General features: G+C 40.2%; 3 protein-coding genes, 1 long non-coding RNA gene and 1 pseudogene across 4 annotated transcripts; 4 read left to right on the top strand and 1 right to left on the bottom strand.

The window, feature by feature from the left end:
• The first annotated feature begins 828 nt into the window (after positions 1 to 828).
• LOC146360571 (uncharacterized) lies at positions 829 to 4338 on the top strand. Its single transcript, XM_084922743.1, has one exon. It carries the CDS (start codon positions 2920 to 2922, stop codon positions 4318 to 4320), a length of 1401 nt encoding a protein of 466 aa, XP_084778869.1. The 5' UTR covers positions 829 to 2919; the 3' UTR covers positions 4321 to 4338.
• A 24340-nt stretch (positions 4339 to 28678) lies between these two features.
• Positions 28679 to 37086, top strand: LOC146360570 (kinesin-like protein KIF1B). Its single transcript, XM_084922748.1, has 8 exons — positions 28679 to 28762; positions 29010 to 29060; positions 29264 to 29307; positions 29886 to 29941; positions 35555 to 35669; positions 35770 to 35903; positions 35989 to 36044; positions 36225 to 37086. Coding segments are annotated over exons 2-7 (354 nt in total). The 5' UTR covers positions 28679 to 28762; positions 29010 to 29056; the 3' UTR covers positions 35990 to 36044; positions 36225 to 37086.
• A 9913-nt stretch (positions 37087 to 46999) lies between these two features.
• On the bottom strand, positions 47000 to 50904 carry LOC146360569 (uncharacterized). The gene is made up of 5 exons (XR_014799625.1): positions 50606 to 50904; positions 50383 to 50462; positions 49162 to 49377; positions 48560 to 48656; positions 47000 to 48454 (listed from the first exon to the last, which is right to left on the bottom strand). It is a non-coding gene; the product is annotated as an uncharacterized LOC146360569 (long non-coding RNA).
• Positions 50905 to 61611: 10707 nt separating this feature from the next.
• On the top strand, positions 61612 to 62500 carry LOC146360568 (kinesin-like protein KIF1B). Its single transcript, XM_084922738.1, has 4 exons — positions 61612 to 61624; positions 61949 to 62057; positions 62176 to 62242; positions 62390 to 62500. Exons 1-4 carry the CDS (start codon positions 61612 to 61614, stop codon positions 62498 to 62500), a joined length of 300 nt encoding a protein of 99 aa, XP_084778864.1.
• Positions 62501 to 63850: 1350 nt separating this feature from the next.
• Positions 63851 to 67303, top strand: LOC146360567 (kinesin-like protein KIF1B; annotated as a pseudogene).
• The last annotated feature ends 4786 nt before the right edge of the window (positions 67304 to 72089 follow it).

Genomic DNA, 72089 nt, shown 5'->3' with positions numbered 1-72089 from the left:
CCTTCGTGCTATTAATAGCATTACAAAAACGGTACCACCAGTGGTGGCCAATCCACATACAATATTAAACCAAGTGACACCAAAAGAACAGTGGTTCTCAGTGATTGACCTGTCAAACGCTTTTTTCTCAGTGCCCCTGCACCCTGACTCACAGCATCTTTTTGGGTTCACGTTTAATGGTGAAAGATACACATACACAAGGCTACCACAAGGGTTTCAAAATAGCCCAACATTGTATGCCGAAGCATTGAAACAATCTATGTCACTGTGTACGTTACCTGCTCCGGGACAATATCTGCTTTACGTAGATGACATCCTGATAACGGGACACACACAGAAGCAATGCAAAGTGAACACCTTGGCTGTGTTAAAACATTTGGCTGAACAGGGGCACAAGGTTTCGCAACACAAACTGCAGTTGTGGAGCCCAAAGGTTACATATTTAGGGCATACGCTCACGGGAGAAGGGAAGAAACTACTAGATAGTAGAAAAGTGACTGTACAAAATGCCCCAAAACCTTTGACAAAGCAGCAAATGATGAGTTTCTTGGGTCTCTGCAATTTCTGCAGAACCTGGATTCCAAATTATGCGGCTGAAGTTCAGCCGTTACAAGACGTGATTTATGGAAAAAACTTGGCATTAAAGGATAAAATACAGTGGACTCCAGAGGCAGAGAAGGCATTTATAGGTTTAAAAAATGCATTACAAACAAACACTGTACTCGCTCTGCCAGACTATGACAAACCTTTCTACCTGCATGTGGATGGTGGAGCAGGGTACATGAAAGCTGTGTTAACCCAAGCTTTTGGCGAAAAACAACGCCCATTGGCATTTTATTCCAGTAAATTAGACTCTGTTGCAGCAGGATTGCCTACGTGTGTACAGGCTTGCGCTGCAGCAGCGGAAGCAGTAAAAAAGTCGGCTGACATTGTATTAGGTCACACTCTAATAATTAGAGTACCGCATGCAGTAACCTCTATTCTATTGCAAGCCAACTTATCGTATCTGACACATGCAAGACAACTATCCTATGTAGGCATTTTGTTATCACAGTCACATATACAGATTGAAAAATGTGGCCAGCTAAACCCAAGTACACTTTTAGCTACGCCAGGACAGGGTGACCCACACTGTTGTATAGAAAAACTTGATGAGGACACCAAACCACGTGCTGACATCCACAGCACGCCACAACCTGGCTTCAGCGATATTTTTGTAGATGGCTCAGCATCTAAAAATAGTATTGGCCAAAATTGCGTAGGTTATGCAGTAACTACAGCAGACAGTGTGGTTGAAGCAAAACCTCTTACGCCTTCACACTCAGCACAGAGTGCAGAACTGAAAGCAGTTATAAGAGCGTGTGAACTACACAAAGGCCAGTCAATAAATATTCACACTGATAGCCAGTATGTTTTCTCAGCAGTACACCATTTTGCGAGAATTTGGCAAAATAGAGGTATGGTCACATCCACAGGTAACCCAGTACAACATGGTGACCTGCTGAGGACTCTATTGGAAGTGATCACCTTGCCAAAACAATTGGCACTTTGTAAATGTGCGGCACACCAGAAAGACAACTCTGTTGTCACAAAAGGAAATAACTTTGCAGATCAAATAGCAAAGCAGGCTGCACAACAAACGATAACGCTTTTAACATCCGAACGTTGTACACAAATACCACTTGATGTACTAAGAGCCGAACAAAAAGCTGCAACAACCACTGAACAGAACAAGTGGCTGAAATGTGGAGCACAACTAAAAGATGATTTAATGGTTTGTGCTGGAAAGCCAATATTACCAAAGTCTCTACACAAAACAGCAGCTTTAGTGACACATGGATTAACACATGTGTCAACAGGAGGGATGCTGAAGATAATTAATACACATTTCTACACTATAAATTTTGAAACTTCAGCGAAAGAATTTGTAAGAACATGTCTAATCTGTCAAAAGCACAACTCACAAGGAAATTTAAGACCTAAGAGAGGCCAGTTCCCTACACCACCTCATCCATTTCACACCATCCACATGGATTTTATTGAACTGAATGAATGTCAAGGATCAAAATATGCTTTAGTGATTATAGATGTGTTTTCAAACTGGCCAGAGATATATCCAGTAAAAAGGAATGATGCAATCTCCGTTGCAAAATGTTTATGTAATCATTTCATTCCCACTTATGGCATTCCCTCATTGATTAGATCTGACAATGGCACACACTTTGTCAACGAAGTTATCAGAAAAGTTTCAGAAGTGTTAGATTTTAACATTAAAAATCATTGTGCATACCATCCTCAAAGTGCAGGATTAGTAGAAAGAACTAACGGCACTATAAAACAAAGACTGAGGAAATGCATGGAAGAAACAAAAAGACCATGGCCAGAGTGCATAGGTCTAGTAAAAATGTGGATGAGACTAACTCAGGGCTCCCAAAAATTGACACCATTTGAAATAATTCATGGGAGACCTTTTCCACTACCAATAACAAGTGAACCAATAGATAAATCTGTTAGAGAGACAACTTTAGCAGAATGGATGGCAAAGCTACTAAAAAACAAGGACATCGTGTTAAACAATAAACTGCCGTGTGATTCCTCTCCAGTCTCTTGCAGATTAAAACCAGGCGATTGGGTTCTTATACGAGTACTTCAGAGAAAGAATTGGAACTCACCTCGGTGGGAAGGTCCATACCAAGTACTCCTAACAACGCCAACAGCTTGCAAAATCGCTGAGAGGCCCTCTTGGATCCACCAGAGTCATTGCAAAAAAGTGGAAGTGAGTGACAGCACAACCTAAAGACGCCACCACCCCGACTCTTTGGTGATCTACAGGTGAAGGGAGGGCTGATTGGGTATATCCCGCCTTCTACTTCTCGCCTGCAGTCTACTCACCAGAGTAAATCGGTGTGTCTGGTCATCATGAAGACTATTCTGCTTACCACCTTGGCCCTGCTGTTTATAGCATGGACCCTGATGCATTTAAAGGATCAAGCAGTCAACTTGCATAGAAGAGCATGGACATATGATAACTCACACCTGGCTGAAGTGACACAGGACCACATCCACCCTTGGATGAACAATGCCTGGTATAGATATATATATAATCGCACAGAAGGCAAAGATTGTTATATATGCTCACATATGCCTGCTACAACACAACATGCTACATTATACGGCAGACCTATGAACATGACTCAAGTGACATGCGCAGCAAGCTTTGCCAGTTTAGGATATCAACATTCAGGAATTGTCCTAAACCACAGCGACCCCCTGACTATTGGACTTCGGGATGGTACCTGTGACCAATTGTTTTGGGTTAACTTGAAGGTTAAGCAAAGACATGAAGCACTGCATTTCCCGGTATTCTTAGACAACCCAACAAAATGGGAGCATATGAGATGTTATCGCCAGACAGAAGGAAACATCACTTTAGGGACCACCAGGAACTGTGTAGGAACGTATACACATACACTTGGTGGCCCAGTGAGGAACAACGGTCCATCTAACGGTACCTATTGGGTACAGGGAATGGCATGGTTATGTGGACAGCGTGCCTATTTCGTACTCCCAGAGCAGTGGACAGGCACATGCGCCCCTATATTCATCTCTGACCATACATTCAAGATAACAGCAATCGAGAGCTTTCAACCTACGAGAAGGGAACGAGAAGCCCAGGAAGTGAAGCCATATGATTCTGTGTGGGGCAGTGACGTACCGAAAGAATTCAAAACATGGACTACTGGACAAAAGATTGTCCATGCAATATTTCCATGGATTGGAGTTGGAAAACATGCACTGCGTATTGAAACTCTAGATTATCGTTTTGGGCTATTTTTAAATGCATCGACTACCATCAACAACGAGCAAAATCAGGAAATTGATGCCATAAGAATAACTGTTATGCAACACAGAGTTGCTCTGGACATGATTTTAGCAGAAAAAGGCGGATTGTGTGTTTTGTTCAATACAACTTGTTGCACATATATTCCAGACAATGTGCATTCTGATAATATGACAAATGCCCTACAATTACTTAGGAATGTTCAACAGGCACAGGTAACCGATTGGGCAAATACACAAAGTAATTGGTGGGATTGGTTTATGAGCGGCTCATGGAGAACACTGATGTTTAAGGTTTTAATGTTTATTGGCCTGATACTTATCATGTTCTGTATCTTTACTACATGCATTATCCCCTGTGTAAGAGGAATGGTATCAAGAATGATATCTCAATCTCTTGTTGCATATGTCACTGTGTCAGACGAGGTAGAAGGAGAAGACGATGAGTATGAAACTAATGTGATGAATGATTATGTTTGAATGATACACGTTTTATGACGACCAGACCGAAAGCACTCACAATGTAGGGTCTGTGTCTGAAACACATTGATGTATTGTTTAAAATTTCGCTACATACAGGAGGGAATGTTAAGATATTTTTTAGCTTTGTGATTATGTTTAAGTTGTAGCTTCATTTTTAAGGTAATAGGAGCTTGTGGATTGGAACCACCACAGGGAAGGAAAGTGGAACCAGATGTATAGAGGAATGTGGTGACATACATACTACATCCTGAACTAATGGTCTCCCCCCTCTCTTACTCTCCTTTTAAGGAAATGTTTAAGTTTCTATACATACTAAGCTACCTCCTGTTTCAGAAGATAAGCGAACAGTTTTTCTCCTTTTAAGGAAATGTTTTCGTATTCTGAAAATGACACTCCTACTTCTCTGTAAGCTTGCTTGGTATAAATAAAGAATGCTCTGAGAGCCCTGGGCGGTTTTCTGTCACATCTGTTGTGCGCACTTTGACAGCAGAGCAGATCGGACCGTAACCGCCCATGCGCATGTAAAAATTAGATATCTGAGTGTGACTTCATTTGCCTTTCTAATAACTTTTCTCTTCACAGACCTGATAAACTTCAATGAACATGATAACACAGGAATGATTGTCTCTAAAAATGGGCTCCTGCACGCTTGCAGACATTTTTCCATCACAACTTATGGATGATGAATGATTTGATTAAAGCTGTGAAACATTACTGATAAACTTCATGTGATGTTACATTAAAGCCAATTTTCTATTACAATCAGGGACTTTTCCTAACTGACCTCTGACCTTTGAGCAGTAGTGTGTACTGTATGCTTGTATGTAACTGTATCTGACCTGGATTTTATCACCAGTTTCAAATAAGAATCTTCTTTAAAGTCTGTCTTTCAATACAAATGAAGTTAAACTTTATCAAGGCTGATGGTAAACTGTCCCTAACAAGTCCACTTTATTGCGTGCTCAGTGACTTTCTCCTATCAGAGCTGTTTAACAAGTCCACTTTATACATGCTTATTAATCTATCACGCTTATCAGTGGCTCATGGTTGCTTAAAGCCTATGTCTGAACTTGAGCACAGAGGCAGAGCATCATTCAATCTTGGCAACAGCTCCAGGATGACAAACTCCACTTTCTCTGCATCAAGACAGCTCATAACTTTTTAACAGTCTCTCCTGATAGTCTCATATCATCTGCTCTAATCAATAACCATACACTATCATTGTATCATTGTATGTATACACTTCAAAGAGGGCGGCTGGGTCACGGTGAGGAGGAAGCATAGTCCTAAACAGAAGCCCCAGGTACACCACCAACCCGTTCATGTGTCTAACCGTTTTTCCCCACTCGGTGACACACCCGCCGCGGGTCAAACTCTGGTAATTGGTGATTCTGTTCTCAGACATGTGAAGCTAGAGACACCGGCAACCATAGTCAATTGTCTTCCAGGGGCCAGAGCAGGCGACATTGAAGGAAATTTAAAACTGCTGGCTAAGGGTAAACGTAAATTCAGTAAAATCATAATTCACGTCGGCAGTAATGACACCCGGTTACGCCAATCGGAGGTCACTAAAATCAATATTGAATCGATGTGCAACTTTGCTAAAACAATGTCGGACTCTGTAGTTTTCTCTGGTCCCCTCCCCAATCAGACCAGGAGTGACATGTTTAGCCGCATGTTCTCCTTAAATTGCTGGCTGTCTGAGTGGTGTCCCAGAAACGATGTGGGCTTCATAGATAATTGGCAAACCTTCTGGAGGAAACCTGGTCTTGTTAGGAGAGACGGCATCCATCCCACTTTGGATGGAGCAGCTCTCATTTCTAGAAATATGGACAAATTTATTAAACCCCCCAAAATATGACTATCCAGAGTTGGGACCAGGAAGCAGAGTTGCAGTCTTACACGCCTCTCTGCAGCTTCTCTCCTCCTGCTACCCCCCCAAAAACCCATCTCCATAGAGACTGTGTCAGCTTCCAAAAAGACAAAAAACAAACTAAAAACCAGCAACAAACAACTTAAACATAAACAATCAAAAAGAAAGAACAATACAGTATCCACATCTGAACCAAAGAGTAAAACAGTGAAATGTGGATTATTAAATATTAGGTCTCTCTCCTCCAAGTCTCTGTTAGTACATGACTTAATAATTGATCAACAAATTGATTTACTCTGCCTTACAGAAACCTGGTTGCAGCAGGATGATTATGTTAGTTTAAATGAATCAACACCCCCGAGTCATTCTAACTACCAGAAACCTCGAAGCACAGGCCGAGGGGGCGGTGTGGCAGCAATTTTTCACACCAGCCTATTAATTAATGAAAGACCAAGACAGACTTTTAATTCATTTGAAAGCCTGTTGCTTAACATTGTCCACCCCAGCTGTGAAACTCAGAAACCAGTCTTACTTGTTATCATCTATCGTCCACCTGGGCCTTACACAGAGTTTCTGTCTGATTTCTCAGACTTTATATCTAATTTAGTTCTGAGCTCAAATAAAATAATTATTGTGGGTGATTTTAACATCCATGTAGATGCTAAAAATGACAGCCTCAACATGGCATTTAGTCTGTTATTAGACTCAATTGGCTTCTCTCAAAATGTAAAAGAACCCACCCACCACTTTAATCACACTCTAGATCTTGTTTTAACATATGGCATAGAAACTGAACATTTAACAGTGTTTCCTGAAAACCCTCTCCTGTCTGATCATTTCCTGATAACATTTACATTTACAATAATTGATTACACAGCGGTGGAGAGTAGATTTTATCAAAGTAGATGTCTTTCCGAAAGCGCTGTAACTAAGTTTAAGAATATAATCCACCCACTGTTATCATCTTCAATGCCCTGTACCAACACAGAGCAGAGCAGCTATCTGAACGCTACCCCAACAGAGGTTGATTATCTTGTTAATAATTTCACCTCCTCACTACGTACGACTCTGGATACTGTAGCTCCAGTGAAAACTAAGGTCTCTAATCAGAAGTACCTGACTCCGTGGTATAATTCTCAAACACGTACCCTAAAGCAGATGACTCGTAATCTGGAGAGGAAATGGCGTGTCACAAATTTAGAGGATCATCATTTAGCCTGGAGAAATAGTTTGCTGCTTTATAAGAAAGCCCTCCGCAAAGCCAGAACATCTTACTATTCATCACTGATTGAAGAAAATAAGAACAACCCCAGGTTTCTCTTCAGCACTGTAGCCAGGCTGACAAAGAGTCAGAGCTCTGTTGAGCCAACCATCCCTTTAACGTTAACTAGTAATGACTTCATGAACTTCTTCACAAATAAAATTTTTATCATTAGAGAAAAAATTACCAGTAATCATCCCACAGATGTAATATTATCTACAGCTACTCTTAGTACCATTGATGTTAAGTTAGACTCTTTTTCTCCAATTGATCTTTCTGAGTTAACTTCAATAATTACTTCCTCCAAACCATCAACGTGTCTTTTAGACCCCATTCCTACAAAACTGCTCAAAGAAGTCCTGCCATTGATTAATTCTTCGATCTTAAATATGATCAACCTATCTCTAATGGTCGGCTATGTACCACAGGCCTTCAAGCTGGCTGTGGTTAAACCTTTACTCAAAAAGCCATCTCTAGACCCAGCAGTCTTAGCTAATTATAGGCCAATCTCCAACCTTCCTTTCATATCAAAAATCCTTGAAAGAGTAGTTGTCAAACAGCTAACAGATCATCTGCAGAGGAATGGTTTATTTGAAGAGTTTCAGTCAGGTTTCAGAGCTCATCACAGCACAGAAACAGCTTTAGTGAAGGTTACAAATGATCTTCTTATGGCCTCTGACAGTGGACTCATCTCTGTGCTTGTCCTGCTAGACCTCAGTGCAGCGTTCGATACTGTCGACCATAATATCCTATTAGAGCGATTAGAACATGCTGTAGGTATTACAGGTACTGCACTGCAGTGGTTTGTATCATATCTATCTAATAGACTCCAATTTGTGCATGTAAATGGAGAGTCCTCTTCACACACTGAGGTTAATTATGGAGTTCCACAGGGTTCAGTGCTAGGACCAATTCTGTTTACATTATACATGCTTCCCTTAGGCAGCATCATTAGAAGACATAGCATACATTTTCACTGCTATGCAGATGACACCCAGCTCTATCTGTCCATGAAGCCAGATAACACACACCAATTAGTTAAACTGCAGGAATGTCTTAAAGACATAAAGACCTGGATGGCCGCTAACTTTCTGCTTCTTAATTCAGATAAAACTGAGGTTATTGTACTCGGCCCTGAAAATCTTAGAAATATGGTATCTAACCAGATTCATACTCTGGATGGCATTACCTTGGCCTCCAGTAACGCTGTGAGGAACCTTGGAGTCATTTTTGACCAGGACATGTCCTTCAACGCACATATTAAACAAATATGTAAGACTGCTTTCTTCCATTTGCGCAACATCTCTAAAATTAGAAATATCCTGTCTCAGAGTGACGCTGAAAAACTAGTTCATGCATTTATTACTTCCAGGCTGGACTACTGTAATTCATTATTATTAGGATGTCCAAAAAACTCACTGAAAAGCCTTCAGCTAATCCAAAATGCTGCAGCAAGAGTCCTGACAGGGACTAGAAGGAGAGAGCATATTTCTCCTGTTTTGGCTTCCCTTCATTGGCTTCCTGTTAAATCCAGAATTGAATTCAAAATCCTGCTCCTCACATACAAGGTCTTAAATAATCAGGCCCCATCTTATCTTAATGACCTTGTAGTACCATATCACCCTATTAGAGCACTTCGCTCTCGCTCTGCAGGCCTACTTGTTGTTCCTAGAGTATTTAAAAGTAGAATGGGAGGCAGAGCCTTCAGTTTTCAGGCCCCTCTTCTGTGGAACCAGCTTCCAGTTTGGATTCGGGAGACAGAAACTATCTCTACTTTCAAGATTAGGCTTAAAACTTTCCTTTTTGCTAAAGCATATAGTTAGGGCTGGACCAGGTGACCCTGAATCCTCCCTTAGTTATGCTGCAATAGACGTAGGCTGCCGGGGGATTCCCATGATGCATTGAGTTTTTCCTTTCCAGTCACCTTTCTCACTCACTATGTATTAATAGACCTCTCTGCATTGAATCATATCTGTTATTAACCTCTGTCTCTCTTCCACAGCATGTCTTTTATCCTGTCTTCCTTCTCTCACCCCAACCGGTCGCAGCAGATGGCCGCCCCTCCCTGAGCCTGGTTCTGCCGGAGGTTTCTTCCTGTTAAAAGGGAGTTTTTCCTTCCCACTGTCGCCAAAGTGCTTGCTCATAGGGGGTCATATGATTGTTGGGTTTTTCTCTGTATCTATGAAGCGCCTTGAGGCGACTTTTGTTGTGATTTGGCGCTATATAAATAAAATTGAATTGAATTGAATTGAATCATTACAATGTAGACTACAGCTCAAAAGTCTGAGGTGAATTAGAAATGTCTTGTTTTCTGAATAGACTCAAATTTGGTTTCAGATTGAATCACAGCAATTTATCAAAAGAATCATATAAATGCTTAATATTAACACTGATCACAAATCATGAATGATTTTTAATAGAATATCTACAGAGGTGTTCAGAGACCCATTTTCAGCAATAATCCCTCCTGTGTTCAGTGGTACATTGTCTTATCTAATGCAAGCTTAACACATTAAAGCCTAACTTATAACTCAAAACAGCTTTTTAAAGATTTTTGCACAAACTCAAACTATTGTGGTGATTAAAGAAAGAATAAATGTGTCTGGATCATCCCAGTGTTTGTTTTTAACCTCATGAAACCAAGTTTCCATTTTCCTCTAAAGGGGCTGCAACACCCAGCTGCACAAAACCTTCATTTTTTTTAAAAAAGTTTCACTCTTTGAATATTTTTCATTTCTTACAATCAGAATTCGCCAATAGATTTTTAGAAGAAAATTATTTTCTTTCATGCATCACCAATTGAACCTTTTATGTTAACGTCTCAATCTCCAGCCTAACCTCATTGAATTTTGCTTAGCAAAGTACTTTTCAACTCCAATAATTAGTAAGATTATATTTCTTATCATCTGTTGGTCGTCTGACCTGATAAACTTCAATGAACATGATAACACAGGAATGATTGTCTCTAAAAATGGGCTCCTGCACGCTTGCAGACATTTTTCCATCACAACTTATGGATGATGAATGATTTGATTAAAGCTGTGAAACATTACTGATAAACTTCATGTGATGTTACATTAAAGCCAATTTTCTATTAAAATCAGGGACTTTTCCTAACTGACCTCTGACCTTTGAGCAGTAGTGTGTACTGTATGCTTGTATGTAACTGTATCTGACCTGGATTTTATCACCAGTTTCAAATAAGAATCTTCTTTAAAGTCTGTCTTTCAATACAAATGAAGATAAACTTTATCAAGGCTGATGGTAAACTGTCCCTAACAAGTCCACTTTATTGCGTGCTCATTGACTTTCTCCTATCAGAGCTGTTTAACAAGCCCACTTTATACATGCTTATTAATCTATCACGCTTATCAGTGGCTCATGGTTGCTTAAAGCCTATGTCTGAACTTGAGCACAGAGGCAGAGCATCATTCAATCTTGGCAACAGCTCCAGGATGACAAACTCCACTTTCTCTGCATCAAGACAGCTCATAACTTTTTAACAGTCTCTCCTGATAGTCTCATATCATCTGCTCTAATCAATAACCATACACTATCATTACAATGTAGACTACAGCTCAAAAGTCTGAGGTGAATTAGAAATGTCTTGTTTTCTGAATAGACTCAAATTTGGTTTCAGATTGAATCACAGCAATTTATCAAAAGAATCATATAAATGCTTAATATTAACACTGATCACAAATCATGAATGATTTTTAATAGAATATCTACAGAGGTGTTCAGAGACCCATTTTCAGCAATAATCCCTCCTGTGTTCAGTGGTACATTGTCTTATCTAATGCAAGCTTAACACATTAAAGCCTAACTTATAACTCAAAACAGCTTTTTAAAGATTTTTGCACAAACTCAAACTATTATGGTGATTAAAGAAAGAATAAATGTGTCTGGATCATCCCAGTGTTTGTTTTTAACCTCATGAAACCAAGTTTCCATTTTCCTCTAAAGGGGCTGCAACACCCAGCTGCACAAAACCTTCATTTTTTTAAAAAAGTTTCACTCTTTGAATATTTTTCATTTCTTACAATCAGAATTCTCCAATAGATTTTTAGAAGAAAATTATTTTCTTTCATGCATCACCAACTGAACCTTTTATGTTAACGTCTCAATCTCCAGCCTAACCTCATTGAATTTTGCTTAGCAAAGTACTTTTCAACTCTAATAATTAGTAAGATTATATTTCTTATCATCTGTTGGTCGTCTGACCTGATAAACTTCAATGAACATGATAACACAGGAATGATTGTCTCTAAAAATGGGCTCCTGCACGCTTGCAGACATTTTTCCATCACAACTTATGGATGATGAATGATTTGATTAAAGCTGTGAAACATTACTGATAAACTTCATGTGATGTTATATTAAAGCCAATTTTCTATTAAAATCAGGGACTTTTCCTAACTGACCTCTGACCTTTGAGCAGTAGTGTGTACTGTATGCTTGTATGTAACTGTATCTGACCTGGATTTTATCACCAGTTTCAAATAAGAATCTTCTTTAAAGTCTGTCTTTCAATACAAATGAAGTTAAACTTTATCAAGGCTGATGGTAAACTGTCCCTAACAAGTCCACTTTATTGCGTGCTCAGTGACTTTCTCCTATCAGAGCTGTTTAACAAGTCCACTTTATACATGCTTATTAATCTATCACGCTTATCAGTGGCTCATGGTTGCTTAAAGCCTATGTCTGAACTTGAGCACAGAGGCAGAGCATCATTCAATCTTGGCAACAGCTCCAGGATGACAAACTCCACTTTCTCTGCATCAAGACAGCTCATAACTTTTTAACAGTCTCTCCTGATAGTCTCATATCATCTGCTCTAATCAATAACCATACACTATCATTACAATGTAGACTACAGCTCAAAAGTCTGAGGTGAATTAGAAATGTCTTGTTTTCTGAATAGACTCAAATTTGGTTTCAGATTGAATCACAGCAATTTATCAAAAGAATCATATAAATGCTTAATATTAACACTGATCACAAATCATGAATGATTTTTAATAGAATATCTACAGAGGTGTTCAGAGACCCATTTTCAGCAATAATCCCTCCTGTGTTCAGTGGTACATTGTCTTATCTAATGCAAGCTTAACACATTAAAGCCTAACTTATAACTCAAAACAGCTTTTTAAAGATTTTTGCACAAACTCAAACTATTGTGGTGATTAAAGAAAGAATAAATGTGTCTGAATCATCCCAGTGTTTGTTTTTAACCTCATGAAACCAAGTTTCCATTTTCCTCTAAAGGGGCTGCAACACCCAGCTGCACAAAACCTTCATTTTTTTAAAAAAAGTTTCACTCTTTGAATATTTTTCATTTCTTACAATCAGAATTCTCCAATAGATTTTTAGAAGAAAATTATTTTCTTTCATGCATCACCAACTGAACCTTTTATGTTAACGTCTCAATCTCCAGCCTAACCTCATTGAATTTTGCTTAGCAAAGTACTTTTCAACTCTAATAATTAGTAAGATTATATTTCTTATCATCTGTTGGTCGTCTGACCTGATAAACTTCAATGAACATGATAACACAGGAATGATTGTCTCTAAAAATGGGCTCCTGCACGCTTGCAGACATTTTTCCATCACAACTTATGGATGATGAATGATTTGATTAAAGCTGTGAAACATTACTGATAAACTTCATGTGATGTTACATTAAAGCCAATTTTCTATTAAAATCAGGGACTTTTCCTAACTGACCTCTGACCTTTGAGCAGTAGTGTGTACTGTATGCTTGTATGTAACTGTATCTGACCTGGATTTTATCACCAGTTTCAAATAAGAATCTTCTTTAAAGTCTGTCTTTCAATACAAATGAAGTTAAACTTTATCAAGGCTGATGGTAAACTGTCCCTAACAAGTCCACTTTATTGCGTGCTCATTGACTTTCTCCTATCAGAGCTGTTTAACAAGTCCACTTTATACATGCTTATTAATCTATCACGCTTATCAGTGGCTCATGGTTGCTTAAAGCCTATGTCTGAACTTGAGCACAGAGGCAGAGCATCATTCAATCTTGGCAACAGCTCCAGGATGACAAACTCCACTTTCTCTGCATCAAGACAGCTCATAACTTTTTAACAGTCTCTCCTGATAGTCTCATATCATCTGCTCTAATCAATAACCATACACTATCATTACAATGTAGACTACAGCTCAAAAGTCTGAGGTGAATTAGAAATGTCTTGTTTTCTGAATAGACTCAAATTTGGTTTCAGATTGAATCACAGCAATTTATCAAAAGAATCATATAAATGCTTAATATTAACACTGATCACAAATCATGAATGATTTTTAATAGAATATCTACAGAGGTGTTCAGAGACCCATTTTCAGCAATAATCCCTCCTGTGTTCAGTGGTACATTGTCTTATCTAATGCAAGCTTAACACATTAAAGCCTAACTTATAACTCAAAACAGCTTTTTAAAGATTTTTGCACAAACTCAAACTATTGTGGTGATTAAAGAAAGAATAAATGTGTCTGGATCATCCCAGTGTTTGTTTTTAACCTCATGAAACCAAGTTTCCATTTTCCTCTAAAGGGGCTGCAACACCCAGCTGCACAAAACCTTCATTTTTTTTAAAAAAGTTTCACTCTTTGAATATTTTTCATTTCTTACAATCAGAATTCGCCAATAGATTTTTAGAAGAAAATTATTTTCTTTCATGCATCACCAATTGAACCTTTTATGTTAACGTCTCAATCTCCAGCCTAACCTCATTGAATTTTGCTTAGCAAAGTACTTTTCAACTCCAATAATTAGTAAGATTATATTTCTTATCATCTGTTGGTCGTCTGACCTGATAAACTTCAATGAACATGATAACACAGGAATGATTGTCTCTAAAAATGGGCTCCTGCACGCTTGCAGACATTTTTCCATCACAACTTATGGATGATGAATGATTTGATTAAAGCTGTGAAACATTACTGATAAACTTCATGTGATGTTACATTAAAGCCAATTTTCTATTAAAATCAGGGACTTTTCCTAACTGACCTCTGACCTTTGAGCAGTAGTGTGTACTGTATGCTTGTATGTAACTGTATCTGACCTGGATTTTATCACCAGTTTCAAATAAGAATCTTCTTTAAAGTCTGTCTTTCAATACAAATGAAGATAAACTTTATCAAGGCTGATGGTAAACTGTCCCTAACAAGTCCACTTTATTGCGTGCTCATTGACTTTCTCCTATCAGAGCTGTTTAACAAGCCCACTTTATACATGCTTATTAATCTATCACGCTTATCAGTGGCTCATGGTTGCTTAAAGCCTATGTCTGAACTTGAGCACAGAGGCAGAGCATCATTCAATCTTGGCAACAGCTCCAGGATGACAAACTCCACTTTCTCTGCATCAAGACAGCTCATAACTTTTTAACAGTCTCTCCTGATAGTCTCATATCATCTGCTCTAATCAATAACCATACACTATCATTACAATGTAGACTACAGCTCAAAAGTCTGAGGTGAATTAGAAATGTCTTGTTTTCTGAATAGACTCAAATTTGGTTTCAGATTGAATCACAGCAATTTATCAAAAGAATCATATAAATGCTTAATATTAACACTGATCACAAATCATGAATGATTTTTAATAGAATATCTACAGAGGTGTTCAGAGACCCATTTTCAGCAATAATCCCTCCTGTGTTCAGTGGTACATTGTCTTATCTAATGCAAGCTTAACACATTAAAGCCTAACTTATAACTCAAAACAGCTTTTTAAAGATTTTTGCACAAACTCGAACTATTGTGGTGATTAAAGAAAGAATAAATGTGTCTGGATCATCCCAGTGTTTGTTTTTAACCTCATGAAACCAAGTTTCCATTTTCCTCTAAAGGGGCTGCAACACCCAGCTGCACAAAACCTTCATTTTTTTTAAAAAAGTTTCACTCTTTGAATATTTTTCATTTCTTACAATCAGAATTCGCCAATAGATTTTTAGAAGAAAATTATTTTCTTTCATGCATCACCAATTGAACCTTTTATGTTAACGTCTCAATCTCCAGCCTAACCTCATTGAATTTTGCTTAGCAAAGTACTTTTAAACTCCAATAATTAGTAAGATTATATTTCTTATCATCTGTTGGTCGTCTGACCTGATAAACTTCAATGAACATGATAACACAGGAATGATTGTCTCTAAAAATGGGCTCCTGCACGCTTGCAGACATTTTTCCATCACAACTTATGGATGATGAATGATTTGATTAAAGCTGTGAAACATTACTGATAAACTTCATGTGATGTTACATTAAAGCCAATTTTCTATTAAAATCAGGGACTTTTCCTAACTGACCTCTGACCTTTGAGCAGTAGTGTGTACTGTATGCTTGTATGTAACTGTATCTGACCTGGATTTTATCACCAGTTTCAAATAAGAATCTTCTTTAAAGTCTGTCTTTCAATACAAATGAAGATAAACTTTATCAAGGCTGATGGTAAACTGTCCCTAACAAGTCCACTTTATTGCGTGCTCATTGACTTTCTCCTATCAGAGCTGTTTAACAAGCCCACTTTATACATGCTTATTAATCTATCACGCTTATCAGTGGCTCATGGTTGCTTAAAGCCTATGTCTGAACTTGAGCACAGAGGCAGAGCATCATTCAATCTTGGCAACAGCTCCAGGATGACAAACTCCACTTTCTCTGCATCAAGACAGCTCATAACTTTTTAACAGTCTCTCCTGATAGTCTCATATCATCTGCTCTAATCAATAACCATACACTATCATTACAATGTAGACTACAGCTCAAAAGTCTGAGGTGAATTAGAAATGTCTTGTTTTCTGAATAGACTCAAATTTGGTTTCAGATTGAATCACAGCAATTTATCAAAAGAATCATATAAATGCTTAATATTAACACTGATCACAAATCATGAATGATTTTTAATAGAATATCTACAGAGGTGTTCAGAGACCCATTTTCAGCAATAATCCCTCCTGTGTTCAGTGGTACATTGTCTTATCTAATGCAAGCTTAACACATTAAAGCCTAACTTATAACTCAAAACAGCTTTTTAAAGATTTTTGCACAAACTCAAACTATTATGGTGATTAAAGAAAGAATAAATGTGTCTGGATCATCCCAGTGTTTGTTTTTAACCTCATGAAACCAAGTTTCCATTTTCCTCTAAAGGGGCTGCAACACCCAGCTGCACAAAACCTTCATTTTTTTAAAAAAGTTTCACTCTTTGAATATTTTTCATTTCTTACAATCAGAATTCTCCAATAGATTTTTAGAAGAAAATTATTTTCTTTCATGCATCACCAACTGAACCTTTTATGTTAACGTCTCAATCTCCAGCCTAACCTCATTGAATTTTGCTTAGCAAAGTACTTTTCAACTCTAATAATTAGTAAGATTATATTTCTTATCATCTGTTGGTCGTCTGACCTGATAAACTTCAATGAACATGATAACACAGGAATGATTGTCTCTAAAAATGGGCTCCTGCACGCTTGCAGACATTTTTCCATCACAACTTATGGATGATGAATGATTTGATTAAAGCTGTGAAACATTACTGATAAACTTCATGTGATGTTATATTAAAGCCAATTTTCTATTAAAATCAGGGACTTTTCCTAACTGACCTCTGACCTTTGAGCAGTAGTGTGTACTGTATGCTTGTATGTAACTGTATCTGACCTGGATTTTATCACCAGTTTCAAATAAGAATCTTCTTTAAAGTCTGTCTTTCAATACAAATGAAGTTAAACTTTATCAAGGCTGATGGTAAACTGTCCCTAACAAGTCCACTTTATTGCGTGCTCAGTGACTTTCTCCTATCAGAGCTGTTTAACAAGTCCACTTTATACATGCTTATTAATCTATCACGCTTATCAGTGGCTCATGGTTGCTTAAAGCCTATGTCTGAACTTGAGCACAGAGGCAGAGCATCATTCAATCTTGGCAACAGCTCCAGGATGACAAACTCCACTTTCTCTGCATCAAGACAGCTCATAACTTTTTAACAGTCTCTCCTGATAGTCTCATATCATCTGCTCTAATCAATAACCATACACTATCATTACAATGTAGACTACAGCTCAAAAGTCTGAGGTGAATTAGAAATGTCTTGTTTTCTGAATAGACTCAAATTTGGTTTCAGATTGAATCACAGCAATTTATCAAAAGAATCATATAAATGCTTAATATTAACACTGATCACAAATCATGAATGATTTTTAATAGAATATCTACAGAGGTGTTCAGAGACCCATTTTCAGCAATAATCCCTCCTGTGTTCAGTGGTACATTGTCTTATCTAATGCAAGCTTAACACATTAAAGCCTAACTTATAACTCAAAACAGCTTTTTAAAGATTTTTGCACAAACTCAAACTATTGTGGTGATTAAAGAAAGAATAAATGTGTCTGAATCATCCCAGTGTTTGTTTTTAACCTCATGAAACCAAGTTTCCATTTTCCTCTAAAGGGGCTGCAACACCCAGCTGCACAAAACCTTCATTTTTTTAAAAAAAGTTTCACTCTTTGAATATTTTTCATTTCTTACAATCAGAATTCTCCAATAGATTTTTAGAAGAAAATTATTTTCTTTCATGCATCACCAACTGAACCTTTTATGTTAACGTCTCAATCTCCAGCCTAACCTCATTGAATTTTGCTTAGCAAAGTACTTTTCAACTCTAATAATTAGTAAGATTATATTTCTTATCATCTGTTGGTCGTCTGACCTGATAAACTTCAATGAACATGATAACACAGGAATGATTGTCTCTAAAAATGGGCTCCTGCACGCTTGCAGACATTTTTCCATCACAACTTATGGATGATGAATGATTTGATTAAAGCTGTGAAACATTACTGATAAACTTCATGTGATGTTACATTAAAGCCAATTTTCTATTAAAATCAGGGACTTTTCCTAACTGACCTCTGACCTTTGAGCAGTAGTGTGTACTGTATGCTTGTATGTAACTGTATCTGACCTGGATTTTATCACCAGTTTCAAATAAGAATCTTCTTTAAAGTCTGTCTTTCAATACAAATGAAGTTAAACTTTATCAAGGCTGATGGTAAACTGTCCCTAACAAGTCCACTTTATTGCGTGCTCATTGACTTTCTCCTATCAGAGCTGTTTAACAAGTCCACTTTATACATGCTTATTAATCTATCACGCTTATCAGTGGCTCATGGTTGCTTAAAGCCTATGTCTGAACTTGAGCACAGAGGCAGAGCATCATTCAATCTTGGCAACAGCTCCAGGATGACAAACTCCACTTTCTCTGCATCAAGACAGCTCATAACTTTTTAACAGTCTCTCCTGATAGTCTCATATCATCTGCTCTAATCAATAACCATACACTATCATTACAATGTAGACTACAGCTCAAAAGTCTGAGGTGAATTAGAAATGTCTTGTTTTCTGAATAGACTCAAATTTGGTTTCAGATTGAATCACAGCAATTTATCAAAAGAATCATATAAATGCTTAATATTAACACTGATCACAAATCATGAATGATTTTTAATAGAATATCTACAGAGGTGTTCAGAGACCCATTTTCAGCAATAATCCCTCCTGTGTTCAGTGGTACATTGTCTTATCTAATGCAAGCTTAACACATTAAAGCCTAACTTATAACTCAAAACAGCTTTTTAAAGATTTTTGCACAAACTCAAACTATTGTGGTGATTAAAGAAAGAATAAATGTGTCTGGATCATCCCAGTGTTTGTTTTTAACCTCATGAAACCAAGTTTCCATTTTCCTCTAAAGGGGCTGCAACACCCAGCTGCACAAAACCTTCATTTTTTTTAAAAAAGTTTCACTCTTTGAATATTTTTCATTTCTTACAATCAGAATTCGCCAATAGATTTTTAGAAGAAAATTATTTTCTTTCATGCATCACCAATTGAACCTTTTATGTTAACGTCTCAATCTCCAGCCTAACCTCATTGAATTTTGCTTAGCAAAGTACTTTTCAACTCCAATAATTAGTAAGATTATATTTCTTATCATCTGTTGGTCGTCTGACCTGATAAACTTCAATGAACATGATAACACAGGAATGATTGTCTCTAAAAATGGGCTCCTGCACGCTTGCAGACATTTTTCCATCACAACTTATGGATGATGAATGATTTGATTAAAGCTGTGAAACATTACTGATAAACTTCATGTGATGTTACATTAAAGCCAATTTTCTATTAAAATCAGGGACTTTTCCTAACTGACCTCTGACCTTTGAGCAGTAGTGTGTACTGTATGCTTGTATGTAACTGTATCTGACCTGGATTTTATCACCAGTTTCAAATAAGAATCTTCTTTAAAGTCTGTCTTTCAATACAAATGAAGATAAACTTTATCAAGGCTGATGGTAAACTGTCCCTAACAAGTCCACTTTATTGCGTGCTCATTGACTTTCTCCTATCAGAGCTGTTTAACAAGCCCACTTTATACATGCTTATTAATCTATCACGCTTATCAGTGGCTCATGGTTGCTTAAAGCCTATGTCTGAACTTGAGCACAGAGGCAGAGCATCATTCAATCTTGGCAACAGCTCCAGGATGACAAACTCCACTTTCTCTGCATCAAGACAGCTCATAACTTTTTAACAGTCTCTCCTGATAGTCTCATATCATCTGCTCTAATCAATAACCATACACTATCATTACAATGTAGACTACAGCTCAAAAGTCTGAGGTGAATTAGAAATGTCTTGTTTTCTGAATAGACTCAAATTTGGTTTCAGATTGAATCACAGCAATTTATCAAAAGAATCATATAAATGCTTAATATTAACACTGATCACAAATCATGAATGATTTTTAATAGAATATCTACAGAGGTGTTCAGAGACCCATTTTCAGCAATAATCCCTCCTGTGTTCAGTGGTACATTGTCTTATCTAATGCAAGCTTAACACATTAAAGCCTAACTTATAACTCAAAACAGCTTTTTAAAGATTTTTGCACAAACTCAAACTATTGTGGTGATTAAAGAAAGAATAAATGTGTCTGAATCATCCCAGTGTTTGTTTTTAACCTCATGAAACCAAGTTTCCATTTTCCTCTAAAGGGGCTGCAACACCCAGCTGCACAAAACCTTCATTTTTTTTAAAAAAGTTTCACTCTTTGAATATTTTTCATTTCTTACAATCAGAATTCTCCAATAGATTTTTAGAAGAAAATTATTTTCTTTCATGCATCACCAACTGAACCTTTTATGTTAACGTCTCAATCTCCAGCCTAACCTCATTGAATTTTGCTTAGCAAAGTACTTTTCAACTCTAATAATTAGTAAGATTATATTTCTTATCATCTGTTGGTCGTCTGACCTGATAAACTTCAATGAACATGATAACACAGGAATGATTGTCTCTAAAAATGGGCTCCTGCACGCTTGCAGACATTTTTCCATCCCAACTTATGGATGATGAATGATTTGATTAAAGCTGTGAAACATTACTGATAAACTTCATGTGATGTTACATTAAAGCCAATTTTCTATTAAAATCAGGGACTTTTCCTAACTGACCTCTGACCTTTGAGCAGTAGTGTGTACTGTATGCTTGTATGTAACTGTATCTGACCTGGATTTTATCACCAGTTTCAAATAAGAATCTTCTTTAAAGTCTGTCTTTCAATACAAATGAAGTTAAACTTTATCAAGGCTGATGGTAAACTGTCCCTAACAAGTCCACTTTATTGCGTGCTCAGTGACTTTCTCCTATCAGAACTGTTTAACAAGTCCACTTTATACATGCTTATTAATCTATCACGCTTATCAGTGGCTCATGGTTGCTTAAAGCCTATGTCTGAACTTGAGCACAGAGGCAGAGCATCATTCAATCTTGGCAACAGCTCCAGGATGACAAACTCCACTTTCTCTGCATCAAGACAGCTCATAACTTTTTAACAGTCTCTCCTGATAGTCTCATATCATCTGCTCTAATCAATAACCATACACTATCATTACAATGTAGACTACAGCTCAAAAGTCTGAGGTGAATTAGAAATGTCTTGTTTTCTGAATAGACTCAAATTTGGTTTCAGATTGAATCACAGCAATTTATCAAAAGAATCATATAAATGCTTAATATTAACACTGATCACAAATCATGAATGATTTTTAATAGAATATCTACAGAGGTGTTCAGAGACCCATTTTCAGCAATAATCCCTCCTGTGTTCAGTGGTACATTGTCTTATCTAATGCAAGCTTAACACATTAAAGCCTAACTTATAACTCAAAACAGCTTTTTAAAGATTTTTGCACAAACTCAAACTATTGTGGTGATTAAAGAAAGAATAAATGTGTCTGGATCATCCCAGTGTTTGTTTTTAACCTCATGAAACCAAGTTTCCATTTTCCTCTAAAGGGGCTGCAACACCCAGCTGCACAAAACCTTCATTTCTTTTAAAAAGTTTCACTCTTTGAATATTTTTCATTTCTTACAATCAGAATTCTCCAATAGATTTTTAGAAGAAAATTATTTTCTTTCATGCATCACCAATTGAACCTTTTATGTTAACGTCTCAATCTCCAGCCTAACCTCATTGAATTTTGCTTAGCAAAGTACTTTTCAACTCCAATAATTAGTAAGATTATATTTCTTATCATCTGTTGGTCGTCTGACCTGATAAACTTCAATGAACATGATAACACAGGAATGATTGTCTCTAAAAATGGGCTCCTGCACGCTTGCAGACATTTTTCCATCACAACTTATGGATGATGAATGATTTGATTAAAGCTGTGAAACATTACTGATAAACTTCATGTGATGTTACATTAAAGCCAATTTTCTATTAAAATCAGGGACTTTTCCTAACTGACCTCTGACCTTTGAGCAGTAGTGTGTACTGTATGCTTGTATGTAACTGTATCTGACCTGGATTTTATCACCAGTTTCAAATAAGAATCTTCTTTAAAGTCTGTCTTTCAATACAAATGAAGTTCAACTTTATCAAGGCTGATGGTAAACTGTCCCTAACAAGTCCACTTTATTGCGTGCTCATTGACTTTCTCCTGTCAGAGCTGTTTAACAAGTCCACTTTATACATGCTTATTAATCTATCACGCTTATCAGTGGCTCATGGTTGCTTAAAGCCTATGTCTGAACTTGAGCACAGAGGCAGAGCATCATTCATCTTGGCAGCAGCTCCAGGATGACAAACTCCACTTTCTCTGCATCAAGACAGCTCATAGCTTTTTAACAGTCTCTCCTGATAGTCTCATATCATCTGCTCTAATCAATAACCATACACTATCATTACAATGTAGACTACAGCTCAAAAGTCTGAGGTGAATTAGAAATGTCTTGTTTTCAGAATAGACTCAAATTTGGTTTCAGATTGAATCACAGCAATTTATCAAAATAATCATATAAATGCTTAATATTAACACTGATCACAAATCATCAACAATTTTTAATAGAATATCTACAGAGGTGTTCAGAGACCCATTTTCAGCAATAATCCCTCCTGTGTTCAGTCCCATATGGAAAAGATATATATAAATCTTATAAAGTTTGTATCTGTCTTGTGTGAAACTTGTATTAAAAGCAGATAAGAGTGAAAACAGATATAAGATCCCTTGAAAAATTATATAATGAAACTTGTATGTTTTGGATACTTACTAAAACAATATATGAAAGTAATGAGAAAGTGGCCACTTTCATGAGTAATCACATATAAGTTTTTACTATTTCTTTTCCATATGGGGTGGTACATTGTCTTATCTAATGCAAGCTTAACACATTAAAGCCTAACTTATCACTCAAAACAGCTTTTTAAAGATTTTTGCACAAACTCAAACTATTGTGGTGATTAAAGAAACAATAAATGTGTCTGGATCATCCCAGTGTTTGTTTTTAATCTCATGAAGCCAAGTTTACATTTTCCTCTAAAGGGGCTGCAACACCCGGCTGCACAAAACCTTCACTTTTTTCAACAGTTTCACTCTTTGAATATTTTTCATTTCTTACAATCAGAATTCTCCAATAGACTTTTAGAAGAAAATTATTTTCTTTCATGCATCACCAACTGAACCTTTTATGTTAACGTCTCAATCTCCAGCCTAACCTCATTGAATTTTGCTTAGCAAAGTACTTTTCAACTCTAATAATTAGTAAGATTATATTTCTTATCATCTGTTGGTCGTCTGACCTGATAAACTTCAATGAACATTATAACACAGGACTGATTGTCTCTATAAATGGGCTCCTGCACGCTTGCAGACATTTTTCCATCACAATTATGGATGATGAAGGATTTGATTAAAGCTGTGAAACATTACTGATAACCTTCATGTGATGTTACATTAAAGCCAATTTTCTATTAAAAGCAGGGACTTTTCTAACTGACCTCTGACCTTTGAGCAGTAGTGTGTACTGTATGCTTGTATGTAACTGTGTCTGACCTGGATTTTATCACCAGTTTCAAATAAGAATCTACTTTAAATTCTGTCTTTCAATACAAAATAAGTTCAACTTTATCAAGGCTGATGGTAAACTGTCCCTAACAAGTCCACTTTATTGCGTGCTCATTGACTTTCTCCTATCAGAGCTGTTTAACAAGTCCACTTTATACATGCTTATTAATCTATCACGCTTATCAGTGGCTCATGGTTGCTTAAAGCCTATGTCTGAACTTGAGCACAGAGGCAGAGCATCATTCATCTTGGCAGCAGCTCCAGGATGACAAACTCCACTTTCTCTGCATCAAGACAGCTCATAGCTTTTTAACAGTGTCTTTCTGTCCTCATACTTCTATACATTCTTCTGTAATAGATAACTATACGCTATCATTGTAATCAATTTACACTATAGCTCAAAAGTTTGAAGTCAATTTTCACCTGGTTTATAATCATGTGATTGGTCCACACACCAGTGTCTAAAAAAATGCTCATTTTTATCTGTGTCTATCATCAAAATTTGAGTTGATTGCAATCTCTCCCTAACAAGTTCACTTTATTGCGTGCTCATCAATCTCCTCTACAGCTCAGCTAACTGAAGGCAGTTAGAAACGTCTTTTTTTCTTAAAAAAAAACAAGATTCTTTTTTATATTTTGTAAATTGGTTTTGAATGCAAATAAATATAATTGCTTAAAACTTGCATTGATCACCAATTATGATTAATGTTTGATAAAATATTTGCTGGTGTATGGATGCAACAATAATGGTGGTGTGTGGATTACAACAATAATAGCGAGTGTGCAGATTATATTACCTTCCCTCAGTTTATCACATTAAATCTCATCTTACTAGTGACCCAGCAGTTTTTCCAAATACAGCTGCACTAACCAACATCATTTTTTCAAGTAATATAAAAATCATTTTTATATATTACCTTTTTAAACATCCCATTTTTTCTTTCTAATGTCATTAAATCAAGTTTGCACATTTGTATAACAACATTTGGACCTCCAGATCTTTTTAGCTTTTAGTTTTTTCTCAGTGTCACACATGGATTAGTTTTCGTCTCTTTCAATAAGAAAGTCAAATCTTCAGACATTAAAGCAATCTTTGTTTCTTTCAATCATCCTAATATTTTTAATCTCCTGTAATATAATTGCAGTTAACCAGAGCTTAGCTACTCTGATCTACAGTGATTTGGGGGGTTTGGATTTGTTTTTCACAGGTGCAGAGCCTTTTTCTACAAAATTAAGAATAAACTGCATTTTTTTAAAAGTACCATTAACTATGTAGACTGACAAGTAACTAAACATGTAACACAGTGATCAGTAGAGAAGAAAGAAAATAACCCATTTCAACATTTCTAGTTCAGATCAAAATTATTGTTCTGATTAAGGAAACAGTAAATTTGGCCACGTTATTGTCCTGATCCTCCAATTTTCCCTTTCCAATGTGACTAAATAAAATTCAACTTTTTTTTTTTTTTAAATAAAAGCAGATGAACACCCAGATATTTCTTACACTAAGAATCCTCCAACAACCTTTCAAAAGAAACATTTTTTGTCTTTCCTCAATTTTGAGAGTAACTGAAGCCACAAACCTGAAGCTCGAGACCCCAAACTAACCAAATTTAATGTTTCCTTAATCAGCACAGTAATTTTTAACTCTTTGTGTGTTATGTTTACTCACAGTTTTGATGCTTGCTTCTTCGACTTGATCCACGATTAGCTCTTCACCATCGCTCTGCTGTTTCTCTCTCCTCATGCTTCTCCTTCATGCGTCCTGTCCTCAAATATAATCCAACCTGCCTCCTTGTTTCCTCCTTGACTTGTATTAGCAAAATTTCCAGTTAAATTAAGAGAAATCCAGAAAAGTTTTCCTGCTTCAAAAGCTCTTCCAGTTGCCTGTCTTCTTGTCCTCCTTTAAATGTGCATTTTTCTACATTTGTATTTATTTGACTTCATATTGCCATGACAACATAGCACAGAGCATCATGGTAGATTAAGGCAGGGGGTTCTGTCCTCTGCAGAAATGCTGGTGTTCCATAGTGATGTAAAAGTATGTTAATAATCTTTAAACAGACACTCACTGATCCTGTAAGAGCAGGAATTTAACTACAAACCCTCACAGTCCCCATCAGCATAGCTGGACTGGCCATCGGGCATACCGGGCATTTGCCCGGTGGGCCGATGGTCATTTTTCGTTTTAAATGGGCCAATGTTTTGTTGTTGTCTTTTTTTCGTAACCGAGTAAACAGTGAAAGGTGGCGGATTGGACAGATGCTGGCAGACGTGTAAAAATAACTCAATTGTTTGGTAGTGGCTATGGTGGAGCTTTCACAGATTCAGTAAAATTAGCAAGTGGTGGAGGCCAGCAGGTGGATGGGGGAAAGGACTGGAGGTGGAGAGACCCAAGGCGGCCACCAGTCCGACTGTCAGGTGAAATGAGCTTCAGGTAAGAAGTTATGACCTGCAGTCTATCTGGGTCAAACCAAGTTTAGGTGTAGTTTATTTTCGTTGTGCTAACTTGTGCTAACGTTGTGCTACAGTCAGTTACAATAACTGGTACTGTGTACTAGCTAGCATGATGGAGTTTCTGTACAGTTGGGTGGGTGCTATGATGTTACTGGTGAACTTTATTTTATTCATAAGGTTACTTAGTAGAGTTGCCAACCGTGCCATAAAAAACGGAATCCTCTGGTATTCAGAGTTAATATTATGCGGTTTGTATTGAGCTGAAAATAAACGCGATTTGTCCCGTACTTCAGCTACAATAAAAAAAGACACAAAGCTGGAGTTATTCTGTGTCTTTACGCTGTCAGCTGCCTCTTCTTCTCTCACTCTCCCCCCTCCCTCTCCTGCTGCTACTTCAATCATGAAACTGATCAATGATCAGCTGATCGGCGTTTCTGCCACAAGTCCTGTCTCTCTTGCTTGTTTATCTCCCGCTTTGCGCCAGAAAGAGGAAACTAGCGGAGGTCGCGTTAAACAGCAGAAGCGCCTTTAAACTTGATAAGCTGTTGTTAGAATTTATTTAATATTACTTTCTAGTATCAGCTGATGTTTGTTGGAGCCACAGCTGTAAAAGCTGCTGGTCATGATATCGGTTTGGTTATCTGGTGAGAGGGAAACATGAAGATGAAACCAGGAGATGTCCTTACTGAATCATCAGAGCTGAACAGGTGATGGAGAAACAGGTTTGTGGTAAATAAATAGTTGATGAAAATATCACTAAATCTGTCATTTATTATTTTTAATATTCAGTAATGGTCATGTCTCACCTCTAGTCTTCTCTGTCTTAATTTCAGGTTTCCACCATATGTTGTAGATAGTTCAGGAAGTTAACTCAACCAAGCAGTCTTTGGGTTTCGGCTAAGTACTGTTTAGAATAGCAGAATAGGGAGGATGGTGTAGGTTTAAGTTTATTAGATTGATACATATGTACCAACAAGACAGTGTACATCACTGTCACAACGACGTTTGTTTTCATTCAAAGGCTTTATGGTTTTTCCTATAATACCTGGTGGGCTGGTCTCTAGTCAAAATGCCCGGGCTGATTTTTTGTCCCAGTCCAGCTCTGCTGTGGGGTAGTCCAGTTTACTGAAGAACGCCTCAGGCTGTCCAATAAATATAAATATCATGCTTTATTGCAGCTTGAAAAACTCCATGCCCTTGGCTACAAACCAGCACTGCTTCTTGGGAAGAAGAGCAAAAAAGGAGAACTCGGATATGAAATATTAACCCCTGGCTGCAGACTAACAGCCTATGTTCAGGAATCCCTTCAGAGGATGGGCTGATGTTATGAGTACCTTTGTAAAGGTAAGATTCAGATCCTGCAGTTTTAAAGTTACGATTTATGTTTAGTGTCTAAAAATATTTTCTTATGTTTACCTGTTAGAAGACCATTTTACTGTAAAAACAGAAATTCAATCATCAATCCTTCTCCCATTTTCACATAAGCAGCACATCATTTATAAGTGTTGGTTTCTTCCTCAGCAGTAGTTAACAACATATGGTGGCTTATTTTTCCTTTCCAAATCTTGAGTGACAGCCACTTTTGCTGCTGTCACGCTTAAAGATAGAAAGAAAGCAAAGTTATCAAAAGACTGATCTGCAGATTGCAGCTACTTAGACAACTGACAATCTGTTTGTGCCTGTTTTCTTCCTTCATTGATATATGTGTAACTGATACATGTGATGTGTAACTGATACATGTGATGTGTAACTGATACATGTGATGTGTGAATGAGAATCTATGTTAATTAAAGTAGTATTAAAGTACTTACACACTGTAAATGGCATAAAATCAAGTGATGGTGTAGCTTAATAAAATAGTGATGGGTATAGATAACGTTGCATCGGAACCTTTGTGGATATTTAAATGTTAGTAATCTGGGCAGAAATGATCACATTTTACTTTAGTTTGTTTAAAGAGCACATTGTACACGGGCCTTGAAGAAAAGGTATGTAGTCTTAAGCACGATGTTTTGGTGGAGTCAGGGGTCTGTAGCATTTTGCACTTCCAGTAGACTGACGTTTGGTCATCATCATCATCATCATCACTGAGTCACAACATCTTCTCCTTCACCCTCACACTTTAACTCTACTCTGTTCCCTTTCATACGTCATATATACTTAGTCTGCTACAAACCAGGAGGCGTAAAGCAGGATAAAGTTCAAAGTTTGACCCATTGTGTAAACTAACTCGAATGATCAACAACCAGGAGGAGGCAACGATTATGGAGCCACGGGAGGTGAGGACCACGCAGGTGGAGGAAGTGAGGAATGTGTTGGAGAAGATTGAGCTCAACAAGGGACAGGATGACCCACTGAGCACTTCAGAGGGGCAAGTGGAGCACGCAGGCAACAAGACCAGCAAAGGTGATTTGTATGTTTGTATGTATTGTATGCTTTATATTTGGAGTCCAGGCTGAATTTTAGAGGAGTACCTGATGGCTGAAACAACAGTAATTTATGTTGCCTGACCAAGGATCAAGGAACATGTATTTTACACCAGTTGATACATGTACAGTCAAATCTATTGAATGTTGATATGATTACATTTAATGTAACCATTTAAAATGATTTTGTTTTTGTTTTTCTCCTAAAATCACATACGTCAACACAGGATCCACCAGGGGGAGAGTTTTTGGTGAAAGCCACAAAAAGACAAAGATGGGTATGTCATTGTTTGTGGAAGTATTTAGAATAGTTTGATACACTGTAGTAGAGTGTGTATGGTAGTGTATGGTAGATTCGATTCAAGGAACATTATCATATGCAGATGAAAACAAAAGTTGTGCGATCTCTGAAAGTGTTTTGTTTATTTGCTTTTTGTTTGTTTATTGTTTATGAAACTGGTGACTTGGCTGTGATCTTCAGTCCCAGAAGCATCAAGATCCAGACCTAAGAAGAAAAGGCCACTAGTAAGTATGCTTTTGCTAATGCTTTTAATCACCACAGCTCATTTCATTCAGTACAAATACCTGTAGATATGTGATGATTCCAAGTTTACATTACACTAATGGCAGGAAACTGCATACATGTGTCACCTTATACACATACCACATACTATAGAATTCAGTCCCCTTTGCTTTTTGCAGTCTTATTGCAATATATAAGTACTTTTAACAGATGAATCAAGTACAGTTAAATGCATTCACTCCAGTAAAAATGCTTCTAACACAATGCTGTTGCAAGCAGCAGATTTTCTTTTTCTGTTGTCGATGTAGATTAGATAGAACGTTATTAATCCCTCGGGTGGTTCCTCTGGGAAATTCAGTTTCCAGTATCAGAACACTGACAGAAGTTGCATATTACAGAGTTAGAATATCAGGACGGGACCAGGTTGGTGGGGGTCAAACAGCAGATCCAGTCATGCAGTGATAATTCATATTTAATGCAGCAGCATTTTGTTAGAAATGTGTAAACGATTGTATTCTAATCACATTGGCTAATTTTATATGCATATATAAATAAAAGGTATTTTTTATTATGTCAACAGTCCTCCAACAGCATCCAGGAAGTACTGTCCTATTCCCATGCCTCTGTCCAAACCAGGCGAGTGTTTCCATGTCACTTCAATGTGTTCTTTGCCATCAATAATTTTATGTTGATTTTTTGTTACATAAGCATGCCTCATGTGTCCTTCCACTTTTTTTCCCTTGTCATTTCTCGCCTCCTTTGGATTGTGTTTTTCGTCTCTTATTCAATCATTCCTCACAATTTATATAATCCTCTTACCCAACTCTGTCTCCTTCCTCTTCTTTTCCCCTTCAATCTCTCTCACCGTTCATCAATATCGCACATCCAGACTATACCCGTAAGATAGAGTTGATCCGCTACCTCATGAGCGGCTATGTGAACGGCAAAGTGTTGGACACGCTGTCCGAGCACACCGACTCCCTGGCGTCCTCTGCTCTGGCCAGTCTGGAGGACGAGGCTGACCAGCTCTCTCACTTCCCCTTCCTCCCCACTCTGAGATATTTTCAGTCTGGAAAGATGAATCTGTTGGGCTTTAGGCTGCTTCTCAAGGTTCAAGGTTCTTTATTTGTCACATGCATAGACAAGTATACACAAGTATAACACACAGTGAAATGTAGCCTGACACGCTCCTCGACATGTGCAAAAATGGGGGGGGGGGGGGGGGGGGTAGACAAAGAACATTATATATATATATATATATATAAATCGTATATACATTGGGTGAATGTGCAGTAGTAGCAGCAAGCAGGTGAATTCTGTACATTAATATGAATAGACATCTGACTATTTTACAGAATAGACAATATAAACATATTTAAAATTAAAGGAATTTGGAATGTACATTGTGCCTTGGTTTAGAGTGTCTGGAAGAGAGTCCTGTCTCAGTCAATTATAGATGATGTGAGAGGGCGGGTGTGTGTGTGTTTAGGGCCCGGATGGCTTGGGGATAGAAGCTCCTCTTGAGTCTCTCTGTCCTTGCCCGGATGATGCGGAACCTTCTACCAGATTGCAGAAGTTGGAACAGTTTGTTGCCAGGATGGGACGGGTCCTTCAGTATCTGCGTTGCTCTAGTCCGGCATCTCCTGGTGTAGGTGTCCTGAAGCGGGGGGAGAGCAATCCTGCAGCAGCGTTCTGCTGTACGGATCACTCTCTGGAGAGCTTTTTGGTCCTTCACACAGCTGTTTCCAAACCACGATGTCATGTTCTGTGTGAGGATGCTCTCCACAGCGCCTGTATAGAAAATCCTGAGGATCTTTGGAGAGACCCTGAACTTCCTCAGTTGTCGTAGGTGATACAGGCACTGCCTAGCCTTTTTGGTCTGGACCTGAATGTGGGCAGCCCATGTCAGGTCTGAGGAGATGTGGACACCAAGATATTTGAAGGACTGCACCCTCTCCACTGGAGCTCCATTGATGATAATGGGCTTGTAGTCTCTGTGCTGACCCCTTCTGAAGTCCACCACCAGCTCCTTGGTCTTGCCGACGTTCAGCTGGAGGTGGTTGTCCTGGCACCATGATGCCAGATTCTTCACTTCATCCATGTAGGCCGCCTCATCGTTGTTGGAGATGGCACCCAACACCACTGTGTCGTCAGCAAACTTCACAATGGTGTTGGAGCCATGGGTGGCCACACAGTCTGAAGTGTAGAGGGAGTAGAGCAGTGGCGAGAGGACACATCCCTGAGGTGCTCCTGTGTTGATGGTGATGCTGTTAGAGACGCATCTACCCACCCTCACCACCTGAGTTCTGCCAGTGAGGAAGTCCAACACCCATGCACATAGACGGCTGTTAAGTCCCAGATCCCTGAGCTTTGTGAACAGTCTGCAGGGCACTATTGTGTTAAACGCTGAACTGTAATCAACAAACAGCATTCGCACATAGTTACCCTGTTTCTTGTCCACGTGGCTGAGGGTGGTGTGCAGGACGTGGGCGATGGCATCCTCTGTGGATCTGTTGGATCGGTAGGCGAACTGCAGCGAATCTGTGGTGTCTGGGATGGAGGAGGAGATGATGTTCTTCAGCAGCCTCTCAAACACCTTCATTACTACCGAGGTCAGTGCAACTGGCCGGTAATCGTTCAGGGATGAGGGTTTGCTGTTCTTGGGCGCAGGGATAATGGTGGATCTTTTGAAGCATGTGGGGACCACAGACTTCGCCAGGGACTCGTTGAAGATGTAAGTGAACACACCTGCTAGCTGGTCAGCACAGCAGTGCAGCAGACGGCCGGTGATGCCGTCTGGCCCCGCCGCTTTCCTTGTGTTCACTCTCCTCAATGCCGCTCGGACGTCATGTTCCGCGATGCTGGTTACCGGTCTCTCGCTGATGACGTCACTGTCCTCGGTATTCAGGCGGTAGATAGCGTTAGCCGCCTGGCTAACCTCGAAACGGGCGTAGAACTGATTCAGCTCGTTGGTGAATGCAGAGTCGGCGTTGATCGGCGCAGTGTCCCTGGCTTTGTAGTCCGTAATGGTGCGTAGTCCGTGCCACATACTCCGTGTGTCGCCCTGGTGGAAGCGGGACTCCACACGCTCCCGGTACCGGCGTTTGGCATCTCTCACCGCGCGCCGCACGCCGTATGAGGCCGCTTTGTAGGCGCTCATATCGCCAGTGGCGAGACCCGCGTTGTAGGAGGCGGTCCTGGCGTTTACTGCAGTGCGGATCGATCTGTCCATCCACGGTTTCTGGTTTGGGAATGTGGTGACCCTCGCAGTGGGGATAATCTCCTCCGCTAGCATATTGACGAAGCATACTGCTACTTCCGTAAACTTGTTGATGTCGACTGCGCATGCTCTGAACATGTCCCAGTCGACGTCGTTGAGTGCGTCCTGTAGCGTAGCTTCTGATTGGGCAGTCCACCGTTTTACCTCCCTCGTGGTTACGTCTTCCCTCCGTATGTTTTGTTTATACTGGGGAATGAGGAAGATGGCGTTGTGGTCAGACTTTCCAAAAGCCGGGTGTGAGACAGCTTTGTAGCCCTGCTTGTATGGTGTGTAGCAGTGATCCAAAATTCGATCCCCTCTCGTTGGACACGAGACATGCTGGTAAAAGTTTGGCATGACTTGTCTGAGGTTCGCTTTATTAAAGTCTCCTGCTACAATGAGGGCTGCGCCCGGGTCCTTGTTTTGAAGCGAGCTCAGCACATCATGTAATTCGGACAAAGCCATACCTGTGTCCGCTTGGGGTGGGATGTAGACCACCGTGGCGATGACCGAGGTGAATTCACGGGGCAGATAGAAAGGGCGGCACTTAATGATCAGGAACTCCAGATGTGGCGAGCAGCCGCTGGAGAGAGTAGAAATGCTCCTGGCATCACACCACTTTCTGTTTACCATGAAACACACTCCTCCACCTTTGGTTTTGTTCGACTCTGCCGTTCTGTCCGCGCGGAGCACAAAGAATGAATCCGACGGAGTTACGGCACGGTCCGGCACGGTCCGGCACGGTGGGGGTCAGCCATGTCTCCGTGAAGCACAGAATGTTGCAGTCCCTCATGTCACGTTGGAAGGTGACCCTTGCTCTTAGGTCATCGAGCTTGTTCTCCATGGATTGTACGTTGGCCAGTAGGATACTGGGCAGTGGTGCGCGATGCGCCTGCTGTCTCAGTCTGTTCCTAATGCCAGCGCGGTTCCCCCGGCGCTTCTTTGTTCTGCGCCTTGGATGAGCGGCCCGTCCTCTGTAAGCAGTTCATGCTGTAGCTGTAGCTGATGGACCAAAAAATTACATTTCATATTTTAGACATTCAGCTGCTGACTCTGAAGCCAACAGGCTCTTGAGTGTGGATGGTTGTGTTGGTACTGGATGCTGTGATAAAACAGCTGTTCTGATCTGTCTTCATTCATGCCTGTCGATATTAAGCCTCCTAAGCTCCAAACCAGTAAAAGCGATCTTTGGAGGCAACACCCTTTTTAGTACTTTTCTGTATTTGTTTGTGATTGTGTGACACTGAACCATAGTGCTATGTATATCCTCTGTAACACTCAGATGTTTCCAGATCAATGTTTCCCCCCTCAGCTGTTTCTCACTATAAAGTCTTACCTCAGTAACAATGAGGCCAATGAGGCACCAGCAGAGCATATCTGGCTCTCAGTCTGTGGCTGATAGTGCCCCCTGCTGTTAATAACAGGAACAGTGCAACCTTGTATAGAGCTCATAGTGATGGTCTTACGATTGTTGCTGCAAGGCAGTCATTTGTATCCATGTGTGCTGTATATTCTGAGCATATGCAGTTATGTGAGCTCTCAGGTTTTATGTATCAGGACATAATTTAAAAAAAACAATCAGGTCCTTAGTAGGTCTTAATATGAGGTAAATGCAACCTCAGATGAACAACACATAACACATTATACCAGGTCATTATTTATTTAACAAACACTGAGCCGAAATTCAGATGTGGTGTTTAAAAAACTAAGTACATCCAAGACTATTTCCATAATTAGTTAAGAGGGTCAGTATCAGCCAAGTGCTAATCAAATGCAATAGATCATCAGTAAGTGTAACCACTACTGTCAGTTTGCTGGTGTGGCGTATTCAGGTAAGTGGTAACATAGTGAGGATTAGAGAAGCAGTTGTTGATACCCACGAATGTGGGAAGGCTTTGAAGTCCATCATTTTACAGCAAGAAAGATTATTTGCAAGTTAAAAAATTCAAAGACTGTTTCCAATCTTACCAGGAGTGGACGTCCCAGAAAATTCACCCCACACATCTGAGGCTCTACAGGCCACAGTTAGCATGCTAAATGTTGGAGTTCATGGCAGTGCAATTAGAAAAAGACTCAACAAATATGGCCTGTTTGGAAAGGCTTCCAGGAGAAACCATTTTCCCTCTAAATACAACATGGCAGCATGGGTTAGGTTTGCAAAGTTGAAAACCTAAGCCCTAATGCACAGCTTCAACATTGGTGAAAACCAAACACGGCATATCAGACAAACAGGTCATACCAACGGTTTTGCTTGGGTGATGATTATTTGAGCTTTTTTGCTGCCAAAGAACCTGCAAAGTGTCCAGGTCACTGAGTGAGCCATGAAGTACTCTAGAGTCAAAGAGATCATCGTTGGGTCAGTGACTCCAGAGCGCAGCAGCAAAGCAACAACAGAGTGGTGCTGCAGTGGCTCAAAGTTGAGACTTCAACATGATTGAACGTTAAGAAAGCTGTGAATGAATAAATATCTGCAAACTTTAATGAACCGAAGAAACATTGTAAAGACAAATGGGCCAGAAATCCATCCACACTGCTGTGAAACACTAATAAAAAATGATTACCTCAAGTTTTTGCTGCTAAAGTTGGTTCCATCAGCTGCTGAATCACAGGTATAATGATGATGTGGTGTAATAATCTAGATCCAGATCCTTAAACTGCTTTTTCACGTGTCTGTAAATGAATTTCTTTCTTATCATTGTCCCGATTGGTGTCGGCTGACACTTGACACTCTGTGGCTCCTGATTTGTCTGTTGTCAAGGTCTCACCTCAGTGCAATTCCTCACGTTTTGTCATGATTAAAGGATGAATGTGAACACCGCTTCAGTCACTGCGTTCACTTCTTGATATGTCAGAACTGTGCTCACGTCACTCACTTTTTTTAACAACATGACACACTGCTGTAAACAGAGACCCTGTAATGTTAGCACCAAGTAGGACTTCATAAAAAATAATGCTGTCAAGCTAACTTTTCCTCTTTCTGTCTTTTTCAGCACTTTCTATCGCTTTGAGGCAGTGTGGGACAGCTCCCTGCACAACTCCCTCCTGCTCAACTGCGTAACTCCCTATGGAGAGAAGATCTACATGACCTTATCTGCGTATCTGGAGGTCAGCCGCTGCTCCGCCGTGTTGTACCTGTTTTTTTACGTGTTTTTAAGTCTCTTGATGTCATCGTGTCTAACACACACCCTTTATCTCCTCTTTACAGCTGGACCATTGCATCCAGCCTGCCATTATCACCAAAGACATCTGCATGGTCTTTTACTCCCGAGACGCCAAGTTGTCCCCACCCCGTTCTCTCAAGAACCTCTTTGGGACTGAATACTCCAAAACTCCTGACTGGTAAATCTGGGCTGCTGCACTGTGGCCATCTCTGTTTCACAATCAAAGATATCTGCCCTGTTACAAAGTTTCCTTCTTTCCTTAGATAGCCTCATCCTAGAGCACCAGTGGGAGCTAGAGAAGATGGAGCAGCTGCAGGAGGTGGGGCCTTAAAAGATTTATAAAGAAATGAATCTCTGTTTAATGTCGTAGAGGGAAAAAAGACTTTTCAACTCAAAGACCAAAGTGCTATTCTAAAAAGGGTTTTTTAGAGTACAGACTTTACATGACTAACCCTCCCCTCTTCTCCCCACCTCACATTCGTCCCCATCTTTCGTCCAGGTGGATGAAAAGACCCGTCACCTTCTGGCGCTGAGAGAGAAGCTGGGAGAGGCGGCTCCCGTGGGAACAGCTCCCACCACCAAGTCCCTGAGCGAGTCTCTGTCCCCCAGCGTGAGCTGGGGCACTCTGTCCACGTCCACCTCCATCTCCTTGCAGATCTCAAGCACCACCTTTGAAAGCGCCATCAGGCCGAGCGAGAGCAGCGGCTACGATTCCGCTGACATGGAGAGCTGGTGGATCGTGAGAAGGAGCTGGCCACCAAGGTGAGAAAAACGTCGGAGGCAGGATAGACGTAAAACTCTCCCTGCAGATCTAAGCTGGCGAGGCGGCGCGGCGGCCTGACGACGAACTGATCGGGCGGAGCGGTACGCGGGAAAACCACCGCTTCCATCCTTTCTGAAAAGCCTTTGAAAATACAGAAAATACCAAGTGTTAAAACTTATTCATCATTGTGATTCTTGATGGTTTTCTCTTGTAAGTAGACTTGTGGCTTAAGTCTCTTTTCATGCGACTCAAACCTTTAAGTTCCACAGAACTTTTGCCTCCCCGCTTCCCTCCAGCAACCCCGCTGCCAGCTCAGCTTTCCTCCTCTCTATTCCCTCCCCTCAGCTTTTTGTCTTTTGAAGTTCATTTACGTACATGTTATTGTATTAGTAATGCTATACTGTACATAGAGACAGAATATGACATGAAGGGCTACTGACCACAGAAAAGTAAAAGGTAACTGGGCCTAAAGACTAACTGGAGACAAACAAGCTTTCTGTGATTCTATTTGTGTTTTTGTGGCAATCTTGGATATCTTAGCTTGTCTCATTACTGTCATATATGTCCTATCATTAAAACACTGGCTTCTAACAACTAACAGTGTCTTGAAAATAATTTCATAAATAAACAAATAATATGGATGCATGACTCAAATGCATGACTTTTAACTTGTCTATTTTTTAGGCTGAACACTGCTGCTAATGTGACTTAGGTAAATGGTTTCAGGCTCTCCCCTCCTGACTTTGAGAAAGGTTCAGGATCAGAAAATGTGTGACTCACAGGTGCTGTAGCGTATGGCCACAGCTTCACTCTGAGCTCCATCTCCATAGAGTGCAGACAGTGATATCTCATACTCCTTAAGACACAGGACAACAGTTTATTGAGATATTGTATTTTTTTACTTCATAATATGTACTCCAACAATCCAATAGTTCTTCCCCACCTGTCTCAGGTCGCCTCCACTTAGTGAGGTAAGAAACATCATCATCAGCTGCAACTTCCCAACGCACTGTGATGTCACTGTCTGAGAAATTAGTTACCCTAAGGTCAGAAGGAGGAGGCACCTTCGCTAGAAGAAAAGAATAATGTGTATGGGAATTTTTTAAAAATGAGAAAGCTACATTTTGACATCTTTCATTATTAATAACATTTACAGTACTGTGCAAAAGTCGTGAGCCACACGCTGAAGTATTTCTTTGGACATTATCTGGTTTTTCCACTCCTTTTTAGTCCAGTTCTTGTACCTGACCATTTTCTGAGTAATGTTTTTTGTTTGTTTGTTTTTTGTTTGTGTAAACACTTTGCACTGACCATTATTGGAGAATTAAAAAGCACCTAAGTCGAGGAATGTGTGTGCACATAACAGAAAACTTGGGAAAGAACCAATTTTAAATCTTTAAGCACTTTGTTACTAGCAGCCTGTCACAAAAACACATTTTGTATAGTGTTTTTTTTTTTTTTTTTATCTTGTGAATAAAATGTATACAAATGTGTGTGATTATTCACAATGTGTTAGTGTGTAATCACCCTGAGACATGCATGCCTGTCTGCTAGCGTCAGATCTAAAGCCATTTCTGATTTGGAGATGCAGGCTGCAGATTCTGTCCAGATGATCCCAGCTCTCATCACTAAACATCCAGTCTTCACTTATCAAATGTGTAAAATTCAAGGCTGGTCCTTAAAAGCTCCCAACAACGCAAAAACTGCATAGCCACACAAGTCCCAGCGTTTGCCACCGCAGCAGCAGCAGCTGTGAAAAGAAAGTGGCGAAAGGATGAATGAGTCTGTGCTTATCGGCTTTCCGCTCTCCCCCAAGCAGGCGTTGTTCTTGGTAGCCATGACAACGGAGATAGTCCCAGCTTTATAAATAAAGGCCCCAACAGCCCAAAAAAGAAAAAAAACACTGGGATTCCCTGCGCAGACCAGGAATCCCCCTAGCAGACCGAAGCTACAGAGAGGATTGGGAGTGAGTGAGTATCGAACTGACGCCTGTCTGTGCTTCAACCTGCCAGGGGCCGGCAAGTGCTCTGCGCCACCTGCCGGCAGTGGAATTGGTGCAAATTTGATATATTTGACTTCTCTGTTTTTCTCTCTCTGAATTCTTTTTGAAAAGGAAAAATAATAATTTTAATGTGAGGCAAAACATGTATGGTGCTCAGTAAAGATGACACACCGACCCACTTCTTTTTTTGTTTTTTTTTTTGTTTGAGAAAGTTTGTTTTCATATTAAACCAGTGTCAGTGACGTCATTCTACGTGACTACCACAGGTAAAGAAAAGGCTGAATCTGTAGATCTTTTTCTTTTATTTTTGTCTAAAACACAAGAGATAAAAAATTAAAAAACAAAACACAGGGAAACATGGGAAATAATGTTTTGTCAGGCAATGACTTGTTGGCACAAGAAGAGTGGTCCTTGGTAGCCATGACAACAAGGAGGTCTGTTTGTTGCTGGCAGGTAAAAGAAAAAAAAGCAAAGAAAAGAAAAAAGTCAGGGGAAGCCCAGGCTGAACAGGGGTCATCCCTTGGGATTTTCACTCCAAGATCGCCCTCCTGCACCTCCCCCTAGCAGGTGAACATACAGAGGCAGGTGAGCCGAGGGCTCGAACCCGGGCCTGTATGTTGCTAGCCTGCTGGCCCGCCACATGTGGCCACATGAGGGGCTAAGAGAGCAGGGAAAATTCTTCTATTTAAAGAGCACTACGTGCACATGGCGCGATCAGCCTTTTCCATTAGCTGGAGACCACACATTTTTGCACTCAAATACTCACCAAATTTTACACACTCACACCTGTTTTGTTTTTTTTGCCTGCACACCTCTTTCTCCACTTATTTCTCAACAACCACTCCTTTTTCATCTCTGTTACCTTGCCTTTATTACATCCTCTTAGCTAGCATCAATGACTGGACAAAAGAGCAACACAGTGCTTTTCTCATCATTTCTTTAGTCATGCTCAATTCATCCGCCTCTACGGATGAGCTAAACCAACTTTACAAAACAAGTTTCCCCGAAGAGCACACTTCTCATCTTAGCTGCCTAGATTTCAGGACCTAGCTAAGGACAGTGGACACAAACACATTTAACTTAACGAAAAATAGCAGCGGGGCCTCAGTGGGGCATAGCTGGACTGGCCATCGGGCATACCAGGCATTTGCCCGGTGGTCATTTTTCGTTTTAAATGGGCCGACGTTTTGTTGTTGTTGTCTTTTTTTCCATAACCGTGTAAACAGTGAAAGGTGGCGGATCGGACAGATGCTGGCAGACATGTAAAAATAACTCAATTGTTTGGTAGTGGCTATGGTGGAGCTTACACGGATTCAGTAAAATTAGCAAGTGGTGGAGGCCAGCAGGTGGATGGGGGAAAGGACTGGAGGTGGAGAGACCCAAGGCGGCCACCAGTCCGACTGTCAGGTGAAATGAGCTTCAGGTAAGAAGTTATGACCTGCAGTCTATCTGGGTCAAACCAAGTTTAGGTGTAGTTTATTTTCGTTGTGCTAACTTGTGCTAACGTTGTGCTACAGTCAGTTACAATAACTGGTACTGTGTACTAGCTAGCATGATGGAGTTTCTGTACAGTTGGGTGGGTGCTATGATGTTACTGGTGAACTTTATTTTATTCATAAGGTTAGTTAGTAGAGTTGCCAACCGTGCCATAAAAAACGGAATCCTCTGGTATTCAGAGTTAATATTATGCGGTTTGTATTGAGCTGAAAATAAACGCGATTTGTCCCGTACTTCAGCTACAATAAAAAAAGACACAAAGCTGGAGTTATTCTGTGTCTTTACGCTGTCAGCTGCCTCTTCTTCTCTCACTCTCCCCCCTCCCTCTCCTGCTGCTACTTCAATCATGAAACTGATCAATGATCAGCTGATCGGCGTTTCTGCCACAAGTCCCGTCTCTCTTGCTTGTTTATCTTTGCGCCAGAAAGAGGAAACTAGCGGAGGTCGCGTTAAACAGCAGAAGCGCCTTTAAACTTGATAAGCTGTTGTTAGAATTTATTTAATATTACTTTCTAGTATCAGCTGATGTTTGTTGGAGCCACAGCTGTAAAAGCTGCTGGTCATGATATCGGTTTGGTTATCTGGTGAGAGGGAAACATGAAGATGAAACCAGGAGATGTCCTTACTGAATCATCAGAGCTGAACAGGTGATGGAGAAACAGGTTTGTGGTAAATAAATAGTTGATGAAAATATCACTAAATCTGTCATTTATTATTTTTAATATTCAGTAATGGTCATGTCTCACCTCTAGTCTTCTCTGTCTTAATTTCAGGTTTCCACCATATGCTGTAGATAGTTCAGGAAGTTAACTCAACCAAGCAGTCTTTGGGTTTCGGCTAAGTACTGTTTAGAATAGCAGAATAGGGAGGATGGTGTAGGTTTAAGTTTATTAGATTGATACATATGTACCAACAAGACAGTGTACATCACTGTCACAACGACGTTTGTTTTCATTCAAAGGCTTTATGGTTTTTCCTATAATACCTGGTGGGCCGGTCTCTAGTCAAAATGCCCGGGCTGATTTTTTGTCCCAGTCCAGCTCTGCTGTGGGGTAGTCCAGTTTACTGAAGAACGCCTCAGGCTGTCCAATAAATATAAATATCATGCTTTATTGCAGCTTGAAAAACTCCATGCCCTTGGCTACAAACCAGCACTGCTTCTTGGGAAGAAGAGCAAAAAAGGAGAACTCGGATATGAAATATTAACCCCTGGCTGCAGACTAACAGCCTATGTTCAGGAATCCCTTCAGAGGATGGGCTGATGTTATGAGTACCTTTGTAAAGGTAAGATTCAGATCCTGCAGTTTTAAAGTTATGATTTATGTTTAGTGTCTAAAAATATTTTCTTATGTTTACCTGTTAGAAGACCATTTTACTGTAAAAACAGAAATTCAATCATCAATCCTTCTCCCATTTTCACATAAGCAGCACATCATTTATAAGTGTTGGTTTCTTCCTCAGCAGTAGTTAACAACATATGGTGGCTTATTTTTCCTTTCCAAATCTTGAGTGACAGCCACTTTTGCTGCTGTCACGCTTAAAGATAGAAAGAAAGCAAAGTTATCAAAAGACTGATCTGCAGATTGCAGCTACTTAGACAACTGACAATCTGTTTGTGCCTGTTTTCTTCCTTCATTGATATATGTGTAACTGATACATGTGATGTGTAACTGATACATGTGATGTGTAACTGATACATGTGATGTGTGAATGAGAATCTATGTTAATTAAAGTAGTATTAAAGTACTTACACACTGTAAATGGCATAAAATCAAGTGATGGTGTAGCTTAATAAAATAGTGATGGGTATAGATAACGTTGCATCGGAACCTTTGTGGATATTTAAATGTTAGTTATCTGGGCAGAAATGATCACATTTTACTTTAGTTTGTTTAAAGAGCACATTGTACACGGGCCTTGAAGAAAAGGTATGTAGTCTTAAGCACGATGTTTTGGTGGAGTCAGGGGTCTGTAGCATTTTGCACTTCCAGTAGACTGACGTTTGGTCATCATCATCATCATCATCACTGAGTCACAACATCTTCTCCTTCACCCTCACACTTTAACTCTACTCTGTTCCCTTTCATACGTCATATATACTTAGTCTGCTACAAACCAGGAGGCGTAAAGCAGGATAAAGTTCAAAGTTTGACCCATTGTGTAAACTAACTCGAATGATCAACCACCAGGAGGAGTCAACGATTATGGAGCCACGGGAGGTGAGGACCACGCAGGTGGAGGAAGTGAGGAATGTGATGGAGAAGATTGAGCTCAACAAGGGACAGGATGACCCACTGAGCACTTCAGAGGGGCAAGTGGAGCACGCAGGCAACAAGACCAGCAAAGGTGATTTGTATGTTTGTATGTATTGTATGCTTTATATTTGGAGTCCAGGCTGAATTTTAGAGGAGTACCTGATGGCTGAAACAACAGTAATTTATGTTGCCTGACCAAGGATCAAGGAACATGTATTTTACACCAGTTGATACATGTACAGTCAAATCTATTGAATGTTGATATTATTACATTTAATGTAACCATTTAAAATGATTTTGTTTTTGTTTTTCTCCTAAAATCACATACGTCAACACAGGATCCACCAGGGGGAGAGTTTTTGGTGAAAGCCACAAAAAGACAAAGATGGGTATGTCATTGTTTGTGGAAGTATTTAGAATAGTTTGATACACTGTAGTAGAGTGTGTATGGTAGTGTATGGTAGATTCGATTCAAGGAACATTATCATATGAAGATGAAAACAAAAGTTGTGCGATCTCTGAAAGTGTTTTGTTTATTTGCTTTTTGTTTGTTTATTGTTTATGAAACTGGTGACTTGGCTGTGATCTTCAGTCCCAGAAGCATCAAGATCCAGACCTAAGAAGAAAAGGCCACTAGTAAGTATGCTTTTGCTGATGCTTTTAATCACCACAGCTCATTTCATTCAGTACAAATACCTGTAGATATGTGATGATTCCAAGTTTACATTACACTAATGGCAGGAAACTGCATACATGTGTCACCTTATACACATACCACATACTATAGAATTCAGTCCCCTTTGCTTTTTGCAGTCTTATTGCAATATATAAGTACTTTTAACAGATGATGCAAGTACAGTTAAATGCATTCACTCCAGTAAAAATGCTTCTAACACAATGCTGTTGCAAGCAGCAGATTTTCTTTTTCTGTTGTCGATGTAGATTAGATAGAACGTTATTAATCCCTCGGGTGGTTCCTCCGGGAAATTCAGTTTCCAGTATCAGAACACTGACAGAAGTTGCATATTACAGAGTTAGAATATCAAGTAAAGGGGAATGAGAGTATGAGCATAAGCAGAAAAATATAGCACATATACACATTTATAAATACAGAATATATAATAGGAATAATAGTGAAATGTACTCATTAATGAGATGAAGACAGCTAAAGTCTGTTGCACAGTGAGACAACACTACAGCTTAGTTGTTCCTGCCCTCCTTTGTCCTCCTGTTTCCCCTCCCTCTCCCCTCCAGCGAGGAATTAACCAGTTTGATGGCGTGTGGGACAAAGGAGTTTTTAAGTCTGTTGGTCCTAGACCAACCTGTCGCTGAGCAGACTCCTTTGGTTGTTTATTCAATTCAATTCAATTCAATTTTATTTATATAGCGCCAAATCACAACAAAAGTCGCCTCAAGGCGCTTCATAGATACAGAGAAAAACCCAACAATCATATGACCCCCTATGAGCAAGCACTTTGGCGACAGTGGGAAGGAAAAACTCCCTTTTAACAGGAAGAAACCTCCGGCAGAACCAGGCTCAGGGAGGGGCGGCCATCTGCTGCGACCGGTTGGGGTGAGAGAAGGAAGACAGGATAAAAGACATGCTGTGGAAGAGAGACAGAGGTTAATAACAGATATGATTCAATGCAGAGAGGTCTATTAATACATAGTGAGTGAGAAAGGTGACTGGAAAGGAAAAACTCAATGCATCATGGGAATCCCCCGGCAGCCTACGTCTATTGCAGCATAACTAAGGGAGGATTCAGGGTCACCTGGTCCAGCCCTAACTATATGCTTTAGCAAAAAGGAAAGTTTTAAGCCTAATCTTAAAAGTAGAGATAGTTTCTGTCTCCCGAATCCAAACTGGAAGCTGGTTCCACAGAAGAGGGGCCTGAAAACTGAAGGCTCTGCCTCCCATTCTACTTTTAAATACTCTAGGAACAACAAGTAGGCCTGCAGAGCGAGAGCGAAGTGCTCTAATAGGGTGATATGGTACTACAAGGTCATTAAGATAAGATGGGGCCTGATTATTTAAGACCTCGTATGTGAGGAGCAGGATTTTGAATTCAATTCTGGATTTAACAGGAAGCCAATGAAGGGAAGCCAAAACAGGAGAAATATGCTCTCTCCTTCTAGTCCCTGTCAGTACTCTTGCTGCAGCATTTTGGATTAGCTGAAGGCTTTTCAGTGAGTTTTTTGGACATCCTGATAATAATGAATTACAGTAGTCCAGCCTGGAAGTAATAAATGCATGAACTAGTTTTTCAGCGTCACTCTGAGACAGGATATTTCTAATTTTAGAGATGTTGCGCAAATGGAAGAAAGCAGTCTTACATATTTGTTTAATATGTGCGTTGAAGGACATGTCCTGGTCAAAAATGACTCCAAGGTTCCTCACAGCGTTACTGGAGGCCAAGGTAATGCCATCCAGAGTATGAATCTGGTTAGATACCATATTTCTAAGGTTTTCAGGGCCGAGTACAATAACCTCAGTTTTATCTGAATTAAGAAGCAGAAAGTTAGCGGCCATCCAGGTCTTTATGTCTTTAAGACATTCCTGCAGTTTAACTAATTGGTGTGTGTTATCTGGCTTCATGGACAGATAGAGCTGGGTGTCATCTGCATAGCAGTGAAAATGTATGCTATGTCTTCTAATGATGCTGCCTAAGGGAAGCATGTATAATGTAAACAGAATTGGTCCTAGCACTGAACCCTGTGGAACTCCATAATTAACCTCAGTGTGTGAAGAGGACTCTCCATTTACATGCACAAATTGGAGTCTATTAGATAGATATGATACAAACCACTGCAGTGCAGTACCTGTAATACCTACAGCATGTTCTAATCGCTCTAATAGGATATTATGGTCGACAGTATCGAACGCTGCACTGAGGTCTAGCAGGACAAGCACAGAGATGAGTCCACTGTCAGAGGCCATAAGAAGATCATTTGTAACCTTCACTAAAGCTGTTTCTGTGCTGTGATGAGCTCTGAAACCTGACTGAAACTCTTCAAATAAACCATTCCTCTGCAGATGATCTGTTAGCTGTTTGACAACTACTCTTTCAAGGATTTTTGATATGAAAGGAAGGTTGGAGATTGGCCTATAATTAGCTAAGACTGCTGGGTCTAGAGATGGCTTTTTGAGTAAAGGTTTAACCACAGCCAGCTTGAAGGCCTGTGGTACATAGCCGATTATTAGAGATAGGTTGATCATATTTAAGATCGAAGAATTAATCAATGGCAGGACTTCTTTGAGCAGTTTTGTAGGAATGGGGTCTAAAAGACACGTTGATGGTTTGGAGGAAGTAATTATTGAAGTTAACTCAGAAAGATCAATTGGAGAAAAAGAGTCTAACTTAACATCAATGGTACTAAGAGTAGCTGTAGATAATATTACATCTGTGGGATGATTACTGGTAATTTTTTTCTCTAATGATAAAAATTTTATTTGTGAAGAAGTTCATGAAGTCATTACTAGTTAACGTTAAAGGGATGGTTGGCTCAACAGAGCTCTGACTGTTTGTCAGCCTGGCTACAGTGCTGAAGAGAAACCTGGGGTTGTTCTTATTTTCTTCAATCAGTGATGAATAGTAAGATGTTCTGGCTTTGCGGAGGGCTTTCTTATAAAGCAGCAAACTATTTCTCTAGGCTAAATGATGATCCTCTAAATTTGTGACACGCCATTTCCTCTCCAGATTACGAGTCATCTGCTTTAGGGTACGTGTTTGAGAATTATACCACGGAGTCAGGTACTTCTGATTAGAGACCTTAGTTTTCACTGGAGCTACAGTATCCAGAGTCGTACGTAGTGAGGAGGTGAAATTATTAACAAGATAATCGACCTCTGTTGGGGTAGCGTTCAGATAGCTGCTCTGCTCTGTGTTGGTACAGGGCATTGAAGATGATAACAGTGGGTGGATTATATTCTTAAACTTAGTTACAGCGCTTTCAGAAAGACATCTACTTTGATAAAATCTACTCTCCACCGCTGTGTAATCAATTATTGTAAATGTAAATGTTATCAGGAAATGATCAGACAGGAGAGGGTTTTCAGGAAACACTGTTAAATGTTCAGTTTCTATGCCATATGTTAAAACAAGATCTAGAGTGTGATTAAAGTGGTGGGTGGGTTCTTTTACATTTTGAGAGAAGCCAATTGAGTCTAATAACAGACTAAATGCCATGTTGAGGCTGTCATTTTTAGCATCTACATGGATGTTAAAATCACCCACAATAATTATTTTATTTGAGCTCAGAACTAAATTAGATATAAAGTCTGAGAAATCAGACAGAAACTCTGTGTAAGGCCCAGGTGGACGATAGATGATAACAAGTAAGACTGGTTTCTGAGTTTCACAGCTGGGGTGGACAATGTTAAGCAACAGGCTTTCAAATGAATTAAAAGTCTGTCTTGGTCTTTCATTAATTAATAGGCTGGTGTGAAAAATTGCTGCCACACCGCCCCCTCGGCCTGTGCTTCGAGGTTTCTGGTAGTTAGAATGACTCGGGGGTGTTGATTCATTTAAACTAACATAATCATCCTGCTGCAACCAGGTTTCTGTAAGGCAGAGTAAATCAATTTGTTGATCAATTATTAAGTCATGTACTAACAGAGACTTGGAGGAGAGAGACCTAATATTTAATAATCCACATTTCACTGTTTTACTCTTTGGTTCAGATGTGGATACTGTACTGTTCTTTCTTTGTAATTGTTTATGTTTAAGTTGTTTGTTGCTGGTTTTTAGTTTGTTTTTTGTCTTTTTGGAAGCTGACACAGTCTCTATGGAGATGGGTTTTTGGGGGGGTAGCAGGAGGAGAGAAGCTGCAGAGAGGCGTGTAAGACTGCAACTCTGCTTCCTGGTCCCAACTCTGGATAGTCATATTTTTGGGGGTTTAATAAATTTGTCCATATTTCTAGAAATGAGAGCTGCTCCATCCAAAGTGGGATGGATGCCGTCTCTCCTAACAAGACCAGGTTTCCTCCAGAAGGTTTGCCAATTATCTATGAAGCCCACATCGTTTCTGGGACACCACTCAGACAGCCAGCAATTTAAGGAGAACATGCGGCTAAACATGTCGCTCCTGGTCTGATTGGGGAGGGGACCAGAGAAAACTACAGAGTCCGACATTGTTTTGGCAAAGTTACACACCGATTCAATATTGATTTTAGTGACCTCCGATTGGCGTAACCAGGTGTCATTACTGCCGACGTGAATTATGATTTTACTGAATTTACGTTTACCCTTAGCCAGCAGTTTTAATTGTTTTTTTTTTCTTACAAAAGCTTGGATCGAGGGCTGACTTTCAATAGATCGCAGCGATTAGCTGCTCTGCTACGCACAAGACCCTGACCCAGAATCAGGTCGTTTACAAGCTATTTAGCACCAGGTTCTCCACAAACATGAGTGCGTGATTGGAGAGGGGCGACCGTCGTCGGGCCGTCCCCCAGCCCAGTCACGAATGGCTCTCCTTCACCGGCGGGCCGGCTATCCGAGACCAACCGAAGATCCACAGCGCTACGGTATCACTGCGTCTAGGCAGGATTCTGACAGAGCAATACATTTATAGCATTAGACAAGAATGCCTAATATGAAACGGCAGTTTTCAAGGGCAAAAAGCTATCCAAACATACTTGGTCCTATATGAAAAAGTAATCGCACCGAAAACCCGATACCTTGTGTGTCACCTCTGACACCAAGAACTGCAGCAAGCGTTTGGTGCTAGAGGTCACATTTTGAGTTTGTGAAGATATTTAAGGTAGACACACGTAATTAGCGGCAGCTGTGTTGTTGATTGGGAGGAAGCAAACAGTTTGTGACCTCTGCGCTGCTGTTAAATCCTGGAAATAAAGAATCTGAAGGACAAGATGAGTAAGGCTGGAGTTATTGGACTGTATCAAGTTTAATAACTTCATGCATACCAGTGACATCGCGTCACCGTCGCCAACGAACACCCCAGTGGCTTCAAGCCTTGGCTTAGCCTCTACAGGAGAGGTTTCAGCCATGAAAAGTGTGTCCATCACAAGTCCACCACCATGATCTCAGGTCTTGAGGCAACAATCATGAAAACTAATCTTAACTGAGAGTGTTGGATGTCCTCATTGTTGCAGAGCACATGGACAGCATACTCACCTGGTTCTGTGGGCCAGCAGCACATGTCACACCATCCATCACCCTTGTCATCACATTCAATCTTGATCTGAGAGACACCTGAAGACAGAAACGTTCAATGATAAAAACACACAGTAGAGTAAAATTGTAAGACGTCATCAGTTGATGCAGTTTAAGGACACTTGTTCTTCTGTGCAGTCTCACCTGGAGCTCACGTTTCTAGTTCATGCCATCATAACCAAAGATTCTTCAATTAATAGTTTAAAGATGTCCATGAATGCACTGCTAACTGCTCTTCACCCTTATAAAAATCAACATGCATTTTGAATAAGAAACACTTTTACAAAACCAAAAGCTTCACTGTACTTAGTAATTTATATGTCTAAAAAACAGGTTCAGTTTGTAACTGAGAGAGCGGCTCGGTGGTGCTGAATTATATTTCCAATAGAAACACAATTTCATATGTTGTAGTAACAAAACACTGCCACAAGATGGCAGCCTAGGCCTACTTTACCATGCTGTTCAAGTGAAAAAGAAAAAGTGACAGAGCCCTGAAAGAGTGACAGTGACACTTTTTATGAACTCATCTGTAATGTGTCTCCTTTTCTGTAGAATGAAGAAGTGCTTCCCTTCTTTTAAAGTAAATACAGGCTTACAAAGATCCTCTAAACATGTTTCTGAAATAATCCTAAACACAATCATTAAATCAAAAATGCAAGAAACAATTTATTTCATCACTCTTCTTAACTTAATTCCTTAACTTAGTAAAAAAAACAAAATAGACAAAAACTTTTCTGCTGTCTCACCTCTGTCAGTTTTCATGCTGTTGCAAGAACAGGTGGAGGTGCAGGTGGAACTTTGACTTCACTGTGGTTTGTATGTGCAGGCAGGAGTGTGACATCTCAGAACAGCAGAGGATTGTCGAGCACGGTGACTCCCGCTGCGACGCCCCCGTCTGACTGTCCTGAGCTCTTGGTCCTCAGCAGACGGCCCACTCATTCATCACCATGTCTTTACCCTGCCTGTAAGAAAACCAAGAAAAGGCTAACATTAGAAACAGCCACCAATCCCTTTTACTCCACCACCCGAAAACCAGTGAGAAACACTAGCTAGTATTAACTTGGAATCAAAGTCCACTAATCCCCAGGCTCCCAGCATAACATACAGTCCAACACAAACTCCACAAACTGTCTTGCTTCAGCTGACTTTCCTTCACCTTCTCTCCAGACAATCTGTTGTGCTCTTTTCAGCACAAAGTCACACTCCTGCTCACTGATCCTCACCTCTTTTTAACTTAGTCTCAGCAACTTTGTCCCATAGCTCGCACATCCTTTCCACCTCCATCTTTCTTCCCAGCCAACTGATACATACCTTTTCTCCTTCCTTAAAAGCCAGCCTAAGAAATACGATTTTATAAACGCCCGATAAATGAAACTGCCATTTTCAAAAATCGTATCATCCAAATTCATGCAGCGTGGCTAAATTAAGAATGAACTACAAACCCGAGCTTCCTTGCTAACATGATTAACAGCTAAATACTATCATAGTGGAGGTGTAAAATTACTGCTAAAATAGCTCATATGAACCCTGATACTGGACTATGTATTTATCAAAACAAATGATCTGATATTACAAAGAAAACTAATGATTGCTTTTTACAGTATTAGCCCAGAGTGATGTAAGGCAGGGTGGTTAGTCAGCCATAACCTGCTGACAACTTGTATCTGGTAGCTTTTTCACATCCTGATCAATGTTGTTGTCAAGTGTGTCTCATATACACTATTATCTCAGTCACAGTACAGCATGCATGAATCACAGTAGATATACAGTAACGCAAAACAGCAGGCAGTCATGTATGTGTCGTCACTGTTTTGACTGAGGCTAGCTCATACATGGAATGCAAGAAAATGCTGCATGTGTGTGCAGATCCACACATGCACTGCTTAAACTTCCCTAGTTTAACAAATGGTGAGCAATAAACAGAAGTTTTCAACATTTTTAAAGATGCTTCTATCCCCCCGCTGTACCTCCTCCTTCTCGCTGAGACTTCAAGACAAACGGTTCTGCTGCTGACAAGGCCACTGATACTGTTTTGTCCCTCTGGACCCTGTAGACGAGCGCAACCACAGAGAAATAAATCAGAGGAATAAAATGCAAATGATATTGCTTACACTGAACAGCAACACCCAGGTGAGGATTATCTAATGCCAAATTTTCCAAACAATGAAAAAACCGTGCCCTTTTTCTCACCATGTCTAGAGTGTAGAGGTCAGCCAATGTCGCTCGGATCTGCTGCACAGCTTAAGGCTGGTCTGGGAAGAATCTGTCCAGGACTCCAGGTCTGGGGAGCACTTGCTGAACCTTCTTGATATCAGCCAGGTGAGCGCTGATATCTGGACACTTCACAGCTCGAGAGCGCTCCATGAGGAGACGAGCATCCCAGCTCTGCAATTGAAAACAGACAATGAATTCTCTGCTTGTCTTTTTATCATTAGATGTATTTCTGTATTAAAAAATTCAGTTTATTGGGCCACTTTGTGCTAGAAGAATTTTTCCAGCATAAAATAGCCTCTATCATTTCACTAACTTTTGGAATCTTATTTCACTGCTGCTAATGACGTTTCACAAACTGTCACAGGTTTTTTAGCTTCGTTCGTATAAACTTTCTTGTGGTTGAGATTCCCGAGAAAACAGCCAGCACACTGACCAGCAGAGGGTGACAACAGTTGGTTTATAATACGCTGAGATTTGACAGACAGAGACAGAAGAATGAAGGAGAACAACACAGAGTCACGCTATCAAGGAGAACCTGGACGGTAGATTCAGCAGTTTGGCTTGAAACTTGCAAACTGTTTTAACTTGTTATGTCCGATTAAGTTTTCCTTCCAGGATGCTCGCCAGTTTTCTTTCACTTGTTTCCTGTTCCTGCCAGCAGAATGCACACACAGCTGCAGTAACTACACACAATGTTGCAGAAAACATGGAGCAGCAACAAACATGTGTTGGTCTCTAATCACCCATTCAAACTGAGACGGCGACAGGTCTGTTGTCACTTACATCATCCAATCAGGGCAAGACTTGGTTTTGCTTTGCAGGGAAAGAAATAAACTCAATGATAATGACGCTCCAGTTTCTCATGAATACGAATCACTTTAAGCAAGTCTGCAGGTTTCATTTAGTGTTTTTAACTAAACTCTTTGATGTAATCATTCTGAGTGCAAATCAAAAGTTGGACCTGTTCAGAAGTGTAGTTGTCAGGCATGTAACCGTTCCTGAAACACACCACAGTTTGCCGTCCCTGAAGTGAAAGTGACACAAAAGACACAATCTATGTCGACACACAGCGACCTCCATCTCCTCTTCATCCAGTTTGGAGGCCTTCCTTGAAGTCTCTCGTGCTGCTGTCCACTGGGAATCCCCACATGTGCCTCTTCCCCGTGTCTACGACATGTAACAAATATAATAAAATAGCAAGAAATTATAAAGTAAATGACAAGATTTTCCATTTACTCTAATTTAACAGTAGTCATTTTGCAGAAGACAGTCATTTGGTTACTATAGTAAAAACTATTATGTCAAATTAACCAAAATGAAAAACAAAATCACCTAAACTTGCATTTTTCACTGCCTTCTGTAAAGTGTCAACAAATGCAGACATTTTGCTGTCTTCAGCAACAAAAACGCCATCATTTTTCCTTCTATTAGTCCCACATGTGATCGTTGTAAACTTGGAGAAGGCTCTCTCACTCATTTATGTTGGACTTGCCCCAAATTGCATAACTATTGGTTGGACATTTTTAAATGTTTTTCTGATATCTACAATTGCACATCAGAGCCGGACCCAATAACTGCATTGTTTGGATCTTCCTCTTCCCTTTTACACCTCAGCTCTGCTGCACAAACTACATTTTTGTTCGGGATGGTAATTGCTAAGAAAATGATCTTGACTCTCTGGAAGTCGGATATTGTAGCTCAATTCAAAATGTGGCTAACAGAACTGACTGCTCTGTTGCACGTGGAGAGGATTAGGTACACATCAGCGGACAAACTTAGTCATTTCTTTGATGTGTGGCAGCCATTTTTAGATCATGTATTAAAACAAAGTTCTCTTTGATCGATCGCAAATAATTCAGCGTACCACCTCAGCGTTTTATTTCTGTTTATTGCCGGTGCTGAAGTAGTATTTTTGTTGTTGCAGCGTAATATTTTGCCTTATTTGTGTGTTTTTGCCCTTGCTGTTGTGTTGTCTGCTTTGTTTTATTAGTTTTTTTGTTTGTTTGTTTGTTTGGTTTTTTTTGGGGGTGGGGGGGGTGTTGTGTCTTTTTTTTCTTTTTTTTTCTTATATCAAAAAATCTCAAACATACTTTAAAAAAAAAACGGCATCAAAAAAGTCACGGTCATCAGAGCAACATCAGAGAAACAATAAAGTCTAACCATGGAAGGTTTTTATAAATATGTGCATAAAAACACAAGCACAAAGAACATCAACAATGAGCACCTTTCTTTTTGCTTAAAGTGATATAGCTTTCTGTTACCATCAACTGAAACCGCCAACATTTCAGGTGTGCATGCTGGGCAGCTGAAGCTGACATCACAGCACAGCTGGTCTTCCTCATCAAGAAAGCTGTGCTGCAGTGCATCGCTTTTGGCACGCCCAGTCTGTATGTACAGAAATATAACAGAGGAATAAATATTTGCATCTGCTTATTGAAAAACAATATCAAAGAAATACTTCACTCACCCTTCCCCCACACTTGCAGCTGCTTGCAAAAGTATTCGCCCCCCTCAGATCTGTGGCAAGATCTGAAAACTGCTGTTCACAAACGCTGTCCATCTAATCTGACTGAGCTGGAGCTGTTTTGCAAAGAAGAATGGGCAAAGATTTCAGTCTCTAGATGTGCAAAGCTGGTAGAGACAGACCCTAAAAGACTGGCAGCTGTAACTGCAGCAAAAGGTGGTTCTACAAAGTATTGAGTCAGGGGGCTGAATAATTACGCACACCCCACTTTTCAGTTATTTAAATGTAAAAAATGTTTGGAATCATGTATGATTTTCCTTCCACTTCTCACGTGTACACCACTTTGTGTTGGTCTTTCACGCAGAATTCCAATAAAATTGATTCATGTTTGTGGCTGTAATGTGACAAAATGTGGAAAAGTTCAAGGGGGCCGAATACTTTTGCAAGCCACTGTAGTACGACGCTCCAACAGTTTTGCAAAAGCTTCCCTGGAGAATCATGGAGAAAATACTTTTCGTTCCAGGAAGGAGCTCAAGAGGTCTAAAGTGTAAAGAGTAGACATGTTGACAGATGCTGGCCAATATCCACTCCTAATCAGGTCCTTTAAATCAGGGCTGCACTGCTGCTGGCATGTTTGACATCTGTGTATCGCCTGGTGCACATCATAACGTCCTTGGACCAAAAAGAAAAAGAAGCAACATGAATAATACACCACTGCCTTCACAGGTGACTTCTGTTAAAGCAATACCATGTTCTGATTGTACAGCAAGGGCAGAAAACATGCTCCATCACACTATGTTCAAATCCATCACAGAAACCTAAATAGCAGGTTGCTGTTTACTATTAATGTTGATTAAAATCACGATTTTTCCTGCTGACACTGTGAAGTTTACGCAACCCACAGGAGCAGTTTCAAAGCTTTACTGTTGGCAGAATGCGAGCTACCAAGAAAGAGAAAACCACTTAAATAGATTCTTTCTAACTGGCTGTAGACACATATGAAAACCAAAATTGAGTGAATCTCATGAGGAAATATTTTGTATATTGGTGCAATTTTGACCGTGGCTTTAAAAAACATCAATAACACTTTCTCTGTTGTGGAGTGGCTGATGTTTGTGATGTAGAACATCACAATCCCCACAGAACCATTCCTCTGGAAGACACTCTCTGCACATAGACAGGACTTTTAACAAATTAAGCAAATTTTGAACAACTGAAAGTAGTATGCACTCAGATCCAGCCACTCTTGACAAAGGTAGCAGCTTCTATTTTGATATTATAGCTCCGGGTGGCTCAGTGTACTTCACTATGAGCTGACGGTTAAAAGGACATTTGTCAAATTCATGTGGTTTTATAATTATTAAAGTTCTCACACGCTCAAAGACATAAATGTCAGCCAACAAGGCATCGCTCATCAAGCTTAGCTATATAGAAATGTATGTTATTGAGACTTAATAACAGCAGGGTGAAGACAGTGGCAACACAGAGGATGGCCAACAGCTTCTGTGTCAGTGAGACCTTTCAGCTGGTGTGGCCGTGCTTCTTTCCAGCACTCAGCAGCTTTCTGCTGCCAAAAGGACCGTGACACTGCCCTACTTCTTTGAGCCTCAGGAGAACGACATCAATCCAAAACAGCAGACAGCCTTTTCAAATACTTTTCTCTAAAGAATCCAAATATGAAGTATTGTTGCTCCCCTTTGTTTCTGATAATGTCACTTTTACAAATCGTGTCCCATCAGCTCTCATGGCTGGTTTGGCTTTGAGGGTCGGGGAGGACAAAAAGCTATTAAGGACCTTTTGATCTGCAGTCCAGTTCTCCTCTAAAGTATTAAGGATGAAGCAACAGTGCTCCTCTTTGCTATTCTGAAATGTGTGTTAAACACAGTGTAGAAGGTAAGTAGAAGCTTACACAGCACCATCAGCCATCATGCTAAATTTGCATCTTCAAAAGTCAATGCAGCCAGACTCACACCTGATTATAAATGTTCAGGAGACACTGTTTAATGTTTAGTGTTAACTTAAATCACTCATCATTTACAGTATTACAGAGTTCGGGGTTATGGGTTAGCACTATCATGTTACCCGTAACTGTATTAACTATGGTAGCAACTTAACTAGCAGTGTTGGTCAAGTTACTTGAAAAAAGTAAATCAGTAACTAATTACTTCCCCCAAAAAGTAATCCCATTAATTTACTGATTACTTATTTTCAAAAGTAATTAATTACTTAGTTACTTTTTAAAAACATGATTTACAACCTGAATAGGTAATAAAGCGATAGATCTTTCAGCCCAATTCTACTTTTTCTGCATAATCCATCATACAAAATGTAATCAAATGGAAAAGTCTGTTTTTAAAACTTGTTTTATTAGTTTGAATCTTTTAACTTTATGCATCAAGCAAAAATTTAATTATATGCAACATTCTGACTAGAAGAAATTTGTTTAACATTTAAACCTATTATCTGCACATTCCAGCACATAAAATATATATTTTTTGTGTTTACACTCAGTCTTTCAAATAAATGCAAGTGAAACACAGCAGAAAATAAATAAAATCAAAGACTCAGCGGTCCTGTTGCTCTATTTTCACCTGTATAGCAGGCGGATGTTTGCCCTGGACCTGGTGAAGGTGTGCTGCAGCGGTCAGTGGAAGAATCCGCGAGTCTCTCTGTGAATTTCCAATCCCGTAGTAGCTACTTGGAGCTTGCTCGGAAGTTAAGGGTTTTTTTCGCTGTAAAAAGAAGTTTCTAAAAGTTTTTGTTACTTTTTACGGAATCAAACTCAAAGTAAGGTCAGTACTTCAACGCTTTAAACGCTGCACGGTCATACTCTCTCTGCACTCCTTGATAGATTATCCATTGTTGATCTGCACACAGCTGTTATTGTCATGAGACACTCTGGCAAAGAAATTATGGTTTTAGTAACGCAATAAGGCAGCCTGCTTACGGGAAAGTAACAGTAATCTAATTACCTTTTTTGCAATAGTAATCCCTTACATTACTCGTTACTTGAAAAAAGTAATCGGATTACAGTAACGCTTTACCCCGCGTTACTGCCCATCTCTGGCTGTGAAACACTAATAAAAAATGATTAACTCAAGTTTTTGCTGCTAAAGTTGGTTCTATCAGCTGCTGAATCACAGGATGTACTTGGTTATAGTCATTTGTGCATTTTGGGTTGCTTTAAATAAATAATGATGTGTTGTAATCATCCAGATCTAGAACCTTAAACTGCTTTTTCACGTGTCTGTAAATGAATTTCTTTCTTATCATTGTCCCGATTGGTGTCGGCTGACACTTGACACTCTGTGGCTTCTGATTTGTCTGTTGTCAAGGTCTCAGCTCAGTGCGATTCCTCACGTTTTGTCATGATTAAAGGATGAATGTGAACACCGCTTCAGTCACTGTGTTCACTTCCTGATATGTCAGAACTGTGCTCACGTCACTCACTTTTTTTAACAACATGACACACTGCTGTAAACAGTGTGTCACATTACTTGAAAAAAGTAATCGGATTACAGTAACGCGTGGGCAGTTACCATCTCTGTTAACTAGTCACGATAGAAGCCAATATTTCTGTCCTAACATGGTTTGAATATGTTTCACTACAAGCTAACATTTACAGCATGACTTTAAGCTAGCACCATATAAAGACGGTAAAAGACACTGTAATATGTAGAAATGCATGTGAAAAGTGTTATATTAGCAGTGGTTGTGCTACTCCACACAGCCACTTTAACATTACTGACACTGTATTTCTTACCTGTAAACAGTGGGTCAGTGTGATAAAAGCTTGTGCAGAAAGTAGCAGGTGTAGACTGGCCCATAGCACTGTATGAAGTGATAAGATGTGAAAGGACATATATAGGGTACCTTAAAGGGCGCCTTAAAAGTGTTTCCCTGAGCTTTTACTTGCAGCTTGATATCTAAATAAATGCAAATAAATGTAAATAAATGTGAATGAAAAAAAAGCGAGAAAAAGGAGGAGCCCGGAGCTTCGTCTTTCGCTCGGCCTACCCCGCTATAGCAGACGGACCGTCAGAGACTCGAACTTGGCCGTTAAACTCTGGGGTCTGAATGCTGGCCTGTTAACGCCGTGCACCACACAGCAGGCCAGTTCGTGGTATAAAAAAAGGACATTTATCTTGTGTTCTTCAACAATTTTTTTTTCGTTTTTCTAAATCTATTTAGCTTCTTGTGCAGTATTGTTCCACACAAATGACACATGGAAACATAGCTATTTTTTTTATTGGCTTTCACAAAATGGGACTGCCAATGTTGTAGGTGTTACTGCGCCAAAGTCTTCCTGCTAGCCTGAAACCTGCTGTTGGCGCCACTATGTTCTCACCACACTCTTCAGCGTCAGCTTTGTTGCCTCTTTTCGGCACACCTACCTAGTCCCACTCATCCACTTTATCTGCTCATGGCAGATTTCCCCACACTGACCACTCCTTGGATTAAGGTAAATTCAAGCAGGTCATTATAAAAAAGACACACAGCTTATCATCTTATCCTTGTGCAACACCTAAAAGCACTCTGTTCATTTGTTTGCTAGATTAGCCGCTAGCATACACACACTGTGTTAGAGGCTTGTTGCTACCTAGTTAGCGATGCTACACACCTGTTACTGTGTATTTTTCAATGATTCAGCACTCCTTGGATTTTTAGACAGTAATGAGATCATCTGCACGCTCCACAGAGGTCCAGAGTCCAAATGTGACCTCTAGCACCAAACGCTTGCTGCAGTTCTTGGTGTCAGAGGTGACACACAAGGTATGGTTTTCAGTGCGATTACTTTTTCATATAGGACCAAGTATGTTTGGATAGCATTTTTCCCTTGAAAACTGCCGTTTAATATTAGACATTGTTGTCTAATGTTATAAATGTATTGATGTGAAAGGTGTAAGTGTGACAAATATGGAATAAGATACGAAATCAGAAAGGAGGCAAATACTTGTTCACAGGGCTATAGTCTGTAAATGGTCTTCTTTTGGCTATAGTAGGTCTTTTACTTGTTCATTTTTTAATTGTTTGTTAAAATAGTTTTTTCCATCATATTGAGTATAGAGGAATGCAACTGTGAGCTTTAGCGATTATCCCGTTTCAACAGGACCATGATCCCGATGTGTGAGACAGCAGGGTGCTGCCACCAGTGTTGCCAACTCCTCAGTAAGGAAAATCGCTATTGGCTGTCCTAAAAGTCGCTAGAAGTCGCCAAATGACGTCATCGCCTAATTTGCATAATTAGTCATGCTAATGTAATTGTAACCTACGTTGTTGGGGAGAGAAATAACATCGTGGAAGAGACATAAAGTGAGTAAAAAACGTCCTAAATGCAGTTAGAATTTATTTAGAACTACAAATTAAATTTCTTTTAGCAATTATTGTTTTTTTAATGTCACAATTCCAACCCTGCTCCTTTATCCAGGCCTGGACCGGCAAAAGTGACCCGAAACTGGCACTCTGGTGGAGTTACTTTGTGTGTGAGAGTGCGTGTTTATAAGTAGTTTTAAACCTTGTGATCCACAAAACAGCATAACAGTAAAGGAAGAACTGACTGCATTACAGTCAGTGCGGGAGCAGCGGCTTCGCTCATGCGCGATTCATTTGCCGTTTGGACGCACAGGCGTGAACGTCTCCTGCCCTGATAGCAGCGGGGGGAGGACTATCCTCCGCCTGGGAGCGCTTTGGCACGGGTGAGGTGCCCACCGCAGCACCGCTGCTTGTTGAGAGTAAGAGCCATACGCGTTTTCACGTCAAAAAGTCGTCATAAATAAGTCTCCAATAATACCAGAAAAAGTCGCCAGATTTGTCGCTAGTCGCTTTTTAGAAAAAAAGTCACTAAGGGGGTCTGAAAACTCGCTAAATATAGCGACAAAGTCGCTAAGTTGGCAACACTGGCTGCCACTGGTGTTGTAATGTGTGATTTAGTTCCTCCTAACATTTCAGTATGCTTCCAGTATCTATCCTCTGTGATTACTGGCTCTTTAGACAGATTTAAATTAACACGTTCAGTAGCTGTTGTGAGATGAACTGGCATTTATAGTACATCTGTTCCAACACAGTGAAGTCACATGCAATGTAGATAGTCATCACAAGATGTTTTACCAAAAGCTTTTGTAATTCTTTTCAGTCTGTCAGTGTGGCATCTGTGTATACACTTGGATTTGAAGTTTATAGAGGTTAAAGAGCACATTGTACACGGGCCTTGAAGAAAAGGTATGTAGTCTTAAGCTCGATGTTTTGGTGGAGTCAGGGGTCTGTAGCATTTTGCACTTCCAGTAGACTGACGTTTGGTCATCATCATCATCATCACTGAGTCACAACATCTTCTCCTTCACCCTCACACTTTAACTCCACTCTGTTCCCTTTCATACATCATATATACTTAGTCTGCTACAGACCAGGAGGCGTAAAGCAGGATAAAGTTCAAAGTTTGACCCATTGTGTAAACTAACTTGAATGATCAACAACCAGGAGGAGTCAACGATTATGGAGGCACGGGAGGTGAGGACCACGCAGGTGGAGGAAGTGAGGAATGTGATGGAGAAGATTAAGCTCAACAAGGGACAGGATGACCCACTGAGCACTTCAGAGGGGCAAGTGGAGCACGCAGGCAACAAGACCAGCAAAGGTGATTTGTATGTTTGTATGTATTGTATGCTTTATATTTGGAGTCCAGGCGGAATTTTAGAGGAGTACCTGATGGCTGAAACAACAGTAATTTATGTTCCCTGACCAAGGATCAAGGAACATGTATTTTACACCAGCTGATACATGTACAGTCAAATCTATTGAATGTTGATAATATTACATTTAATGTAACCATTTAAAATGATTTTGTTTTTGTTTCTCCCGAAATCACGTACGTCAACACAGGATCCACCAGGGGTAGAGTTTTTGGTGAAAGCCACAAAAAGACAAAGATGGGTATGTCATTGTTTGTGGAAGTATTTAGACTAGTTTGATACACTGTAGTAGAGTGTATATGGTAGATTTGATTCAAGGAACATTATCATATGAAGATGAAAACAAAAGTTGTGCGATCTCTGAAAGTGTTTTGTTTATTTGCTTTTTGTTTGTTTATTGTTTATGAAACTGGTGACTTGGCTGTGATCTTCAGTCCCAGAAGCATCAAGATCCAGACCTAAGAAGAAAAGGCCACTAGTAAGTATGCTTTTGCTAATGCTTTTAATCACCACAGCTCATTCCATTCAGTACAAATACCTGTAGATATGTGATGATTCCAAGTTTACATTACACTAATGGCAGGAAACTGCATACATGTGTCACCTTATACACATACCACATACTATAGAATTCAATCCCCTTTGCTTTTTGCAGTCTTATTGCAATATATAAGTACTTTTAACAGATGATGCAAGTACAGTTAAATGCATTCACTCCAGTACAAATGCTTCTAACACAATGCTGTTGCAAGCAGCAGATTTTCTTTTTCTGTTGTCGATGTAGATTAGATAGAACTTTATTAATCCCTCGGGTGGTTCCTCCAGGAAATTCAGTTTCCAGTATCAGAACACTGACAGAAGTTGCATATTACAGAGTTAGAATATCAGGACGGGACCAGGTTGGTGGGGGTCAAACAGCAGATCCAGTCATGCAGTGATAATTCATATTTAATGCAGCAGATTTTGTTAGAAATGTGTAAACGATTGTATTCTAATCACATTGGCTAATTTTATATGCATATATAAATAAAAGGTATTTGTATTATGTCAACAGTCCTCCAACAGCATCCAGGAAGTACTATCCTATTCCCATGTCTCTGTCCAAACCAGGCGAGTGTTTCCATGTCACTTCAATGTGTTCTTTGCCATCAATAATTTTATGTTGATTTTTTGTTACATAAGCATGCCTCATGTGACCTTCCACTTTTTTTCCCTTGTCATTTCTCACCTCCTTTGGATATGTATGTATGTATGTATCTCTTATTTATATAATCCTCTTACCCAACTCTGTCCTCCTTCCTCTTCTTTTCCCCTTCAATCTCTCTCACCGTTCATCAATATCGCACATCCAGACTATACCCGTAAGATAGAGTTGATCCGCTACCTTGTGAGCGGCTATGTGAACGGCAAAGTGCTGGACACGCTGTCCGAGCACGCCAACTTCCTGGCGTCCTCTGCTGTGGCCAGTCTAGAGGACGAGGCTGACCAGCTCTCTCACTTCCCCTTCCTCCCAGTGACCCTGTGCTAACTGTCCCCAAGCATCATGGTTGGTACAGTGGACTCTGTTGTAGCTAATGAGCCAGACATTTGATGCTGGTTGCTGTAGTAATTAGAGTCGTGCTGTGCTCTTATAGTGCTCTGTGGCTGTAGGCGGTAGCATGGTAAAGCTCTGCTGTGGTTATGAGTGCTGCACCTTGCTGACATATCATTCACACCAAAAGAAGACGTGAATAGAGCAGTTTTCAAGTGTAATAACATTCCTTTCGATCATATTGAGTATAGACGAATGCAACTGTGAGCTTTAGCGTTTAGCCCGTTTCAACAGGACCATGATCCAGATGTGTGAGACAGCAGGGTGCTGCCACTGGTGTTGTAATGTGTGATTTAGTTCCTCCTAACATTTCAGTTTGCTTCCAGTATCTATCCTCTGTGATTACTGGCTGTTTAGACAGATTTAATAGAAGTGTGTGAGCTATTGGCTCAGTATAAAGGGTCAGTAGTGTTTTCACGTCACCTATCCATCCTCCATTTAGTCACCCAAAGCATGTAGTAAATACTCCTCACTTTTATTCATCTTCTCTTAAATTCAGACAAATTCCCACTTGTTAACGTTGAGCTTGTGTGTGTGTGTGTGTGTGTGTGTGTGTGTGTGTGTGTGTGTGGCAGTTGCAGCCACCAAGTTGAACACCATCACCAAATCCAACCTGGGTCAGTGTGTCAGCAAGTACGACCTGCTGGTCTGGTTTGAGATCAGTGAGCTGGAGCCCACTGGAGAGTGAGTATCCACCTGGAGTGTTATATTCACGCACAAGCTTTAAAGGAACCATAAAAATTATCTCCAGGAAGAATATTATACGTTGGGATGTTGTGTCACCTCCTCCCTCCATGCACAGGTACATCCCAGCCATCGTGGATCACAGTGGAGGCCTGCCCTGTCATGGTACCTACCTGCTGCACCAGGTACAGGATTGGTGCACATGTTGTTTTCTTATTACTCACACAGTGGTAACTGCTTCCTTTGTACACAGTTGAATATCTTCTTTTAAAGCGTAATGTTGCTCTAGCTGTGCTCACTGTGATCCTGAGCTCCTGTTATGTTTGCTGCAGGGGGTCCAGCGGAGGATCACAGTGACCCTCATCCACGAGAAGGGCAGCGAGCTCCATTGGAAAGATATTCGTGAGCTGGTTGTAGGTGAGCAGCCTACCTTTAGGGTCTAGTCGTACTATACCTCTCTGTAGAAAACAAAAACCCCAAAGCACAGAAACAATGTTTTATAGTGTTTGTGTGCTTTTGATAGAGGAAGACAGGACAGAACATCATTAAAGGGATTTGACTTTGTGAGATCACACTGAAAACGCACCACTCGGTTCACTCTGAGATATTTTCAGTCTGGAAAGATGAATCTGTCGGGCTTTAGGCTGCTTCTCACTTTAAGCAGTTCATGCTGTAGCTGATGGACCAAAAAATGACATTTGATATTTTAGACATTCAGCTGCTGACTCTGAAGCCAACAGCCTCTTGAGTGTGGATGATTGTGTTGGTACTGGATGCTGTGATAAAACAGCTGTTCTGATCTGTCTTCATTCATGCCTGTCGTTATTAAGCCTCCTAAGCTCCAAACCAGTAAAAGCAATCTTTGGAGGCAACACCCTTTTTAGTACTTTGCTGTATTTGTTTGTGATTGTGTGACACTGAACCACAGTGCTATGTATATCCTCTGTAACACTCAGACGTTTCCAGATCAGTGTTTTCCCCTCAGCTGTTTCTCACTATAAAGTCTTACCTCAGTAACAATGAGGCACCAGCAGAGCATATCTGGCTCTGAGTCTGTGGCTGATAGTGCCCCCTGCTGTTAGTAACAGGAACAGTGTAATCTTATATGGAGCTCATAGTGATGGTCTTAAGATTGCTGCTGCAAGGCAGTAATTTGTATCCATGTGTGCTGTCTATTCTGAGCATATGCAGTTATGTGAGCTCTCAGGTTTTATGTATCAGGACATAAATTTAAAAAAAATCAGGTCCTTAGTAGGTCTTAATATGAGGTAAATGCAACCTCAGATGAACAACACAGAACACATTATACCAGGTCATTATTTATTTAACAAACACTGAGCCGAAATTCAGATGTTTAAAAAACTAAGTACATCCAAGACTATTTCCATAATTAGTTAAGAGGGTCAGTATCAGCCAAGTGCTAATCAAATGCACTAGATCATCAGTAAGTGTAACCACTACTGTCAGTTTGCTGGTGTGGTGTATTCAGGTAAGTGGTAACATACTGAGGAGAAGAGAAGCAGTTGTTGATACCCATGAATCTGGGAAGACTTTGAAGTCGATCATTTTACAGCAAGAAAGATTATTCTCAAGTTAAAAAAAATCAAAGACTGTTTCCAATCTTACCAGAAGTGGACGTCCCAGAAAATTCACCCCACACATCTGAGGCTCTACAGGCCACAGTTAGCATGCTAAATGTTGGAGTTCATGACAGTGCAATTAGAAAAAGACTCAACAAATATGGCCTGTTTGGAAAGACTTCCAGGAGAAACCATTTTCCCTCTAAATACAACATGGCAGCATGGGTTAGGTTTGCAAAGTTGAAAACCTAAGCCCTAATGCACAGCTTCAACATTGGTGAAAACCAAACACGGCATATCAGCACAAACACCTCATACCAACGGTTTTGCTCGGGTGATGATTATTTGGTCTTTTTTTGCTGCCAAAGAATCTGCAAAGTGTCCAGGTCACTGAAGTATTCAAGAGTCAAAGAGATCATCGTTGGGTCAGTGACCCCAGAGCGCAGCAGCAAAGCAACAACAGAGTGGTGCTGCATGGCTCAAAGTTGAGACTTCAACATGATTGAACGTTACGAAAGCTGTGAATGAATAAATATCTGCAAACTTCAATGAACCGAAGAAACATTGTAAAGACAAACGGGCCAGAAATCCGTCCACACTGCTGTGAAACACTAATAAAAAATGATTACCTCAAGTTTTTGCTGCTAAAGTTGGTTCCATCAGCTGCTGAATCACAGGTATAATGATGATGTGGTGTAATAATCTAGATCCAGATCCTTAAACTGCTTTTTCACGTGTCTGTAAATGAATTTCTTTCTTATCATTGTCCCGATTGGTGTCGGCTGACACTTGACACTCTGTGGCTCCTGATTTGTCTGTTGTCAAGGTCTCACCTCAGTGCGATTCCTCACGTTTTGTCATGATTAAAGGATGAATGTGAACACCGCTTCAGTCACTGCGTTCACTTCTTGATATGTCAGAACTGTGCTCACGTCACTCACTTTTTTTAACAACATGACACACTGCTGTAAACAGAGACCCTGTAATGTTAGCACCAAGTAGGACTTCATAAAAAATAATGCTGTCAAGCTAACTTTTCCTCTTTCTGTCTTTTTCAGGACTTTGAGGCAGTGTGGGACAGCTCCCTGCACAACTCCCTCCTGCTCAACTGCGTAACTCCCTATGGAGAGAAGATCTACATGACCTTATCTGCGTATCTGGAGGTCAGTCGCTGCTCCGCCGTGTTGTACCTGTTTGTATGTGTTTTTAAGTCTCTTGATGTCATCGTGTCTAACACACACCCTGTATCTCCTTTCTGCAGCTGGACCATTGCATCCAGCCTGCCATTATCACCAAAGACATCTGCACGGTCTTTTACTCCCGAGACGCCAAGATTTCCCCACCCCGTTCTCTCAAGAACCTCTTTGGGACTGAATACTCCAAAACTCCTGACTGGTAAATCTGGGCTGCTGCACTGTGGCCATCTCTGCTTCACAATCAAAGATATCTGCCCTGTTACAAAGTTTCCTTCTTCATAACTTCTGCTTCATTATAGCAACCGAGTGACTGGGATCTACGAGCTGAGCTTGTGTAAGATGTCTGACACTGGAAGCCCAGGTGAGTGGACATGAAACATGTTTAAAGAACGGCAGCTGTTTTATCATAATTCTGCGGAGAGCTTCATGCTAATGAGGGCTCATGTCCTGAGCAGGGATGCAGAGGAGGAGGAGGAAGGTCCTGGACACATCAGTGGCTTACGTGCGTGGAGAGGAGAACCTGGCCGGCCGGAGGCCCAGAGGAGATATCCTCATCCTAGAGCACCAGTGGGAGCTAGAGAAGATGGAGCAGCTGCAGGAGGTGGGGCCTTAAAAGATTCATAAAGAAATAAATCTGTTTAATATCGTAGAGGGAAAAATGACTTTTCAACTCAAAGACCAAAGTGCTATTCTAAAAAGTTTTTTCTTAGAGTACAGACTTTACATGACTAACCCCCCCCTCTTCTCCCCACCTCACATTCGCCCCCATCTTTCGTCCAGGTGGAAAAGATCCGTCACCTTCTGGGAGAGGCGGCTCCCGTGGGAACAGCTCCCACCACCAAGTCCCTGAGTGAGTCTCAGTCCCCCAGCGTGAGCTCCGGCACTCTGTCCACGTCCACCTCCATCTCCTCGCAGATCTCCAGCACCACCTTTGAAAGCGTGAGAAGGAGCTGGCCACCAAGGTGAGAAAAACGTCGGCTTAGTGGGCGTTCTTGTTGCTGCCTTCTTCCTTCTCTGCTTGGAGCTGATCGGTCTTGTTCCTGTTGTGTTGTAGTGCCTGCGCCTTCTGACACACACCTTCAATAGTGAATACAACCAGCTGGTGAACAGCATCAGTGACTGCAAGGTGAGAAATAATACAAATAAATAAAAAAATAGCCTTTCTGTGTCACATCAGGGAGTTCATATATTGACGTCTACCTCATCCTGCTGTTGTTTCACTTCAGCTTTCTGACATCTCACCGACCGGACGTGATCCATCCGTGACGAGCTTCAGCAGTGCCACCCTCACCCCTTCCTCTACCTGCCCCTCTCTCGGACTCCCGCTGAGGCGCCATGGGCCAGAAGTAAACATATTTTTAGGAACATTGACCTCGATCTGCAAACGGTTATTGACAGGTTATCTATTTGATTCTAACTTGGTGTGATTTGTGTTAAAGGACCCCTGAGAACAGCTCACGTGCCTCCAGTCCCTCCTGCTCAGACTATGAAAACTTCCTGATGGTTCCCACTCTGGAGACCTCCTACCTTGCGCGGGCTGCAAAGAACGAGTTCCTGAACTTGGTGCCTGATATTGAAGAAATGCGACCAGGGTGAGTAATGCCATATTAACCCAAATACTGTCACTATGACATGTGTCTCACAGACCAAATGTAAGTCGACACTCATGTTCTCTAGTTCAAGCAGAAATGATGTGGATCGATTCAAATTCCTGAGCCTGGATGATTTCAGCTGGAAACAAACCAACTCTGCTTCTTCCTTAGAAAAACAAGCGCTCTCTTAAAAAATAAATAAATGAATAAAATCTCTTCTTTTCAGATCTGTTGTGTCCAAGAAGGGTTTTCTGAGCTTCATGGAGCAACAGCGACCAGGACCCCGTGGAGCGAGGCGTCCTCAACTTCTCCACAGCACAGGTGGAATACAGTGAAGACCAGCAGGCCATGCTTAAGGTTTGAGGCAGGATAGACGTAAAACTCTCCCCATAGATCTAAGCTGGCGAGGCGGCACAGCGGACTGACAAAGAACTGAGCGTGCGGAGCGGTACGCGGGAGAACCACCGCTTCCATCCTTTCTGAAAAGCCTTTGAAAATACCAAAAATATCAAGTGTTAAAACTTATTAATCATTGTGATTCTTGACAGTTTTCTCTTGTAAGTAGACTTGGGGCTTAAGTCTCTTTTCATGCGACTAAAACGTTTAAGTTCCTCAGAACTTTTGCCTCCCCGCCTTCCTCCAGCAACCCCGCTGCCAGCTTAGCTTTCCCCCTCTCTATTCCCTCCCCTCAGCTTTTTGTGTTTTCGTTTCGATGACAATGTTTGCGTCTAATTTTGTTCCGCTTGGTTGTCATTCCCAAACTCCCCTAACTAAGTAGCATGTTGTAGTAGTCTACTTGTGTGTGCACGACTCTTTAGAAACTTTCCGTTTGCCAATCATCTGTACAAAAAAATGTCTCTATCAGTGTTATTTGTCTCCTGAAATGAGTTTCATTTTTTTTTTTGTTGTTGTTGTTGTTTTTTTATTAAATGAACATGCTTGCATGATACCTGCAGCCAGAGCTGGACTGGGACAAAAAATCAGCCCGGGCATTTTGACTAGAGACCGGCCCACCAGGTATTATAGGAAAAACCATAAAGCCTTTGAATGAAAACAAACGTCGTTGTGACAGTGATGCACGCTGTCTTGTTGGTACATATATATCAATCTAATAAACTTAAACCTACACCATCCTCCCTATTCTGGTATTCTAAACAGTACTTAGCCGAAACCCAAAGACTGCTTGGTTGAGTTAACTTCCTGAACTATCTACAACATATGGTGGAAACCTGAAATTAAGACAGAGAAGACTAGAGGTGAGACATGACCATTACTGAATATTAAAAATAATAAATGACAGATTTAGTGATATTTTCATAAACTATTTATTTACCACATCAATAAACAGCATGGCAGGGCAAAATATTTTTTCTAACATGGCAACCTTTTAAAAGTGAAAGGAGACAGAAAGACAGGTGAGAAAGAATAAAACTTAACTGACTTTTTGATGGCATTTTACACAAAGTACTAGTACAGTATCTAGAAAATGTGGGAAAATACTGGCATCATGTACAGTACTTTCTTCTGAAGAAATTATGTTGGGACCCTGAAAAAAACTTACTATGTACAATAATGGATTTCTATAAATTTGACATCAGATGAAAACTTTGGTTGTAAGATTCGGATAATTATTTGTTAAAAGCTAGAAATTTTAAATGAGAATAAGAAAGAAAAGTATTTCTTTGTGCCCCCCTTTCCCTGTTAATGCTCTACCTGGCCTCATGGCAAAACTTTGCTAGACCCGCCCCTGCACAGTTACCAGCTGTCAGCTACATAGAAAAGGATCCTGGTGTAAGTTGTCTCTCAGAAACAGTTCATAGCTTTCCTTCAACCCATTCATGTCACCTAAAAGGTAAACCTGTTTCTCCATCACCTGTTCAGCTCTGATGATTCAGTAAGGACATCTCCTGGTTTCATCTTCATGTTTCCCTCTCACCAGATAACCAAACCGATATCATGACCAGCAGCTTTTATGGCCGTGGCTCCAACAAACATCAGCTGATACTAGAAAGTAATATTAAATAAATTCTAACAACAGCTGATCAAGTTTAAAGGCGCTTCTGCTGTTTAACGCGACCTCTGCTAGTTTCCTCTTTCTGGCGCAAAGCGGGAGATAAACAACGGGACTTGTGGCAGAAACGCCGATCAGCTGATCATTGATCAGTTTCATGATTGAAGTAGCAGCAGGAGAGGGAGGGGGGAGAGTGAGAGAAGAAGAGGCAGCTGACAGCGTAAAGACACAGAATAACTCCAGCTTTGTGTCTTTTTTTTATTGTAGCTGAAGTACGGGACAAATCGCGTTTATTTTCAGCTCAATACAAACCGCATAATATTAACTCTGAATACCAGAGGATTCCGTTTTTTATGGCACGGTTGGCAACTCTACTAACTAACCTTATGAATAAAATAAAGTTCACCAGTAACATCATAGCACCCACCCAACTGTACAGAAACTCCATCATGCTAGCTAGTACACAGTTATTGTAACTGACTGTAAAAAGTTAGCACAACGAAAATAAACTACACCTAAACTTGGTTTGACCCAGATAGACTGCAGGTCATAACTTCTTACCTGAAGCTCATTTCACCTGACAGTCGGACTGGCGGCCGCCTTGGGTCTCTCCACCTCCAGTCCTTTCCCCCATCCACCTGCTGGCCTCCACCACTTGCTAATTTTACTGAATCTGTGAAAGCTCCACCATAGCCACTACCAAACAATTGAGTTATTTTTACACGTCTGCCAGCATCTGTCCAATCCGCCACCTTTCACTGTTTACACGGTTATGGAAAAAAAGACAACAACAACAAAACGTCAGCCCATTTAAAACGAAAAATTACCATCGGCCCACCGGGCAAATGCCCGGTATGCCCGATGGCCAGTCCAGCTATGCCTGCAGCAGTCCTCAGGAGAAGACCAGGTTTGCTCAGTTTAAAACAAAAACCAAATCACCCAGCTTACATTTGAAACCATAAAGGAAAAATCTACAGTTATCTCCAAGTGACGTGTTAGTTTACGCTCTGCTACCTAAACCATAGCTGCTAATAGATTTATAGGGTATTTTTCTTCTAGCAGTGAATTTACATCAGGCTGAACCGTCTCTGAAACAAAAACTCAAAGTGGGAATGAACTTTGACAGGAGGGCCACGCCCGATTTCCTCTGTCATCCACGTCATACTTAGATCCTCCTCAATCTGTGTACATACGCCGCCTCTAAACCGCCCATAGTGCCAGTGTCAGTTAGTGAGTCAGTAAAATACTCATGCATTTGTGTTAACATAAAAACTGCAGACTAACTAGAGACAAACAAGCGAGGATCGCTTCATATCTCAGCAGTTTAAAAAACAAACAATGACCGATTGTTCCTGCAGGAGTAGATTTGGGCCCCTTTTTGCTTTTTCATCCCAAGGAATAAAAACAGGGTTACAAGGAGATGAGGACGAGGACTAGGAGGATGAAAACGAACTAAGGAGAGAACTTGATTTGTACATGCGGTCTGTTCTGGGATCAGTGTGTTAGTTAACCCTCATTTAACACATTCCTCTCTGCTCCTCTAGCTTGCTCTATCTCACTGAGAATCAGAAAGCCTTGACATTTACTGCTATTAACTTTACACTCTTGTTGTAAAGACTCAAAGAAAACACGGTGAAAAGGTCAGAAGGACGTAAGAAAAAAAGAATGAAGGTGCAATGTTTCTTTAGTTTTTTTGCTTTGACGGCAGTGGTTAGCCAGCAAAGCTGCTTTTAAATGGCCCACAGGACAGATTACGATGTAGTCCCATGACTCCCTTTGCTGTCACACCAGTGTCGGCTGAAATCTCTGAAGTGAAGTACTCGTGTTCAGCAGCATCACAGGGAACCATGTGTTCATTTTTTTATTCTTATTCTTGAATCAAAACCTCATCTAACTCTCATTGTGTTCAAATTTTTTATTTTAACATTGTTATTTTTTTTCTTATGCTTTTAATCATTCCACAATGAAGGTTTCTATGAAATGTAACAGAGGGCATTTATTTCTTAATTTATTTAACCTTATTTTGCACAATAACACATATCTATAGCAAGGACAGAGACACAGCCACATATGTTGAGTCCAGGATTGTATCTGAGCATCAGGAACAAATGATAAGAGCACATGTCAGAGGACACTGGATGGCTGTTTGTCAAAGGGTTTAATAGAAGGAAAGAAGTTAAAGGGACTACATATTCAAAGGTCTTATTTCTGATACTACCCCATGAAAATATTTGCTCTGTGTGCCGTGCTGCAGCTGCTACATTCGGCTCCGGATTCACTTTTTGGCACCTACGCCTCTCGAGAAGTGTTAATGCAGACAAGCACTGAAAAACTCTGGTCAACCAACCAGCAGTCTGCCTGCTGTGTGGTATGAAATGCGTGGAAGGAGAGCTACCAACTGTCTGTTACATATAGATAAAAAATAAAGCTCTGACGTGACCTCGGATCAGCCAGCCTGACGGTCAGAGAAACAGAAACGTGCTGGATTGTGGATCTCTGAGCTGCACATCAAAGATGCACCTATGCACAGATCAAATCTCAAAAGTGCCTCATATACATGTTGATGCGAAGCGCTGCAAGAGCAAACGTTTCCACTTTATTTGCAGAGGTGTTTTTATTTTGGAACGTGTATTTATTGTTTGCAATGTATATATATTAGTTTGCAGCTCTTTGCACATATTTGCAGTATTTACAGTTTATAGTAGGGATTTTAGCCAACAGCTAATGTTTTTTTTGTTTACTGGGAAATGAAATGCTGCCAATTCCCAAAGCTGTGTTTCAGCTGCACTTCCTGTTGTAGACTTGTGATGCACACAGGCTCTGTTCCAGCACTCAGCATGTTCCTAAACTATGACATCCTGATAGGAGTGAACCAGGGAGAGGGGCTGAAGTTTGTGGACGACAGTGAGGACAACGACGGCATCTCAGCTGCGGCGTTCGACTACACCATCTCCAACTTTGTTGACAACCTCTACGGATACCCAGAGGGTGAGGAACGCCACCTCTGTACACTGCCACTTTTTCAGTTATTCCATTTTACAGCCTCCTCTCACTTAACTGCGTTTTGCAGCATCATCAGGTTTTGTCTTATTAGGAGCCGCGTTTGTTAATTTGTTAGTTTTTTTCTGTTTGCTGTATTCATTAAAATAAACGGATAATCGTCAAAATGACAAATGTGGACAATTATCAAAGCTTACATTACAATTCTGACAGCTTGAGTTCACATGAATTTTCAAAAGAATATAAAAACCCGTGAAAGTGCTTTAAGCGTTTAAAACATGCAAGTAAAGAATGGAATCAGTAAAATGTGAGCCCAGTGAAGTTGCTGTGACTCAAACATAGAAAAATGAGATTTTTTTTAATTTCCCACACCTAATTAACTAGAGATTATTTTATTTAAAAGTATTTTATAGCATATAACACCTTTGAAAATATGCTTCGGTTCACATTTAACTCCAGAAAATCATCAATCAAAATATGGATATTACCTGACCACAGATTCATGGTGACGTCACTGCTCTTTTAACTGTTTGGTGTCTTTGCTTTGTTTGGTGGTTGTAGAAATGGTTTATTTGAGCTTTGAGCTGAGATTCAGAGGTTTCTGTGGACATTGCTCATGTTGGCACTTATATTTCTGACCTTTTCTTATAACC

Source organism: Perissodus microlepis, unplaced genomic scaffold, assembly GCF_051167445.1.
Source record: "Perissodus microlepis isolate ML-2025 ecotype Zambia unplaced genomic scaffold, ASM5116744v1 scaffold_24, whole genome shotgun sequence".
In the NCBI taxonomy this organism is placed as follows: Eukaryota; Metazoa; Chordata; class Actinopteri; order Cichliformes; family Cichlidae; genus Perissodus; species Perissodus microlepis.
The sequence above is the reverse complement of the archived record's forward strand: the minus strand, read 5'-3'. Positions and strand labels throughout refer to the sequence as shown.

Coding starts and splice junctions, on each gene's coding strand:
- LOC146360571 (XM_084922743.1), top strand. CDS start 2,920: ATGAAGACTATTCTGCTTACCACCTTGGCCCTGCTGTTTATAGCATGG.
- LOC146360570 (XM_084922748.1), top strand. Junction 29,308..29,885: donor CTAAGAAGAAAAGGCCACTA/GTAAGTATGCTT, acceptor TTATGTCAACAG/TCCTCCAACAGCATCCAGGA. Junction 35,670..35,769: donor CCTTATCTGCGTATCTGGAG/GTCAGCCGCTGC, acceptor TCCTCTTTACAG/CTGGACCATTGCATCCAGCC.
- LOC146360568 (XM_084922738.1), top strand. Junction 62,058..62,175: donor GAGCTGGAGCCCACTGGAGA/GTGAGTATCCAC, acceptor CTCCATGCACAG/GTACATCCCAGCCATCGTGG. Junction 62,243..62,389: donor GTACCTACCTGCTGCACCAG/GTACAGGATTGG, acceptor TGTTTGCTGCAG/GGGGTCCAGCGGAGGATCAC.